The 64,243-nt window shown below is 36.3% G+C and overlaps 4 protein-coding genes, 4 long non-coding RNA genes, 1 other non-coding gene and 2 pseudogenes across 10 annotated transcripts; 7 read left to right on the top strand and 4 right to left on the bottom strand.

Moving 5' to 3' along the window:
* Positions 1-4,988: 4,988 nt before the first annotated feature.
* LOC138125141 (U1 spliceosomal RNA) lies at positions 4,989-5,162 on the top strand (annotated as a pseudogene).
* Positions 5,163-14,251: 9,089 nt separating this feature from the next.
* On the top strand, positions 14,252-16,222 carry LOC138122632 (uncharacterized). The gene is made up of 4 exons (XR_011156563.1): positions 14,252-15,402; positions 15,458-15,568; positions 15,642-15,794; positions 15,846-16,222. It is a non-coding gene; the product is annotated as an uncharacterized lncRNA (long non-coding RNA).
* Positions 16,223-18,741: 2,519 nt separating this feature from the next.
* LOC138122631 (uncharacterized) lies at positions 18,742-20,460 on the top strand. The gene is made up of 3 exons (XR_011156562.1): positions 18,742-19,320; positions 19,380-19,532; positions 20,230-20,460. It is a non-coding gene; the product is annotated as an uncharacterized lncRNA (long non-coding RNA).
* Positions 20,461-22,843: 2,383 nt separating this feature from the next.
* On the top strand, positions 22,844-22,995 carry LOC138125137 (U1 spliceosomal RNA; annotated as a pseudogene).
* A 787-nt stretch (positions 22,996-23,782) lies between these two features.
* Positions 23,783-28,643, bottom strand: LOC138122628 (uncharacterized). Of its 2 annotated transcripts, XM_069036885.1 has the most exons (3): positions 24,486-28,643; positions 24,354-24,419; positions 23,783-24,248 (listed from the first exon to the last, which is right to left on the bottom strand). In XM_069036885.1, the coding sequence occupies exon 1, from the start codon at positions 28,641-28,643 to the stop codon at positions 27,060-27,062; it is 1,584 nt and encodes a 527-aa protein (XP_068892986.1). In that variant the 3' UTR covers positions 23,783-24,248; positions 24,354-24,419; positions 24,486-27,059. The 2 variants fall into 2 exon arrangements, with proteins under 2 accessions (XP_068892986.1, XP_068892985.1); XM_069036884.1 differs by having other exon boundaries at positions 24,354-28,643.
* A 1,323-nt stretch (positions 28,644-29,966) lies between these two features.
* On the bottom strand, positions 29,967-31,073 carry LOC138122688 (uncharacterized). The gene has a single exon (XM_069036942.1). It carries the CDS (start codon positions 31,071-31,073, stop codon positions 29,967-29,969), a length of 1,107 nt encoding a protein of 368 aa, XP_068893043.1.
* Positions 31,074-33,633: 2,560 nt separating this feature from the next.
* On the top strand, positions 33,634-53,927 carry LOC138122627 (uncharacterized). The gene is made up of 3 exons (XM_069036883.1): positions 33,634-33,824; positions 44,474-44,581; positions 44,636-53,927. Exon 3 carries the CDS (start codon positions 50,930-50,932, stop codon positions 52,511-52,513), a length of 1,584 nt encoding a protein of 527 aa, XP_068892984.1. The 5' UTR covers positions 33,634-33,824; positions 44,474-44,581; positions 44,636-50,929; the 3' UTR covers positions 52,514-53,927.
* LOC138122630 (uncharacterized) lies at positions 35,695-37,512 on the bottom strand. Its single transcript, XR_011156561.1, has 2 exons — positions 36,725-37,512; positions 35,695-36,670 (listed from the first exon to the last, which is right to left on the bottom strand). It is a non-coding gene; the product is annotated as an uncharacterized lncRNA (long non-coding RNA).
* LOC138122687 (uncharacterized) lies at positions 48,500-49,606 on the top strand. The gene has a single exon (XM_069036941.1). The coding sequence runs from the start codon at positions 48,500-48,502 to the stop codon at positions 49,604-49,606; it is 1,107 nt and encodes a 368-aa protein (XP_068893042.1).
* A 47-nt stretch (positions 53,928-53,974) lies between the features above and the next one.
* On the top strand, positions 53,975-55,789 carry LOC138124883 (uncharacterized). Its single transcript, XR_011157303.1, has 2 exons — positions 53,975-55,218; positions 55,324-55,789. It is a non-coding gene; the product is annotated as an uncharacterized lncRNA (long non-coding RNA).
* Positions 55,790-56,575: 786 nt separating this feature from the next.
* Positions 56,576-56,738, bottom strand: LOC138125133 (U1 spliceosomal RNA). The gene has a single exon (XR_011157354.1). It is a non-coding gene; the product is annotated as a U1 spliceosomal RNA (small nuclear RNA).
* Between the last annotated feature and the right edge of the window lie 7,505 nt (positions 56,739-64,243).

Genomic DNA, 64,243 nt, shown 5'->3' with positions numbered 1-64,243 from the left:
CGAGGGGATGAGGAAGGGGAAGTGACATACGTAGGCAGCAGGGGGGAAACAGTCATAGACTACGCAATAGTAAATGAGGCAGCATGGGAGAGAGTGAAAGAGTTCAAAGTGGGAGAAAGAGTGGACTCTGACCATCTCCCTCTAGAAATTACCATAGAGGGATCGAACCAAGAAGAAAAGGAAAAGGGAGAAATGAGAGAGGAGGAGAAGAAGGTGATAGTAAAAGTGTGGAGTGAACATGGAGTGAAAGAGTACAGGAGGAGACTGGAGGAAGCAACATTCAAGGAGCAAGAAATAGAGAAGATGGTGACAGAGCTAAAGGAAGTGATCGAGAAAGCGACGAAGAAAAAGGAGGTGATAGTAAGGGGAGCAAAAGGGGCAGGAAAGAAAAATGGATGGTGGGACAGAGAATGTGAGCAAGCAAAGAGGGAAGTGGTAAAGGCGTTGAGAGGATGGAAGAGGAACAAAATTGACAGAAGCAGATTCCTAGAAGCGAAAAGAAGATACAGAGAGAGATGTAGAGAGAAGAAGAAGCAGAAGAGGGAAAGGGAGGAGAAAGAGATAAAAGAAATAAGAACAGAGAAGGAGGTGTGGAAATACATAAACAGAGAGAGGAAGAAAAAGGAACCAGTGAGCGAGAAAATAACAATACAAGAATGGGAAGAGTACTTCATGAAACTGCTGGAAGGGAGGAAAGAAGAAGGAAAGGTGGGAACACAAAGGAAAGAGAAGCAGACGGTGATGGAGGAAACAGAAATCACAGCGGAGGAGGTGGGAAAACACATAAGATACTTGAAAAAGAGAAAGGCACCGGGATGGGACGGGGTGCAAAATGAAGCGTGGATGTATGGGACTGAAAGAATGGTAGAGAGAATGGTGGAACTGATGAATGGGGTATGGAGAGGAGAGGGATTCCCGGAGGACTGGAGAGAAGGCATAATCTGCCCAATTTTTAAAAAAGGCGAGAAAAATAGAGCGGAAAACTACCGAGGAATAACTCTCCTGAATACGGGGTATAAGTTGTATGCGTCTGTTTTGAGCGAAAGGATGAAGAGGGAAATCGAGGAAAAGGGAGTGTTGCCGGATAGTCAGGCAGGGTTCAGAAAGGGAAGGGGTACTGTGGACAATGTGTACATCCTGGACCATTTAGCAAGGAACGAATTGAGGAAGAAAGGGGGGAGGATGTACGCATTGTTCATAGACTTCAAGGCGGCGTTCGACAAGGTTGACAGAGTGAAAATGTTTGAATGTATGAGAGAAAGAGGAATAAGTGAATGGCTGGTGCGGAAGGTCGAGGAGATATATGCGAGAACGAGGAACAAGGTGAAGGTGGGAGAGAAAGAGGGCGAATGGTTTGAGACAACAAAGGGAGTGAGACAGGGCTGCCCGCTCAGTCCCCTGCTGTTCACGATATACGTAGCGGATGTGGACGAAATGTTGAAGAAAGCGCAGGCGGGGGGGGTTGTAGTGGGTAGGGAGAAAGTATGGAGCCTGGCGTTTGCGGACGATATGGTGATTGTGGCAAAGAGTGAGAGAGAGATGAAAGAAATGATGAGGAACCTGGAAAAGTATGTGAGAAAGAAAAAGCTGGAAGTGAATGTAGAGAAGACGAAAATGATGGTGTTCAACAAGAGGAAGAGGAAGAATGAGGAGAGCGAGTGGAAGTGGGAAGAAAGCAAGATAGAAAGAGTGAGCGAGTTTAAGTACCTGGGCTACACCTTCAACGAGAGAGCCACAGTCAGGGCGCAAGTGAGAGAGGTAGTGAGGAAGGCGAACAAGGTAGTTGGATGTGTGTGGGGAATAGGAGAGAGAATGTGGGGAGGCGAGTTCGGGAGGAGAATGATGATGTTCGAGAGCATGGTGGAGAGCGTGCTGATGTACGGAGCAGAGATATGGGGATGGAAGGAACGGGAGGAGGTGGAGAGGGTGCAAGAGAAATATTTGAGATGGGTGCTAGGAGTGGACAGAGAAACACCAGGGTACATAGTGAGGGAAGAGTGCAAGAGGAGCAAGCTGAGAGTAAAAGCGGGAAAGAGAGCGGCAAAGTTCGAGGACAGAATGGGCGGAAGGGAAGAATGCAGGATACTGACTGAGTGCTATAGAGAAAAGAAAAAGAACGCGGATGAGAAGGAGAGAGAGAAGTACTGTAGGAGGAACGGGTATGCCAGCGAGGAAGTGGAAAGAATGAGAGCGGAAGGAAGATGGATGTGTGCGGAGCTGAGCGAGAGGGACAGAGATACGGACAAGCAAGAGAGAAGGGAGAGAATCAGAGAAGCGAGGTACAACAGGGAGTATGAAAGGTGCGTGACAGAGGACGTTCCGGTGTATCTGGGGAGAGAGAGCACGAAAGAAAGGAAAATGATGGCGAGATTTAGATGTGGGAACGAAGAGAGAGAAAACAAGTACTGGATGGAGGAGGAGGAAAGAATGTGCAGGATGTGCCGTGAGGAGAGAGAGACGATCGAGCACATGTGGAGAGGATGCGGTGAAATGAGAGAAAGGGAGGAAAAGGAACGGGGAGAAATACTGAACGAAGACGGAAGAGAGATAGGATGGATGAAAGAGGTATGGAAGAGGAGGGAAAGGATAGAGAAGGAGAGGGGTGGGGAATAAAAGAAAATGTAGGTTAATTTAAAAAAAAAAAAGAAAAAAACAGAAAAAAGAATGATTTTGGAATTGTAAGTTTATTTAGAACTGTGAAAAGTATAGGAATCCTTTAAAGCCCGTAGGGTAAAATAAAGTAAAGTAGTACTAGTGTAACGACAACTTCACACTCGTTACCACTAGAAGGCCAGGACATCTACTGACGTTTGGCCACACTAAATTCTGTGACAAACTAAGCTAGAATAATCAATAATCAACAATTAGGTTCCCTTTTTCAGAAACATATTTTATGTAAATACAGGATATCTATAAATGATTGTCGGATCAAGCCAGCTTTGGAAAAAATATTATTGTGCCGCCTTTTTGAAACAGATACCATATTTTAATTAACTATTAACTGCCACTTCTGACATTAATGGCGTTTTATTCGCGCTTTTCATTCCTTATATCGGGTGTGATGTGTATGATGTGTGATGGGATTTGTCATGGTCACATGTTTCAATTAAAATACAATATTCATCTCTTGTCTCTTTAATAAATCGATTCAGTAATGGTTTTTCTACGAAGGCTTAATAATGGTTTCTTGTGGCAAATCATGAAATAAAGTCATAATCAATGATGTCCTCTATAAGCGCGACCTTGAATTAAAATTAGAAGCGTATTGGGAAGAAAGAAATTAAATTTAAGATTCTTTTGACGAAAGTAGATAAAGAGCACACACACTTCAGACGCAGTTCAACAATTCAGATCTGTGTGCAAATTTGACTCTCAAAGACAGTCTTCTTCCTGGAGAAACTAAATCATTACCTATCTAATGTATTTTTGTAAGATAAAATCAATGTTTTATTTCTGTTTTTGTTAATAATAATAAATAACAACAAGCAACAGCACTATCGATGGATACATAAATTTATATTTTTTTCTTCAAACGTCCGTAAATTATGACATTATACTGCCGCATTGATAATGCTAAAGTGTCACTTCATTGTCATGGCATCTAACGAGCTGACCAGCGTCCGTGAAGTTATTGTCTCCGCTGAGGAGCGTCCGTGAAGTTATTATCTCCGTTGAGGGCGTCCGTGAAGTTATTATCTCCGCTGCTGAGCGGCTGTAAAGTAAACTAGCTAAATCATTTGAAATTCATACCTGGTTTCTTAACATGTTTTAAATAATTTGTTATGAAGGTTTGAAGAAAAAATAGTAGGTATATGTTATTCGGAGCAAAAATAGTTTTATGTGCTTTGGCTGGTTTGTCAATCTACCAGCCGCAGCACATAAAACTTTATTTTTGCTCCTCATAACATAATATACAACTAATTTATCACCCTACATTATCGATCTTCCCTTCAACAACTACTCTCGTGTCAAAAATGGATTACTCCCTAGGATTTAGGGATATTCATTACCAGGTTGCCATAAATTTGGTTAGGTTGGAGGCTATGTGGTTTCTGGTGACAAACAAAAGATATCCCAAAAATGTAAGACAGCAAATTAATTGTAACAGTTGCAAATGACTAATTTCTCGCTAAGTGATAGATGATTTTTCGTTTCACAATCAATTTTGGTTACTGGCGGCATATTTATTTGAATTTAATCTCTCAATTCAAAGTAACCAACCTTAGGCATTCAAAATAACTTTTGAAAATTCTAGTTACACACAACATGAAAAAGGTTATTTCCCTAAAAGTTCGAATTCTAGGGAGTAATCCATTTTTGACACGAGAGTAGGTACTAAATTAACATGTACTTTCCATGATTTCTATTTTCTGATTAGGTATTTAAGCATTTTAAAAATCAAATTCATGTCCTTCTACACGAACATTTCTTTCATTAGCCGTTTATTAAAAAGTGGATAAGTGATTAGTCAAAGGTCTTTCAGATAAATTGACTTCTTCTAGTCAGTATTGTTGGTTGCCTATACGTACAATTTGTAATTTGCGAAATAATGATTAATTATTGGTAAATCTCTGTATGGAATTTACATCATTATTAGTAGCGACCTATTTATTACAGCTTATTTTTTTCAGTGCTGCACATTTAAAGTTTGAAACAAAAATGTTTCTTAAATGTGACAACGTCGCTCCTCTCAAGTGTCTGCAACGTCGCATTTTGTGACAGCGTTGTCCAAAGAAAGAAGAACGACTTTCTTTTGGTTAAAGTTAAATTGCCATGTGTTCTTTTAGAAATAGTAGCGTGTGTAGCACCATATGGAAGTGTTCAACTCACTCTGAGTGTTTAAAACATAGTGCTTTACGAATACGAACATTATTATTATTATTTTAATTTCATTTTATTTCACTACTTCAATTACTCATAAATACGATGGCATCCAGAAGAACACGCATAAAAGGAATTGCAAACATCCCCCAACGCAGAAAAACATCAAATTCAACAGTCGACACGGAGGAAAAGGCACAACTCTCCCCGGAATTGGGACAGAAGGAAGGTGAGGCCCTTCCATTGCACCGAGGTCGGGCTGACCCCTGCGATTATCCCTAATGCGGATAACTCGGGCGCACAATTTTTGGTAGTCGGGACTGCGTGCGCGCTGTCCCGGTCTAATTTAATCTAAACTAAAATATTTATAGTTTCAGTACTTTTACTTTTAGTTTATACAGTTTCGGTTATACATTTATTACATTTATTTCATACTGTCCGGTAGATGCTCAATTGCATCATCAATTTGAGTCCGGTAGATGAGTTATAAGTTATAACAGTATCAGAGCCGGAAAGTGTCCTTAGCAACCAACACCTACCGGACTGTTTTCATTTTATACATCAAATCTGACATGGAAAAGTGAAAAAGTCAAGAAATATTCGATCTAAAAAAACAATAGCAACGGCCGTTGCCACAGGAAAAAAGGTGATGCTATTTTCACAATATAATGTGATTTTTTAATTTTTGAAATAAAATAATGATGCACAAGAGACCTCCAGTATGAAATAAAATACGTTACGATATACATCCGGTAGTACCGAGCGATCATTTAAAAAATAAATCGAGTTTGCTTTGGAGCCTATGCTATAGCATGGGTTGCCATAGGTAACACGCCGACTCGATTTATTTTTTAATTGATCGCACCGTACTTGTAACAGGTACTCGTTTAGACATTCTTGACTCGGCTCCTAACGTCGCCTCGTCCATAATGTCTAACTCGTTCGTACTGTAGCAGACACAATATTCGGACACCCAATAAACCCAAACCAAGCGCCCATAATTAGACCCACAATAGAAAGGGTCGGTTGGTGGTAAATCAATGGGAGATTGCAAACACGCTTAAGAATTTCTTACGATTTTGTATTTAATAGTTTATTCACGCCAAGAAAGCAATTACAAGAAAACACACATGGAGCATTAGCAAGAACAAAAAGTGGGAACAAGATGCATCACTTGCATAGAAGTCTCCTACAGTCACTCTTGAACTTATTTGTCGAGACTCCACAGAAGTCTAACTCGTTACAGTAAAGGTTGGCCAGGCGAAGGGCACTATTCAAGGGTGAATTGTAGGAGTAATTGTGTTTATGGCAGTAAACATGAAACAAATTCGGGTGTCTGAGGTTACATAAAGGAACATTAAAGCCGATACGAAGCAGAGCATCAGAAGAATCAACATTATAGTTAATTATTTTATGTAGAAAACACAGCTTGTGACAATCCCTTCTGGTTTTAAGTGAGGGCAAAGACATGTAAGCGGCTACAGAGTGCAAATCATCAAAATTGATATTTTGAGTTCTCAGCTTATATTTCAAATACTTCAAGAAATTGTTCTGTACCGACTCGATACGTGAAATATGAGTACCGTAAAAAGGTGACCAGATAACACAATTGTATTCTAATATTGAGCGGACCAAGGAATTATATAATATTATAATCGCTCTGGTGTTCTTAAAATCCACTGTCCATCTTTTTAAACATCCCAGCATTTTTCTTCCCCTAGAAATCAAGAAGTCGTAATGTTCATGAAACGATAAATTGGAATCGAAAAAAAGACCCAGGTCTTTGATGGCATTGATAATTTCCAGCTGCTCCCCTTCCAATGAATAATAAGGAACGGAGGGCACAGTTTTCCTGCTGAAACACATTGCCTTGCATTTGCAAACATTGAGTTTCATACCATTGCGTGCGCACCAGTTTTCAATTCTTCTGACATCCTGCTGAAGATCAAATACATCCAGCTGCGTTTTGATGATTTTATAGATTTTTAGATCGTCCGCGTACAGCAGCGATGCCGAGGTCAGACTATCAGTGATGTCATTGATGAAGATTATGAATAATAATGGCCCGATAATAGAGCCCTGCGGTACTCCAGACGTGCTACAGTATGCAGACGACCTCACACCCTTAAGGACAACATGCTGAGTTCGATTGGAAATGTAGGTAGATGTCCAAGATAGGAACGGATCGCGTACTCCGTACGTATATAATTTATTCAAAAGGATCTTGTGATTAACAGTGTCAAATGCTTTGCAAAAATCAGTATAAATGCAATGCACATCAAAACCGCCCTCAAATGCTTCAAAGACATTATTAACAAAGGCAAAATGATTGATTACCGTAGATCTATTAGCGAAAAACCCATGCTGTGATGGACTGATAACAGTTTTGAAGGAAGCGGACAAGTGTTTGGCAACTAGCTTTTCAAAGATCTTGGCGGGAACTGATAGAATACTGATGGGTCGGTAATTCTCGAAGTTTTGTTTAGAGCCAGATTTAAACACTGGAGTGACAAGAGCTGATTTCCAGCAGTTCGGAAAAACACCTGAGTTGAGTGAATACTTAAAAATACGCCACAAAGGATCAGTAAGCGATGTACAGCAATTTCTGTAAAAAATTGGAGGCAGCCCATCTGGCCCAGCACCTTTATTACAGTCGAGATGAGTTAGTTCATAAAAGACACTATCTGAAGTAAAGTCAAAGTTTTTGAAATCAACGCTCAAACCGACAGGATTGTCACAAGCAGAAGCAGGTTGTGTGGTGACGATATCATCATAAACAGAAGAAAAATGTTCCGCAAAGGTATTAACAATATTCTCATTACCACATACAGGGTTATTGTGATAGATCATGAGATTCGGTATTTCGTTACATTTGGTATGTTCGTTTATATATTTCCAAAATTTTTTCGGATCAGATGTAATAAAATTTTCAGTGCGATGGACCGTATTATGAAATTCCAGGGGCAGTACAGTGTCTTTAAAAAAACGTTTTCCTACTACGTATCTAGAAAGTTTCATCTACTGCCCTAGCAACACACTTGTAATCGAAAGTGAATCCTATCTTGCGTGTGGTTGCTAGCTAAGTAGCAACGAAAGTAAAATACTTACGCGACTAGGAGATTCCTTACGGGACGAGGAGAATTTATTTTATTTTGTGACAATTTCGATTGAGGTACCCAAATCATTAAATGGAAAACAGCAACACATTTTATAATAATATGTAGTTTAATTAGTCCAATTGAATACAACAAAGGAAAATTAATCTACTTATTCACATTTATTGTGATTTATGAATTGTTGGAAAGTTAGGTTATATCGCTAATCCGACTTGACAGGCGACAATGAGCCTAACGTAATTCCAGCGGCTCTTTCAATTCCGTCACATTCCATATTTTGCGGGAAGACTTGTTGCATAAATATCAATAACCGCAAAACTATCAAACTAACATTATTACGGATTACACGCACTTACACAATTCACGCCGTTTGAAGACGAAAAATAAAATGTTTGTAAAAGCTGTTGCTATGGTTTTTACTTCCAAGATTCAAGGATGGTCGCGATACGGCACGATTTTTGCTATTTTTTTTTTAACATTATAAAATGTTGGTGCTTCGTAGTAGGAAAAATTTAATACAATACACGATGCGTAAGTTTCTTCTTTCACCGCGGAGGTTTCACGGCCCTCGGCTGTCGCCTCGGGTCTTGAACTACCTCCTTGGCAAAAAAAGTTCACTTACGCATCTGGTAATGTAAATAACTATATACCATTCACGATGTTTTGGCATAAGGGGAGGCTATGATTTCATTTTTTAACGTTGGATACATGTTTGATTTCTGTCATCTCTGCTGTCATCGAAGTGCCTGACATGCGGACCTATCAAAATGAACGTAACATGTTGCCGAATTTACCGTAATCATAATTAAGCGACTTTAAAACGTATTGATGGTGTTTATATTAGACTGCAGAACATATTTTCAGTAAGTTACAATGAAGTCAAGTTTTCTTTTTGTGTATAAATTGAATCGTAGGTCAGTACAAAATAAATATGTAGCACGGATAGTGAAAGAAGAAACAACGACCCAATTCAAATGGCACAGGGGTTTTGTAAGACCTATTATAACTTTGCGATAGAGTTGTGAATTTATGGCTTGAGTCTATTTTGAAATGTACTCAACAACATTTTTGTAGATATTGTGAAGAACTTATTTCGGAAGATTAATGTGAAATCTTTTATTTGAAACTTTCTTCCTTTAATAATTTCATTGGGAGAATGTGACTCGGAATTTCATTGGGATTTTGATGCAGGTAATGATGATTCAGAATTTTCTAACGAAATTATGGAAGTTGAATAGTTTTGTTCTTTTTTGTCATAGACGATGGTTGTGTAAATATTTTGCAGAAAGATTCGAATAAAGTAAGGCTTAATAAGTAGGTAGGTACAAGATTTTATACAATCTAGTTCTAGGAATGTTTTGGTTAAAATGAAAAATTCATTGAGAACTGGGTGGTTAAGACACTGTATAGGTGGGTTATCTAAGTGGTGCATAAATTAACAGGAGCCACTTCGTCTTCCGGTCCCGGTCCCTACTATTCTGTAGTCTGTTCAAGTCAGTTTCCTGTTTTGTTAAATTGGATTAAAAATATGTGAGCATTGTTCTATTGCAAACTAGTAAAACTGACAACAATGCACTAGACAATGACGCAGTTTATAACCTCAAACTTAGAAAAACATAACCTAATTCAACAGACAGCTTTACTGCCAACTTAAATGCACTTTTTCCATGGCCTCCCCTTATGCCAAAACATCGTGAATGGCATATATTTACGACTGATGAAATTGCAAAAAAATATGGTCACACAATTTTACGCCTTCCTCCGTATCATTGCATCTTCAATGATATTTAATTTTCCAAAATTTGGGTATGAAACATTACAATTTTTAAGAAAAGGTATCGACCAAATAACCCCACAAAATTGAAAAAATTACTGTGGGCCATCTGCGTTGTGTTGAATAGAAACTACATCCGCTGGGTTTTCCCTAATTAGGATTTTTTCAAGTACGGTCCGTGCCGCAAACTTTCAATCGAACCCTCACAGTTTGGTGATTTATGGCTGTGGTTACTGCTTACTGTTAACATAATTGTGGGTACTTTGCTTAGGTTTATTGGGTATTCGAATATTGTGTCTGCTACAGTACTGTTACAAGTAACCTACCGGACTTATAACGTAAATTACTATTTCTGTATCTCTGTGTAATGTTGACTCAAGTTGCAAAAAACCACTTGTCATTTGCAACAGCATTTTTTTATTTTTTCATATTTTTGAACTAGATAAGGACAGAAAGGGACCAGAAAATCATAGTTTGGGTTGAATATTTTCCATATAAGTACAGTTTTAAAGTAATTTTAAACGACAAATGCCATAAAATTGCTGTTGCAAATCCAGATTGGTTTTTTGCAACTTCAGTCAACTTTATGTAATTTTATTTCCACCTTCTACGTAAATGAAATGACAGCTTGTAAGCTGTCATTTACTGTCATTAGACTGTAGTCTAATATAATTCAAACAAATTTTGTTATTTATATCATAGTTTTCTGCGATTATGTATGGATTATGGAACCGGCTCCAATGCTCCATCCTGCAACCTGCTAGCTAAAATGAAAATGGTTTACGCTAGAACCTTGAAATTTTAATACATAGTTATTATTTTGTACAACCAGTTATGAAAGTCATGTCATACATTTTTTCATGAATTTGCAGATTGATTAACGAGGGCGTAGCCCCTAGCCCGAGTTAATCAAGCAAATAAGTGAAAAAAAGATACTTTCAAGGCGGCCTTACACCAAGGCAACAATTGGCAACATGTTGCCTGTAACATTTTTTAGTAATGTTGCCGGTCATTACTAAAAAATGTTGCCGGCAACATGTTGCCAATTGTTGCCTTGGTGTAAGACCGCCTTCAGAACGTGCTGTACACGCTATTTTTTTTGCATATCAATGTAAGTTGAGAAATTTGGTCTAAAAGGATTTATAAAAAATTACAAAAAAAAAAATAGGTATGCTTTGACAATCATCTCCAAGGAGATGGAATAAAATGATGCAAAAAAGTACTTCTTTTACTACGTTTTTCGTGTAAAAAAGTGCTACTTTCACTACGATTTTGCGTATAAAAAAATGCCACCTTCATTACGACATGCAAAAAATGCACTTAAGACTCATTAAAAGTTACGTATCAAATTAAAAACAAAACAAAAATATCCATAAGTTTTCAAAATACTAAAAGACAACTTGATTTTTTTTTAATGGGAACACGGGTTAAATGGGGCATCATTAAAAAGCTTATTTTTTTTAGAATTAAATGATATACATAATAGGTTTAGTGATCTGTTCGACTGTAATTAGTAATTACACAAGAGGTTTCATTTAGTCGGATAAATATTTTTTGCAACGAAAACGTATTGCTTAGCAATTAGACGAGAAAAATTGGCAAGATAAAAGCACGACGGCCGTAGGCCGGAGTTGATTTTATCGTGCCAATTTTTCGAGTCTAATTGTCAAGCAATTAGTTTGAGTTGCAAATAAATATTTTTCCTGACTAAATGAAACCTCGAGTGTAATTCGGCGAGACAATTTAATGAATGAACAATAGAAATTTAATTTTTTTATTTGGTATTAAAGGTATTAGATGCCCAGCAACTAAATGTATAAGTTATCTGAGTGTTTTTGCCGGATAAAAGTTAGGGCAAACTTTTATCCGCTGTCAAAGTGACAAAATCACAGCGCGTTATGAGATTTTTTATACATGAATTAAATTGTCGACAGAAATTAAAACTTAATTAAAATAAAATGAAAACACGTAAATAAAGCATCATTTAAAATCCTGTAACGGGTTAAAGCGCCCCATTTTTATCAAAAAATTCCAAAGTCGTGATTTTTGTGTTGAGGGTTCCTTTGCGCTACATGCTGAAAAACAGTTTTGACTCTGCCTCAGAAACAATTGTTTAAAATAGTCCTCTCCGGTAATTCGATGGATACTTGATATAATTACATCATCAACCTCTTTCATTTCCGCATTTTTCTCTTAAAGTTCCTCATCTTCATCGCCCTGTGGTGAAGGGCTGAAGAATATCGCCACCCTTTGTGATTAAGGGGAAGTAGGAGTCTTCCAAAAGTCAGAATAAATTTTCACAGTCACCTACGGAAACAGCTTTACTAGCAGGGTAGTTTAGCCACCTTGTTCCTTTCAACTTTACCCTGGTGGCCCACACTCGGGCACCGTGAGCCTCAATTTGAGTGCTTTCGTTCCTTCGTGCCGCGAACTAGTCCGTGGGCGAAACTAGTTCAATTTCAATGCCCATTGTCCTCTCCGTGTGACTCAGCGAGCAAAGGTTTGCTGATTTCTCAATTTTCCATCAATTTCATTTAACTAAACCTTACTTCTTTGTTTATTTTGGTCTGTCAACTGTCTTCTCTCATTAAAATCCAACACCCCACTTTTCCTGCGACTGCAGCATACGGCAGTACACCATTGGCCCACTCAATTTCACGTGGAGTTAACAAAAACACCGAGTTAATAAAAGGGAGAGATACGAGATTTTAGCTCTCTCCCCGTTTTGCGTGTGCACCAAGTTTGTTTACGTGGTGAACGTTACCGTCAGATTACCGTTAAGTGCCGCAAAAGGGAAAAGCAGCTACAATCCTGTAGTCGCAGTCGAGAACACCCACGACTAGACATCTCGCTGAACAATTTCCCGAGAAAGGCCAGAGTAAAAACTCAGGCTTTTTTTTCTTATCTCGTCACTCTCGCTTTTTATCTTCGTTCTATCGCCAAATAACGTCTTCGTACCCCGGACTCTCCAAAGGCAAATCCGTGATCCTACAGGAGCTACCGTCGGATCCTTGAGGCGAGCTACTTACAACGCTCCGCGCAGGCGCAATCATCACCGCCAAAGCCCACCCTCACCGGAGTCCCGGAGTCCCGCTTCCGGCAGCGGCCAGCACCGCAGCAACTACGGTCAGAGCTTTTTATTCTTAGCGGAAATTTGCCACCAGAAACGGACGATTTGTTCCGTTAATCTGCGCAATCCAAGCTACCTAGTTGACGCGCAAGTTCGCTAAATTTTTATAAAACAAACTTGTAATAAACTTTGTGAAGGGCCTAGCTACTTGACGCTTGATTGTTCGCTCGTATCACTCAAAAATTTTTGAAGTAAATTAACGCCCTGTACGACACGTGGCCACGCGCTCTAATATAGGACAAATTCCCGGGTCAGAAACCGAATCGAAATTTATTTTTACTTTTAAATGGTAGCGGCTTACTAGAATTAATCATATTTTATTTTTACAATTTCATTTATCAAACCAAATACTCTTTTTATGTTCATTTTTTAATTTTTCATCAATATACGTTTATTCCAACAATCTTGTATCGTTGAATTGCCGGAATTTTTCTTCTGAGGTTTTCGGATTTGGACACAGAGTTAAATTTTTAAACTTTTTTTTCAACCAAATCCCTGGCGCCCTATTTTTTTCGATAAGGAACCACCAATACACAAATTGCTCTACGACTGATGCCGAGGCAGTGGACCATCCCCTCAGGTAGATTACAATCCGTCAAAAATTAGAGAACACCAAACTTACGGCAGTAGAGAATGTTGCAATTTGATTATTTCATTTCTCATTGAAACATTTGATTGAGAATATTAAAATTTTATAAATAATAGGAGTATCTAGTTGGGTACGTAAGTTTGATATTTGAAACTTTATCATTCAATAAGGTATACAGTGATTGTTTTCTAAATTTTTCCGCTTGACGTTTCGTTTTGACAAGTTGTGACATTTATTTTCAAAATCCGTTCACACAGGAGAAAATTCTCAAATTCTAACAGTGTCGAACAAAAAAGGAGCTTTTTACACGTATGTCTTACAACATCTTATCTACGATACCGTTTTACTTTTAGTAATTGTTTTAGATATTTGCGATTTTTAAAATTGTGATATTTCCAACAAATTGTTTATTTTATTCTGACAGTTCTGCGCAATAATAGTATATTAAAGAACAAGTTTTATAAGGGTTGATTTGGCGCACGAGTCCCAAGTGTAGAAAACGACCCGTAGGGGAGTTTTGTATAGGACGAGTGCGCCAATGCCCTTATAAAATCATTTTGAATCACCCAATATCATTCATACTGCATTCATCAAGGTCGCACTGATGATATTGACACAGGACCATTAGTGAAACAATCCATTAATAAAATTAATTAATAAAAATTTATTGCTAATAGCCTGTATCAACAAAAATTTTATTTTGAAAATCTGAGGACCTTACTTTACTGCCCGCTTGATGCCTGTTACTTTGGTACCTATAAAAAAGTTTAATATTTTTTTCTTGATAACATTTATTTTTCATGAATCTTACATTTAAGAAAGCACTAATTAGGTTCCTACTCTCTTATTTCATTTTCTTAATGGATAAGAAATGTAAAAACTTTCATTAACTAGAAGATCATTAGAGAAATTATATATTAAGCCAGAGACAAAGAATTTGTCTTGCAGTTTCAACGAACGAGATGAACAATTCAAACCGCAAACACGAAACTTTTCTTAACGGTAATTTTATGTAGAGATTAGGTTCTGTTCTTCTAACGAAAGTTATTAATTTCAGAATCCGACGACCCGTTTCTGGGTTTAAGAAAATTATTCGTGGTTTGGGCCTTTCACAAAATTGCCAAATGCTACAACATTTTTTGTTTCATTTTGTACTCGTTTCTTTATTTGGTGATCGTTGTCTACATTATCAAAAATTTCACAGTAGATTTGATAATGCGATACACTACTGGTGTGGTTCTATTTACATACGTAAGTAATCGAATACTTATCAAAAATGAAATTAGTTATGAAATTAGTCCATCACAGCCATGCTCGTCGTCGTTATTTTCGAAGATGCCATGTTGGAACTATCAAAAGAAATGTATACTTCATTTTTGCCGATAAATAGTGCGGGATTAGAAACAGAGCGTTTTATCGTGAAGAAAGCTACCCGGATCAATATTTACATGTATTTTGTTTTCGCAATTACGATGATGTGTGGCATAGTATTGTTACCAATTTTTGGTAGTAATATTGAATGGTTTATTAATGATTTAATTGTTGAGGAGTATTTCGATAGACGCTCAAAAATTGTTATTAACTTCTTACTTTACTCTGGCATTCCATTTATCGCATATACATGTATTCGATTTCCTGGTCTTATGAGCTACGGAATAGTCCAAGTATATGTGCAAGTCTCATTGATTAATCAGCACATTTTAAAAATGAATGACGATGATCTGCGTTTCGAGAAAATGACCAACGGCGAAAAGATTGTTTATCACAATAAGATCTTTAGAAACTTGTGCTTTTGTATCAAACATCATGTTATTTTGGGAAGGTAAAATTCGATAGTTTATTGAAAAAAAATATTTTTTTTTATTTTTTCAGAACAATAAAAAAATTTCTGCAAACTGCAACATCTCTGGTACCGATATTTGTACTGTTGGGAGTATTGATTTCAATCGGGGTCTTATTCTTGTTAGAACTTGTAAGTTCTAATTCAAAAATTAAATAAGCTTCCTTTAAACGGGCCATGTTTCTAGGTTCTAGAAGATTCAAGTACCATTATGAAAATTCGTTTAGGTGCAGTTGCAACCATCAATATCTTAATTGTTGTTATTTGCTGTGAAGCTGGTCAAATGCTTGTTGATGAAGTACGTAGCTTTAGTTGCCCCATTTAGATACATTATTTATTTTGAATATGACGTGATAATTTTTAAATTTTAGACAAGTTGCGTTTTCGATACTTTAATGAAGTGCTCTTGGTACAATTGGGATTTCAGAAACAAACAAATTTTACTAATTTTCCTGGAAAATTGTTTGAAACCGTTTAAGATGCAGTTCGTCTCAGTCACTATGGATTGTAAGTTAGCAGGTTCTGTAAGTAATCAAGTACGAAATTTACAATTAATAACTTTAATAATCCTGCAGCTTCTGAAAACAGCCACTAGTTACGCCTTAGTGTTGCACAATTTAAGACAGAGTAACTAGCCTCACGAATTAGCAACATTACTTAATAACACAACTGAACAAATAAATCTATTTGTAAGAACATTTTAAATCTTTGGTACCTACACGTTGCTCAGTCATTGTCTTATTCAACATGAATAATATTTTTTAATCTGGTGTTCGTAAGATTTTATTACACTAAAGCCCCGGTTGTATAAAGCTTAGTTAACATGGTGTCAGCTAACAACGCGTCAAGTCGGAAATCCGCCCATTTAATTGGCTGATTCAAACAAAATGTTAAATATCCTCCAATCAGATCGCTTGACATTATGTTAACTTTAACAACGACTTGACATCGCTTTATACAACCGGGCCTTATTAATAACTTGACAGATCTGATCGAACCACATAATAGTCTTTGCCAAAGCCAAATAACCACCAACACTGCATTCTACCCAGAAAATCAACCGGCAACGTTGTGTACTTAGATTTGATTGGTCTAGCATTTTAGTAATGTCAAAATTGCCATTATACACTTAGTGTAATTTTGTTTTCACCAACTTAATTCAACAGGTGGTGGTTATTTGGGTTTGGCGCGGCCTATACTTACAATTTTACAACCTTTGCAAACTTTGCACATTACCTATATCTATTTCTTGTACTAGTTTTTATTCATATTACTGGAATAATACGATAGCTGAACTCAAATTGCACATCACATTCAACAATTTATTTATTGTGACCATTTTATAAAGCAATTACACAAAATATACTATTATAATATTAAGTGTTTGTTCTATTTATGAAGCTAAGTCTTTAGTTTAACTAAGATCCTCTCAGCGCTGAAAAGGCCCTAAGCTTCAGCAGCGCCCTAGTATGTATTATCAAATAATTTCAAACTGAGATTTACTTATTAAATATTACTCTAATATTCTGCCAAATTTTACTTAAAAATTCCTGCTAAAAAGCTTATTAACAGACCGTAAACTTTTTATCATGTAAATAGCCAGCATTAAAAAAAAAGCACCGTATACTCACTAGTAATATCCCGAGTGAATGTCAAATTATCGACAAATTGACATGCACGAGAGGATATTTTGGCAGACTATTTCCTGAGAAAAATTTACATGATAAGTAAGTACAAATAAACGTAATTCTTTTTAAAATATAAAATTAATACCAAATGATTTTTTAATTAGGACTACGCGAAAATTTGGCGCTAGTGCAAATTATCGATAATTGCACTAGTGCAGTATTATCGCTGTAATTCGATCGCTATTGGCTAAAATTCAAATATTCGAGCTTTTTGATTGGCTTAAATTTTTGGAAGGAAATAGTCGCGGATATTGAACTAGAGCAGAATACTCGCTGATATTCGTCCGTTGCTACGTTATTTCTTTAATATGCATTAATATGATTGGTTTAAATAAAAAGGGTAAAAGGGCTCTCCTTCCGCTTTCCAGTCATATCCTTCTGTCGCCAGTAAAACCCGTTACGTTACGTATTGTTGAATATTTTATTTGTTCGACATTTGTAAATAACTGTAATATCTATTCACGTTGGGAAGAACAGTAGTGGTGCAAATGACCTGACCTGTTACTATGACAACACATATGAAAGTTAATGCCAAATGTGTGCGATTTGCACCACTGATGTTCAATCCAACGTGAACAGGATATACAGGGTTATTCTAAATGATTGTAGTCGAAGTAGGCCATGCCCATGTTATTACGTTTTTGCCGCTTTCATGTGAACTGTCAGTTGTGTCGCTGTCACTGTCCTTTTTTAGGTGAAAAGTGCGGTGATGAGGATTTTATTTATTTTTGTTAAATTAACGATTGAATCCAGAAATATTGAGTTATTCTACAATCAATTTTAAAAATAGTGAGTTGTTTTGCACCCAATTTAACACATCATTTTGATGATTTTTTTATGTGGAGCGGCAACCATAAATTTTACATTCAGTTTTCACGCCTACTTCGACTACAATCATTTAGAATAACCCTGTACTTCACTTGCCGTCTAAAATATCATATTATCATTAAAAAAAAAAAAAAAATTGTTACACAGTGTGGGACTGGTTTACAAATCTATGAGGGGCATGATGACCAACTCAATAGACCGGGACCAATGGCTTAAGGTGACTTCCGAATCACGAGACAGAATATAGCTTTTTTTTTTTTTTAATTTCGCCCTGGGTCGGAATCGAACCCGCGACGCTAATAGTAGGGTTAAATTGATTCTATGTGACATAATCTATGCCATCACAAATTTCAAAGTAACTGTTGTAAAATGTCTAACTTTACTACTTTGAAAAGTGTTTAATAGGGCAATTTTTTTCTGGGTATGAATGATGAATGATGATGAATGAATGATCTTGTGAACTGAAATTTGATTATTAGTGTAAAAACATATTTACACCGAGCAAAATAGTTATTTATGTATTAAGGGCGTAAGAAGCCCTCTTATGGTCTGAGGTGTGATTTTGCTAAAAACACGCTGAAGGCCATAAAAGCCAGTTCACGCCCGCAGTACATACACTATTTTATGCACGATTAGGGCCTAAGACCTTAACATTTAAAAAAATTAATAAAGAACTGTCTGCTCATATCACGGATGTTCGCATCGCGTAGTGCTCCAGTCAATTTTTTAGTTTTGCGCGTAACCTTGGGAACAGTGAAAACAACCGTAGCCATTTTGCCAGTTGCAATTTTCCATTATAAATTCATTAACGAAATGATGAACGAGGCTGAGAAAGCGGCATTGCGGCAGAAACGAGTGTCCAGTATCGAGTAATCCCCATTCGGGATTAGGTAGTTTAAGGTACGGAAGGTTCGGAATTTCACCAAAAATATTTGCGACTTTTATTTGACATATCTTTATGGCCCACGGGCATAAAGTGGTCCGTGGGCCATAAAGAGACGTTTATGTCAAGAAAATGTGTGCATAATTGTCAAATTATAATATAATCGTGCATAAATGGTAAAAATGTTATTAGCCCTTTTAGTTTTAGGCCACAGAATGTAATGTGGCCAAACGTTAGTAGATGTCTCTGCCTTCTAGTGGTAACGAGTGTGAAGTTGTCGTTACACTATAACTACCCCTGTCAGACGTCGGCAAAGCATACTTACCTGGCGTAGGGGTTAGAGGTAATTTGAATAGAGAAGAACCTCTCACGTGATATGCGCAGGAGACGAAATTGGGTGGGCTAGTCCATTTCTGGTCTCAAAGGGGAGGTGGCGAGTCATGTGCGCAACAGCGAAACGAAAGTCGAAACTCGAAACTGTGCGGCCATTTAATTTCAGTTAACAGGTTCTGTTTTCTTGGTGTTGGTTTATTTTGTTTGTGTTTCGCGTTTGATTTTGTCGCTTGTATAGTAATAAAACAGCTCTTTTTGAAAATGAACAAAAAACTCATTGGGAAAAAAGGACAAGTGATCCACAGTCAAACTAGAGAAGTGAGTATTTTAAACTTAACCTAAAATAATTTCTAATCATTTCAAATTTTTACTTCTAGGTTATATCCAGATTAATCGAGTTCATGAAAAATGAAGCAACGATTGGATGTCCTACAATACCATTGAAGAATTATAAAGAAAGGATCATTGCAGCGACGGGAATCTCAGAGTCTTCATATAAAAGGATTGTGAAGCAATCAAATGAAGTAAAGGTACGTTTCTAATCACTATTCGTGCCAAGTGCACACTCATCACGTGTCAACTACCGTGTTTTACCAATTCTTAATAAAACAGTTGACACAAAAGCACACGTCAAATAAAAATGTCATTAAAATGGTAGAAATAGTAGTTTATTTAACGAGTTCGTGTGTAATTTGGGCTTTTTTTGGCATGAGTGGGCCAGTTTAAAACTCGAGTGAAACGCGAGTGCCAAAAAAAGGCTCAATTTACACAAGAACGAGTTGAATACAACGTTTTTTTGTTCGACGAGCCCTTTAAAGGCTCGAAATCGCTTAAAATCTTTAAAATTAGCTTGACGTTTCGTTTTGACAGATTGTGACATTTATCAAAATCCACTCACACAGGAGAAATTTCTCAAATTCTGACAGTGTCGAACAAAAAAAAACAATTTATACAGCATTTCATCATTTATGATTGTTTCCAATTCGGACTATCTATGAAAATCTGAAATTTTAGTTGGCAATATTGTGATTTGTCGTAGTAAATCCAAAGAGTAAATCTATTCTAGGTTATAAATGAACTGAACACTACTGTCAGTTTGTTACATTTTTTTAAATAAGTGTACGTATTAGGAATAATAATCTAAAACTTTAATTGAAATGAAACATACATATGTTTGTAGCGCAGTTCTCTTTGAGTTATCTTGAGCTTAATATTTGTTATTTACAGGTCGGGACGAGCACGTCATTTTCGACTCCTCACAAAAAACGGCCAAGATGTAGTCGAAAAAGTACGTTGCCACCACAAGAAGAAGAAGAGGTCCGCAGAATAGTTAATAATTATTATTTAGTGGAAAAGAAACGTCCAACTATTAAAGGCATTTTTCAAAAATTAGAAGAATGTAATGTACCATTTGAGGGAGGTTATTCTTCCTTGCATGTTCTTCTGAAAAAAATAGGCTTCACGTGAGTATTAAATGTAATTTTTGAATAGACCTTATAATTATTTAAATACGTTTGTGTACAGGTGGAGAAAAACTTCCACTAAACGGAAAGTGTTAATGGAAAGCAATGAAATTAGGGCTGCTCGCAGCCGATACTTGCGAAAAATAAGACAATTTCGTTTAGAAAATCGGCCTATAATATACACAGATGAGACATACATCCATTCCTCGCACACAACTCCAAAAGAATGGTCTGATGGATCCAATGCAGGTCTGAAGGCTCCTGTTTCTAAAGGACGGCGTTTGATTATCGTTCATGCAGGAGGCAGCCAGGGATCTATACCCAACGCCCTGTTAATATTTAAATCTGGGGCTAAAACAGGCGATTATCATCAAGATATGAATTTTACTAACTATGAGAAGTGGTTAAAAACTCAATTAATCCCTAATTTGCCGAATAACTCTGTGTTAGTGGTCGATAACGCATCCTACCATAATGTTAGAGTTGCAGAAGACAAAGAGCCAACATCTGCAACATTAAAGAAGGAAATGATTGAATGGCTACGAAAAAAGAATATACATTTTGAAGGAGACATGACCAAACCAGAGCTTTATGAAATTATAAAACGCTATAAAACTAAAGAGCCATCTTATCGATTGGATAGACTTTTATCAGACCATGGGCACACTTTGCTGCGATTACCCCCATATCATCCTGAGTTAAATGCAATAGAAAAAATTTGGGCACTTGTCAAAAACTGGGTAGCTGCTAATAATGTATCTTTTAAATTGGATGATGTGGAGCAATTAGCTAGAACACGGTTTGATTCTGTCACATCAGCAGAATGGAGCAGAATTTGCAATCATGTTCAAAGAATTGAAAAAGAGTATATTGAGAGGGAACACCTGATGGACGAAACAATGGAAATGATGTTTCAAGTGAATACTGGTGATTCAGATTTCAGTGACAGTGAAGATTCTGAAGCATCTGATTGTGAAAGTGATGACACTGACTCTGGTTGATATTATTTATGTTTCTTGTTCGTATCCCACCTCCACCCGGCGGCACGGCAATTTTGCCGGAGTACATACACTATTACGGATATTACTATCAAGTAATAGTGCAGTGCTTATCAACATAATTACCGGCGTGTCGCCTCCTGTTGTGTATTATGTTCTGTGTCAATGTTAAGGAACTTCCTCACGATGTGACATGAGTATAATAATATACCTTTTTGAATTTCAACTACCAATGTGTTATCTAAATCCAGAATTTTTAAAAAGAGATTGCGGTGCTATTCCCGCTACTGAAATTACAAGTGGTAAAATCGAAATTTTTTCTAAACACCAAAGATTTCTCATAGCAACGGAGAGCTCTAAATATTTATTAATTTTTGTGTTATATGTCTGTGTTATATTGTGTGAATTTGGAACAGCTATATCTAAAAGATATGCTTGCTTTTGTTGTTTATTTAAAATTATAATGTCTGGTCTGTTATGCTTTATGAATGTCAGTTAAAATTGTTCTATCAAAATATAACTTGTAACTGTCATTTTCCAAACAACTTTCTGGTGTATAACTATAATGTGGTTGTGTATTCTTTAATAAATTGAATTTAACAGCCAAATTCATGTGTATAATTTTAGCGAATATATCGTGACGTTTTTTATATTCGCTTTGAGCCAAAACGGTGCAAGAAGAAATGATGTGTAAACCGCATATGTGTTTTTTATAATTTCTTGTATTTATAACACGATCTTGTATTGCAAATATAAAACCCATGCATGAGAGGCCTGAATATTAACTTCTGGTTGTTCCAGTTCTTTAAAGTATCTCCCATGTAAAGACTTCTGTTTTGTATTCTTCTGGAATTATTCTCTGTTAAACAATAAACTATTATTATCACTATTATAATTTGTTGCACTTACTGCATTCATATTTTTATAAATAATTTCTCCATATTTAAACGTTGATTAGAGCAAACACTGTTACTTTTACTTTTCCTCAAAAATAATGACACAATTCAAAAATAGAAACATTTAGCGTTTATTTAGTGCGAAGTCGGCATAAAGACACTTGTTGCATAACAGGTACACTAACAATAGTTCGAAAAGAACCTACTTGTTTTGATTTCGAAAGATATGACAACACAAAATCAAACTTTGCACCTTAGCGTGTCTAATAATGTCAAAGTGACGTAGGCAAATTTTTAAAATTTATTCAATAATTTTTAGTACCTATCTATTGATATAAATTATAAAAATAATAAATCCTATCACATAAATCAAACTTTGTCGAACGTCAAATAGCTGGGAAAAAACATTTTGCTACGCCACTGCGCTCGGTACCCCTTCCACTTCAACGCGCAGCAAAGGTCACGTGGCAGGTTCTTCTCTATTCAAATTACCTCTACCGTGATCAACAAGGCGGTTCCCCCAGGATGAGGCCCTTCCATTGCACCGAGGTCGGGCTGACCCCTGCGATTATCCCTAATGCGGATAACTCGGGCGCACAATTTTTGGTAGTCGGGACTGCGTGCGCGCTGTCCCGGTCTAATTTAATCTAAACTAAAATGTTTATAGTTTTAGCACTTTTAGTACTTATAGTTTACACAGTTTCATCAGTCAGTCATACATTTATTCCAATTTCTTATCTCTGTGTAGGTAAGGTATGTAATTTTATTTCCATCTTCTACGTAAATGACAGCTTACAGACATTTGTGGTATAACTGGTAGAGGGCGATTCAAACCAGAACAAGACAAGGGCGGGGCTTAAGATGCGCGCCGTTAAAGTGACCAGTGGCGTATGAAACTATTACTACTTGATTAAAATAATAAACATTACGAAATGAATGGGCAAAATTGATTTGAATTATCATCAGGGCTTTTTTTTATTTTACACAACACGAGTAGTACACAAGCACAACTGACAGACAACAATAAGCGTAAAAACGGGAAAAATTTTACTTTCTAACGCCGCCACTGTAATACACGTGCTTCCCTTCTGAAACAATGGACTGAGCCGACGTCTTTCTACGCAGACTACGTGATGTCCTGTTCTAAGGTACTAGATCAACACACTACGTATAGAGGTACCGCCATTCCATTCCTCGCGAGAGTGGATTGTAAGATAAAGAAATCAAATGCAAATTTCACAAGTGAAATAAGGAAGACAATAGTTTTGGGGATTTTTTTAATGAAATAATGGCATTACTACAATGTCAAAAATTTGTTAGGTTATGTCGCCCATTATTAATCAAAATTTTTTAACTGAAATGTTTTACTGGTTGCAGATATTTTTTTAATTAAAATTTACAAAAACCACTAATAAAACCCAAACAAGTTACCAAATTTTTAATCGTTTAAAAATACAATATTAAAAAATATTTTGAACTGCTCTTCTCATTCCCATAATTTTACTGTCACATTTTGACCACAATTAATAATTCTCAGAAGATTCGTAAAAGGGTAGTTTTGGTTAAAGAGAGTTTCGGGATTAGGCTTTAGTGTTTAGTTGGGAAACAAATGAAGTTGCAAGATGATCTACAGTAACTAAAATCTAGGAAAAAAGTTTAGATATTGAAACAGTACATAATTATTGTTAATAAAATAAATTACTAATGTGGCGGAGGGATAGTATAAAAAAAAGTTATAGGTATAGGTAGCTGTTTAAACTATCAGACACAAAAATACCTATAATAAATATACCTATATTCATAGGTTCCAGTAACAGATGAGGGAAAACTTCAGGTTTCAATCGCTGCAAATCTTCAGCCCAAAAGAAATCATCTTTACTAAAATGTTTCTGCAAATGAAAATAATATTAAGTATACTGTAGCCACTTACTTATATCACCTAACATAAGAAAAACTAAATCTTTACTTTATTACTTTATTATGTAGATACTTACACAGCAGATTTGTAGACAGTCTCAATTTTTTTAGCCACTGTTCCCTCCGTACTCTGTTTTTGACTCCTAATATTAAATTGCTTGTTACTGTATATAAGTATATGCTACGAGTATATGTAACGGGTGTCTTACCGTTTGGAACATAAAACAATTTAAATCCATTTTTTCTAGAACTTGAACAGCCGCTAACACAACACTTGTTACTGACCATGTTAAAGTATTAAAATAAACGCAAGTAACTGAACCAAGTTAAAAGATGTAACGAGAACAAAGAAATAAATGACAATACTTAAACACAAACGAAAACTGTAACGAAATAATAAGTTAGATGAATCGTCAACGAGGATTATTAAATATGCAGCAGAATAATGACACTACTTTTTGTCAAATTACGTCAAATCATTTTTGGATTGTGTTTTTTTTATCCCCAGTTTGAGTAGATTGTGCGACAAGGACAGACATAAAAAATCACTAATGGCGGTACCTCTATACGTAGTGTGTTGATCTAGTTACCTTATCCTGTTCTGGTTTGAATCGCCCTCTAACTAAGTAAATGAGTAGTTACGGGTAGAGCCCTGTAATATTTTACAGGCTCGTAGAAGAGACCTGTAATATTTTACGATGCTCATCAAAATAAAAAGGGTAAAAGGGCTCTCCTTCGGCTTTCCAGTCATATCCTTCTGTCGCCAGTAAAACCCGTTACGTTACGTATTGTTGAATATTTTATTTGTTCCACATTTGTAAATAACTATTCACGTTGGGAAGAACAGTTGTGGTGCAAATGACCTGACCTGTTACTATGACAACTCATATGAAAGTTAATGCCAAATGTGTGCGATTTGCACCACTGATGTTCAATCCAACATGAATAGGATATACAAACTATTATCCCATCAATTGTTGCAATTACATACTGTCACGAGCAAAAAAAAACTGGTCGTCAAAATCATGTTTTAACGTAATGGAAAATGCTCCATTGTAAAACGATCGTAAAATCATAACCTATCATCATGTTGTATGACATTAATTGACACTAATTATTTAATCTTTTAACACTTTGTTGACGTGGGCATAATCAGGCAGGGAAAAATGTTTAATTTGTGACAATCTAACCAAATTTTGAAATGACATTGACGACCAGAATTTTTTGCTCGCGACAGTACGTTGATAATGCATTTTGATCCGTTTTAGAAAGTCATTTTCATCGCTCTTGGGATCGAATCAGTAGAGAACCGGACTTGCAGCGTTGGTAATTCCGTGGGTATTTTCTTGGATTTCAGGAAAATCGCTTCAAAATCTTCTTCGGGCATTAAAGCCATTCTTTCTTTTCTTTCTTTTTGCAACAATCTTCACAATACTTCTGAGAGTATTTTTGTTGTTTATCTCAACACCATGACGACGTAGTTATAATCGCCCCACCGCCTTTCATTACAAAATTTTTATAAACATAAATAATAATTAAAAAACGAAATTTAAAGGCTGAAGATGTAAATAAAAGTTTGTATGCAACTCGCTTAGCAATTAATCTTTACTGGGCTTACTGGCTTATGGAGACTCGTTCCTTACGTCACTCGTCCCACAAAAGCCAGCGCGCCCGAAAGGCTCGGATACACGATGCCAGTAACTCGTACCAGTTACTAAAACCGAGTACTGGAAACAAGTATTTCGTAAGAGTTTGGGGCGTATTCTGTAATTTTTAAAGGGGCGTTAAAATTTTAGCGTCGTTTAAAATTTAAAATTTCACGTCCTGATTGGTCATTGCTATGACAACTTAATTAAACGCCCTTTAAAAATTAGGGGAGCAGTTACAGAATACGCCCCAGTAGCGTCTATATAGTTTTTTAGTAAATTTCATGCTAGTACAAGAAAGTAGAAAATATTAAGATAATTTATTTTTGAATAAGTTATCTATATGTTTTAATCACCTTAAATGGGATTTCGCGAAACAAATTTTGTAAAATAAATTAAGTTTGTTCATGGGAGAAAGTTGAATTAAATTTTAAATTCTTTAACACATTAACCTTTAACTCTTTATCTCTTTAGACAAGATGGTCAACAATTAGATGTATTGGTGTTTCTGGTTCTACATTTGCTTATCAACTAACTTAAAACTAACGAAAATATACAAAAAGTAAATTCGCACCCCCTCTCCGTCATGGGTAGTACGCTGGTGGTCTTTTGCAAGATGTGACTGAGCCAGATGGCGGGACTTTCCCACTATTGTGAAAGAGACCACCAACGTACCGGCACCGGGGATGATTGTCGACAGGAATATTGGAAGCGGCGTCATAAACTAAATTGGACCGGCCGCTCCAACATCCCGCCCCTCATTGAAGGCTTCCTTCAATATTAAATTTAAACGGTATATACAAATCAATTATGTATGACACATCGGTGTGCACATGTACAATTGAAACTTATGACTAAAGAACAAACGACAAAACAAAAAACAAAAGAAAACGAAATGAATACAAACAAACAAACCAAAATGGGTAAATAGGCACTATCACTAAAAGTTCAAAAAAGTTCGAACGCTCTCACTGGTTAAATGTACATAGAGGCCATGGGTAAAACACACACTTTGTTTATTGAGCGGGTCACTTCACCTTTTGAAGTTTCTAAAGTCACCACACGCACACAACCATCCTTTCCTGGGTGTAGGCGAACGACACGTGCCAAGCGCCATTGAAGGGGTGGTGAATTGTCTTACTTGATGACCGCTAACTCGCCCACTTCGATGTTTGGAAGACGCTGGTTCCACTTACGGCGGGGTTGTAGTTGCGTCAGGTAGTCCACGGACCACCTTTTCCAAAAATGCTGCCGAAGTTGTTCCACATATTGCCATCGAGACAGCCGGTTGATGGGCAAAGGCGTTACGTCATGCTCCACGGGGGCAGTGAGCAGATCACCTATTAAGAAGTGGCTTGGGGAAAGGGCGATTAGGTCATTGGGGTCGTTGGAGATGGGTGTCAAAGGACGTGAATTCAGGCAGGCTTCGATCTGTGTTAATACCGTGTGCATCTCCTCATATGTTAGTGATGTCAGACCAATCACTCTTTTAAGGTGTGACTTTACGGACCGGATACCTGCCTCCCATATCCCACCGTGATGGGGACTATGGGGAGGAATGAAATGCCACCGGACCGTACGATCGGCTAGCCGGTCAATTACATCGCGTTCGAATTTTTGCGACTTTAACATTTCGCCAAGTTCGGATAATTCATTACGAGCACCCACAAAATTTGTTCCGTTGTCCGAATATAAATTTGCAACGTGCCCGCGACGGGATATGAAGCGTTTGAGAGCGCCCAAAAACGATTGAGAACTCAAATCTCCGACGAGCTCTAAATGTAACGCTTTGGTCGCAAAGCAGACAAACAGGGCGATATAACCCTTTACCGTCCTTTTGCCTCTACCTCGACCCTCTTTCAGGTACACTGGACCGCCAAAGTCAACGCCGCTGTTGAGAAAAGGTCGGGCCGGTTGAACGCGATCTTTGGGCAACTCACCCATTAATTGATACGATGTCGTCGGGTTTGCTCGGAAACATTTGAGGCAATTGTGAATGATTCGTCGCACCACGGAGCGCCCCGACATGGGCCAGTACCTTTGTCGCAGAGAGGCCAATGTAGCCTGAGGGCCGGCATGCAATAATGAGATGTGCTCCGATTGAACGATTAATTCGGTGATTTCGCACTTAGGTAACACTATTGGGTGCTTAACGTCCGAATGAGCGCCGGAATTTCTTAAACGACCTCCGACACGTATGAGTCCGCTATCGTCGAGGAAAGGGTTGAGTGATATCAGACGACTTTTCTTGCTGACTTGACGACCGCCCTCGAGTTCTTTGATTTCGGTACTAAACGCTTGATGCTGTACGTTTTTTAGGATGATAAGCATTGATCTTTGTAATTCAGATACTTTCAAGGGACCGGTGTGCTTTGTGATGGGCTTTCGACAGTTTTCCGCGAATCGTAAACAGTACGACAACACGCGTTGTAGTTTGCGCAACGATGAAAATCGAGTAAAAAAATCTGGTGGTAACATTTTCTCGGAAGTTATCGCGACAGCAACCACACGTCGTTGTTCCGGCAACTCCTGATCGTTGGCGAAGTTTGGATTCGTCTGACAGTACTTCGGCCAATGCTGTGCCTCGTCTGACAACCAGGATGGCCCGTGCCACCATAATGGAGAATCAATCAATTCGCGGGGTGAACAGCCTCGCGAAATTATGTCAGCGGGATTGTCTTTGGTGTTGACGTAACTCCAGACGCAATTTTTTGTTAACATCTGAATCTCGGAAACACGGTTTGCGACGAACGTTTTCCAAGTCGCTGGCTCGGCCGCTAACCACGACAAAACGATTTGAGAAGCGAGGGAGAGTTATTGTCTTGAGGGGTGCCACTCGAGATTTAGCGCAAAGTAACCGGGTTTGATGGGGTGTCGCGGTGTTTAAGGATCTGATATAGATGCATGCTCCGTAAGCGCGTTCGGATGCATCGCAAAAACCGTGGAGTTCGAATCCAATGGGATTCTGATTCGAAGTTACCTGCCGAGGAATCTCCAACTGATTCAATTCAGGTAAGCTGGCAATGAATGAATCCCAGGTAGTCAGGATCCTTATTGGGACGGACTCATCCCACCCAACATTTAACGACCATAGCGATTGGATCATTAATTTTGCAATTAGGATGACCGGACCCACAAGACCGAGAGGGTCAAAAATCTGCGCGGTGATTGATAAGATTCGTCGCTTGGTTACCCGATTTCCTGACTGGATCTGACATATGGAATATTTTAACGCGTCATGTGTGCAATTCCATAATAGACCTAATGTTTTGGAGTCGCCATGTTTATCGAAATTCACCATGACTTCATTTTCACTTAACGTGGGCAATAGCTCGGGGCAATTTGATGCCCATTTGTTTAACGGGAAACAGCCTTTGTCAAGGATTGCCACTATATTGTCGCGTAACGCGCGCGCTTCGCGAACCGTTTTTGCTCCAGTTAGCAGGTCGTCCACATACGTGTCCTGCATGATTGACCGCTGAGCTTCGGGATTATTTGAGCCTTCTTCCAGTGCTACCTGTTGTATGCATCGCGTAGCCAGGTAGGACGATGACGCCATGCCGTAGGTAACCGTGTTAAGCTCGTAAACTTGAACCGGATGGGACGGGTCGCGACGCCATAAAATTCGTTGGTACTTTCTGTCCTCTTTGTCCAATTGTATTTGCCGATACATTTTTGTTATATCCGCGGATATCACGATGTTATGCAACCTAAAACGCGTAATGATAGCAAAGAGATCCTGTTGTACCACCGGACCTACCATTAATTTGTCGTTTAGACTGACACCGTTAGAGGTTTTGGCCGATGCGTCAAAGACTACGCGCAATTTAGTGGAAACACTGGACTCTTTTACTACCGAGTGGTGAGGTAAAAAATACCCGTCGTTGGAGAACATTTCGCGATCTTCAATTGTTACCGGTGACATGTGATGCAAAGATTGATATTCGTCCAAGAACAATTGATAGGAAACGCGCAAATCCGGAGATCTTTTTAATCGTCTTTCAAGACCGTGTAACCTTTTCAAAGCGATGTCATAAGACGACCCTAACTCTTTTGAATTGTCTTTGAATGGTAGTCTGACTGTGAATCGGCCGTCATTGTCGCGTTTGACGGTGGAGATGAAATGTGTCTCACACGCTCGTTCAGCGGATTCACTGCGCTGGTTACGACGTGTAAATTCGTCACGGAATTTTGCGGAAGTTTGGCAGGTAGACGCATTGCGCCCCCGGCTATCCATCCCAGGTGGGTCTTTTGGAAAACCGGGTGCACTTTGGTGGCCTTGATTTGACCGACACAGAGGAGGTCCCAAAAGATTTCAGCACCGATTAGAATATCTATGGGACCGGAACGATGAAATTGCGGATCCGCTAGCTTGATGTTATTTGGGATTTGGAGGAGACTTGCATTTATCGATTCCGCCGGCACTGAATGAGTTATGATCGGTACTACAAGACAATTCAAGTTAGCACCGAACGCATTGTGAAATGATTTGACTTGCAGACTGGCGATTTTATTGACAATGCTGCCGTTAGCATTACCAATTCCGGTGACGCGGATGTTGGTTTCTTTCGAATTGACCCTTAAACGTTTGCAAGTTTCGATCGTTACGAAGTTGGATTGAGACCCAACATCAATCAATGCGCGACACGATTGATATTGGCCGGTGTTGTCTCGTACGAGAATGACTGCTGTTGATAAAAGTACCTGCGATTCGTAACTATGACAGTGATGGTTAGCTACGATCGGGGTGTCTTCAGCCGCGTTCGTTGTCACAGGTGCTGCGGGTTCCGTCAAATGGAGCAATGAGTTGTGCATTTTATTACAAATTTTACAAACTCCTGACTTGCATTGGGACGCGGAATGTGAGGTGCTCCTCAAGCAATTGAAACATAATTTTAACCTTTTGACTTCGGCGATCCGAGCCGAAACGGACAAATTTAAAAATTGTTTGCATTGATACATAAAATGGTTTTGATTGCACAACTTGCACGAGGGCTGTTGCGTAGCCAAGTTGGAGGAAGATCTCGTGAACGGCGCTTTTGATTTCTGTTGCGGATTTGACTTGGATTGAACGTCACGGTTCTTTTCGGGGTTTTTGTGAAATTGGATCGCTTCCCACACGCGACAGCGATCCTTGAGGTACGCGTACATGTCCTTTAGCGTTGGCATCGTTTTTTTGTTGGTTGTTTCCCATTCCCGCATGGTAAATGCATCTAATTTTAATTCGATTAAATGGATTATTAGAAGATCCCATGTTTCCGTCGGCGCATCTAACGTTTTTAACACTTTCAAGTGCAAATCTACCTTGTCGATAAGTTGCCTCAGAGACGCGGGAGAATCTTTTGTGACGTTGGGTAAATCGAATAACGCGCGAATATGATTTTTTATGATCAAACGTTGATCGTCATACCTTTCTTTCAGCAAAGCAATCGCGATTAGTAGTATGTAAAATGTTACTTCTGGGCCAGGACATTTGGCGTCTTAAAAATCAAGGCAAAATCTTACAAATTTAGCTGTTTGCCCAAAAGCAAACAACCGAATAGGGCCTAAAACCTCTCAAAAATCATTAATTTTTATCCACCCCAAAAGTTCCCAAATATGTGTAGGCCACCAAAAGTTGGGCACACGAAAAACAGGGTAGAATCCTACAAATTTACTGTTTTCCCGAAAGTAACCATCCGAAAAAGATCTAAAAAACTTACAAAATGCCTTGATTTTAGACACCCCAAAAATAGCTTTTCCTTTCTGGACCAAGCCAATTGGCGCATGCAAAAATCAATTAAAATTACCTCAAAACTGCTCTAAAACCATTGTCAAATCTCTAGATTTCAGACACCTCAAAACAGCTTTTTATTTCTGGACCAAGCCTATTGGCGCATGGAAAAATCAATGAAAATCAACTTAAAGCGTCTTAAAAATCAAGGCAAAATCTTACAAATTTAGCTGTTTGCCCAAATGCACACAACCGAAAAGGGCCCAAAACCTCTCAAAAATCATTAATTTTTATCCACCCCAAAAGTTCCTAAATATGTGTAGACCACCAAAGATTGGGCACACGAAAAAACCGTTAAAATCTCCCAAAATCATGTAAAATTATCTCACGAGCACTCTAAAAAACTCACAACATACCGTGTTTTTAGACACTCCAAAATGGCTTTTTATTTCTGGACCAGACCAATTGGCGCATGCAAAAAAAAGAGAAAGACAACACCAAATCAAAGAGGTATATTTGGCGCCTTACAAACTAATGTGGTGAAATTCCTTTAAAAATCATAATTTTTTATGCTCCCAAAAAATACTCGAGACTCAATAGACCACCAGAAAATGGGCACATGGGAAAATCATCCAAAATCAAACAAAATTACATTAAAAGCACCCAAAAAACCTTACAACATTCCTTGTTTTGAGACACCCCAAAATGGATTTTTACTTCTGGAGAAAGCATTGGCACATGCAAAAAATTCACCAGTCGGAGTGGCGACCGGTAATAATATTAAACAAATAAAAGCTCTTGTTTTTAAATTTCCAAAATGGCTTTTTTATTTCTGGACCAGGATAATAATTGGTAAATCTTGGATTCAGAATATTTACAGAATTGATAAAAATAAGTGCAAAACATTCCCCGTTTTCATTCCGACTACAATCCGATCAATTCTTACAGCATCTCCTCTTTCACGACAGCTTATACCGTTTATAGGTATGTGTCTATCGAAGAGAATCATCGGCACGACCATCAATCCTGAATTCGTCTTCGACTCGTGAGCCTTTGGCGAATCACCAGAACAGGTCATTGTTGTTCGATATTACTGTAAGTCATGAATAGATGGAAGAGTCCCAATACCGAGAAATGTTTTGAGAATATTTGGCAGCACTCAGTTGTCCGTCAATCTTCGTGGGTCCTCAATCTCTATGGCCACTCGAGATCTCACCAGTTCAGATTTAAGAACAACTGCATTCTCAATAAAAAAAGGCGGCGATAGGAATCGAACTCAAAACCTTGTAATTATCTGTCTAACTCTCTACTAGCTGAGCTATTTAGGTCTTGTCCATTATAATTTCTAATCAGCTACAATAATACATTAAATTGCGCAATATTACGAAATCAAAAAAAAGTTGGATTCGCAACAATTCGAACTCGAGACCCCTTGGATTGAACGCGAATATCTTACCAACACGCCTATAGAGGATCTTCAGTATTTTTCGGATTGAATATATTATATTGTCTATGCTAATTTTCTTATTAATTAAAAAAATGAAATTCGCTACGCACTAGTGTACATAACAATTATTGTGTCCAAATTAAGTTTATTTTTTAAGGGTAAGCACGCACGTAATACGCTGAATACGCTCAATCGTGCAGCGCTTAAATTTAATAACGAATAACGCATTTTGACTTTTGAGCGTTTTTACTAAACAGAAGACGGTCGATGGTCGAGCATTGGTATCCTTCAAAAATACGCTGACACATCGGCCTACTCGTTTAAAAAAACGGATTTACTGTAAAACCAATTTTTTTCCGTCATAGAAATTGCTTATTCATATTGTAGATAGTATTCAACGATAGGCAACCAACAATGTCATTATTGTTACGTAGTTATAATTTTTTTTGTAACACAACTTACTAACATTGAGTTTTTTTTTAATTTTGTATTTGTGATATTAAAAAGCTTACATATTTTTATAATAAAGTTTAATGCAAAACGATAATATGGATGGCGCCATCTAGACCAGGATCGCGCGCGGCGCTGTTTCGGTCGGTAATTCAGTTTGGCTTTTTACTTGTCGATTGCGTAGACAGTTGACAGTTGACAGTTGACGTGTTCTGGTGAAGGTGAAGTGTTCTGTGGTTGACACTGTTGACAGTTGATACAGCAGTGGCGTTTGCATCACAGTTTTTAATAGGTGAGTCAATGTCTTGATATTTACTAAATGTAATTCGTCTGACATTATGTTCATTTTCAACGGTTGTGCCTAAAGAATCCTGACCCACGAACGTGATTTTTGTTGTAATCGTTTTTCAATAGACAATTAGCGAAAACAAGAACGCACGTATGTACGTACCGTAGGTTTTCTACGTTTTTGCTTTTTTATTAGGTGAACAAGCTTTATGAATGGCATTTAATAAAACGCGTTTAAGCCTGAGATTGTTAGTTCCAATTAAAAAAACTTCAAGAAGAAAATGTTTTATAGTTAAAATTCATAATAAAACACTAAAAAATTACGTTACGTACGTGCGTTCGTGCTTTCTTTAATTCTCTAATGTCATAAAGAAAAACATTGTTTTTGCGTCCAAAACATGGTAGTAGTTAATAACTAGAATAAAACTATTATAAAGTCGGTACAGGTTGCAAGTGTTTGGCTATATATTACATTACAGTATCACCAACACTTAGAAGAAAAATAATCCTTATTTATGGAGAAAATTAAGTTACAACATGCTTGTTGCTTCATTGCAACCTGTACCCACTTTACTATTATATTATATGGTCTTTGGTTAACTTTACAATATTTTTAACCATCTCTCTTAATTTCAGATTATCGTTTCAATTTGCTTTATCTGACTATCTTTTCTAGTGATTTTTCTATATTCAAATGAAAGTTAAACATTATAAAAGTAAAAACATTTATAATATCTTTTATCATCAGTTTTTTATAATATGATAATTCATTTTTAATCTTATCATAATTTATTATTTGGTATTCTATTTTATAGTTTTCTAAAATTTTCTTTAAATCTTTCTTAATATCGCGTAAATTCAGTGGGGGATAGCCATCCCCTACTGAAATTCCATATTGTACAAAGCATAAAAGATCATTTGTTATTATTATATTTTTCTTTTAAATAACGTAAACCATAGATCGGTAAACCACGTACTCAAATTAATTTTATAGGAGTAGATATTTTTATTTATGAAATCAAACAGGTTTAATGGATTAGGATTAATTTTATAATTATGTATTGCTTTATAGCTATTAAGACAACAAGTGTTTTATAGACGATTTAAAAATCGAGATCGTAGTTTAAATCAGAGCGACCGCAGGGAGCGAGGATTTAATAGATCGAGATTTTTAAACTATAAAACACGCGTTGTCTTCAAGATTTTTTCTAACACTAACATCTTATCAGAAATTTTAATAAATTCAGAAATTATTCGAGGCGCGTCACAATACACAAAATGCGGAGATTGCCGTGGGTACTATGGTAATAATATCAACAAACTTGGAAAAAAACAATTTTCATCGATGAAATGTGCCAAAACGTTCCAGAAGAAATAAGAAAAAAGGGGCAATTTGTTACCAATGAAGTCTAAAAGTGCATATGAAAAGGTGTATGTTTCGTTTCAAGGCCGGAACAATGAAAAAAGCATCACGGAGGTAACGGAAGATGTCATTTTGGCTTTTCTTGATATGAGGTAGGTGTGTAGAACTTCATTAAAAGTTAATTTACATTACGGCAAGAATCATTTGAAGAAAATGTAAAGATTGCCAGTTTTCGATGGCCGGCCACTTGCATTGGATGAAACAGCAGAAGTTAAAGAAGATGTTAGGAACAAGAGCACGAAGCTAATGTGGCAGTTCCAATTCAATAATTGTACTTTTCACTTTTGTGATAATTACTGTAAAAATGATGAATAAAATGTTACTTGAATAATATGTGGGAGCGTATTTTGTTCGATACCTCCCTAGAAAGTGGGTCTGTATCCATGGTTACCAGTGAGTGAAGGTTCCACTTTCGCTCACGCACTTTCGCTCACGCATAATTGAAATTCGATTTTATGAAAAAGAATTTGTATATTGAAAATAATTACATACCAATAATAACTAAACGTTATTCACGTGGAGTTGAACATTTCAAGGACAAATAATTTTATTTTTTGGATCTGTAATTATGTTTTGTAAATAGTGACATGCAGCTAACCAACATAATGCGAATTTAGCAATGCTCAATCCATCGTGAACGGTATTTACCTGCATGTCACTGTTTGCTAAATTATTTGACCTTGAAATGTTCAATTCAACGTGAATAACGTATACAGTGCGTTTTTTTAAGACTGGCCAGAGGGTTTTACATGCTAATTTTTCAACCTCCTGTTAACTTTGTATTTGTAATACCTAAATGGTTATAATAGACAATTTACAAATAAAATGTTATTTGCAAAAAATAGTGTGAACATTGATATTTTACATTTTATAACGATAGATTCATTATTTATGTTATAACAAGTTTCTTTACTTTAATAAAAATTAAATGAAATGTTCAAAATGGCCTCCAGAGGCAGTTAGCAATCACATAATCAATTACATGTCAGGTGAAATTTTAGCCTACTGAAAATTTAAAATTAGAGCAAACGGAATTCAAAAAATGTCTTTTTGCTATAATTTATTCCTTGATTCTGGTTATTAAATTGAAATTGTTTCAATACATTATCATATCCCACAACTTTACTACAAAACTGGGTTGAATATTTTCATGAGGACAAAAGTTAACGGGGGGTTGAAAAATGTAGCTTGTAAAACCCTATGGCCAGTCTTAAAAAAAACTCACTGTATAACAATTCATCACTTTACATAATTAATCACGACGGCCACCGAATATGCCCATCATCAGTACAACTTTCTGAAGGATCCACTCTTGGTCCGCCGCTTCCAGTAAAAACTTGCAAACATCGTTTCTTGAAGAAGTTGTAGCTTTTTTCGGCTGATAGTTTCTACATTTTGTTTTCAAAAAGGAGGTGAGACTGTTGAACCTGTACAATTTATTATATTAAAAGAACTAATAGCTTATTAAAAAAACCTCTTACCTGGATACCTGGAGATATAAACGTTTTGAAATACAAACAGTGTACTCTTCAACATTGAATAACCGCGCTGATGCTGCTTTCGTCTTTTCCCTTGATCTCGGTCTGCCATTGTGTAAATATTTCCAATTCTTTCTGGTATCGTAATTTTGATTTCGTATGCAGCATTTGGTACTTCGCGACACTTGCCTCTTCCAGGACGTCATCAGGAACACAGAATTCTTCGTCATCCATTTCCACAACGTGGTGTGCACAATCACTTTATTGACTTTGCAAAACTTTGTTTATTTTGTATTTTATTTTTTTCCATAGCAACAGATCTCTCCGAAAATGTGATTTATTTATTTTATTTTAATTTTATTTAAAATTTTGAATATAAAGTTACAGACTCATTTTCTAAGGAGTTATGTCTGGTATCGAACAAAATCAAATACAGCACTCGAGAGTAAGGCCGCTTTTGTTCACTTGAATTGCATCGACCACTCCGCTGCGCGTCGTGGCCGAACATGCAATTCGCGTGAACAAAAGCTTTACCTTCCTCTCTCGTAGTGTAAATAACTATTATGACTCTATAAGATACGTTGCTATTGACGACGTGTCTTATAGAGAAAGCGTATTTTATGGGAAACATAAGGTGTGAGCTCAAATGCACCATGGAAACAGTATAAGATATTAGTGTTAGAAAAAAAGATTATATTCGTTAACGTAATTTTTCTATTTATCTAGCAATTCTTCTTCTAATTTAAAATATAATATTTCCTAACTTTTTTGCCTTATTGTTATTCAACATGATTATTAATTCTTTAAAATTTTTTAATAATTTTGTATATATTCATACAAATTTGTTTCACCATGTTTATAATCTATTTCTTCATATGAAATTTCGTTGTATTTTAAAAATTCTAAAAATCTTCGCTTTTTATTCTTCAATCACCCGTGGCAAATTTTGCCACTTTTTATTTCATCTATAAATCCCATAAATTCGCGGACATAGTCCACTCATGAGCCGAAGGCGAATTCTAACAAGTTATTTGTGATTAATATTTTTCTTTTTCTGCAAAAACATATTTCCAAAAAATACGACTAGCAATTTCTCTTAAAATCAACATTTGTTGATTTTTCATAACCCAATATTTCTGCTAAATCTTTACCTTTAAACAAAGGTTGATTATCATTATCTAATATGAAAAATACGTCTTGATCATAAACTTACAAGTAACAGTATTATCTATGTCAATAATTTAATTTATTTTTTATTATTGGGTGACCGATCCCATTTATACTAGCTACATACGTTATTTGTCTTCATCATATAATTATTTCAAATAGCTTTCTCTTTCTCTATATACATACGTAGGTTTCATATTGCCTCATATATTGTACTGGATCCCTTTTATTACAAGTATTATTTATTATTTTTTTCGACAATTGATTAAATGATCATTAAAATGATCACCTCCATATATAACACGCATTCTTGAATTCTGAGGCTTCTCACAGTTTTACCTAAACAAGGACAGTGTGCTTTAACACGCATTGTTTATGAATAATTTCTTATGAAAAAAAATGTGATAAATTAAATGAATCGCTCACATAACGATGACCAAGAAACATGGCAAATGTTTCAGAAAAGGTTAAACGATATGAGAAGTAAAGCCAATAATGACTTTGAACGATTAGTATATCGGAATATGTTTAATCAGTTTAAAATGTATGAAAATAACGTATTAACCTTGGCAAACTTAGATTTTCTTAAAATACACTTTCGTAATCTTGAAGTCTTTGATGAATAAATTTTCTAATAAATGACAAGTCTTTGCTCCATTTGTTTGGAATTAAAATGTCCAGATGATTTTTATAACTATAGAAATAAATATGAAAAAACATGTAAACAATGTAAAAAAGCAGTTAATTCTACTCGTTTATTATGTGATTGTGGTAGATATTACACTAGAACTAATTTTAAAAGGCATATAAAAACAGATTTGCATAAAAATGGATTGAATTTATTTATTTACTAAAAATTGTTTGTTAGATTTTTTCCTATAATAAATGGAACGAAGGAACTTAAGTAATCTTCGTTTATCTGAACTGTTTAATATTGCAAAATCATTAGACATCAAATATATTAGAAAATATAATAAAGCAGACTTAATAAAAGCTATTATTAAAGCTGAAGAGCAATTACATAAGGAAATAAAAAACGGAAAAAAGTCAGTTATGCCTCCTTTGCGGAATTCGGACAGAGTCCTCATGAGCGAAGCGAATTCAGAAATATTTTCATTTGATGATGATTTATTTGCTGAACCAAGGAAAAAGAGAGTTAGTAAAATCAAATGTGACATATGTGGAAAATATATCAAAAGCACCCGAATGCACCTCCATAAAGAGAAAGAAAACAAAAAGAACCTAAAAACATTTCAGTTTGATGACGATATATTTGCTAAACCAAAAAAAAATAGAGTAAAGAAGATAAAATGTGATATGTGTGGAACATATATCGAGGAAACTCGAATACATTTGCATAAATTAAAACATGATTTGGAATAGTCGTCGTTTGCTCGAATTACGTAATATGGCAAAATCCTTAGGTATAAGATACATTAAAAGATACAATAAGGCAGAATTGATAGACGAGATTATTAATGCTGAAAAGCAATTAAAAATAAAAAGAGAAAACAAGAAGAGCTTGGAAATATTTCCGTTTGATGATGCCATATTTTCTAAACCAAAAAAAGAAAGAGTAAAAAAGATCAAGTGTGATGAATGTGGAAAATATATTAAGGAAAGTCGAATGCAGTTGCATAAAGCAAGACATAATCCAGAGCCAGATTTTATTTTAGTTCAGGTTGCTTTTAAGGGAAGATTATTAACGTATCAACATAATAATCTAGAAGAAGGTATAGATATGGAAACATACATGGATATGATAAAAGAAAAGGCTATTAAAATAATTATAAATGCTTTAAATCTCCACAAAAATATTAAAATTAATTTAGAGATGGAATGCGAGTTTATGAAACTGGAAAATGAAGACTTTACAATGATACATAAATTTCAGTTACTAAATGTTATACTAAGAGAAAAAGATGATCTGGAGGAATACTGGGATGAACAAAAGAATTTATTTATATCAAAATGTGATGAATTACAAGAAAAGGGATCTGGATGGACTTTGAAAAATATAAATTATTTGCGCATTAATATAAACAAATATACACCTTTAAGCGGAAATTCATATGTAGAATTACCCAAGTGGATTAAAGATAAAAAAGCTTGCGTTAATGTTAAAAACAACGATAACAAATGCTTTATGTACAGCGTAATATCCTGTTTACATCAAGCAAAAGAACATGTAGATAGACTGAATCATTATAATAAGCCGGAATATATAAACGAATTAAATTTTGAAGGAATAAATTTTCCTGTCAAAATCCAGGACATACCTAAATTTGAATCACATAATAAAATTAATGTTACCGTGTTTAGTTACGAAGAACAAATATTTTATCCTTTGTATCATAATAAGAAGCGATTCTATGAAATAAATATCGACTTACTATACTTTGGAAATAAAGACAACAATCATTATTGTTGGATTAAGAATTTGAGTCGATTGTTAAATGATCAGTTGGAAGTAAATAGAAACAAAAAACATTTCTGTAGAAGATGTTTAAACTACTCCGCTAGAACTGAAGATGCTTTAAAGAAACATCAAAATGTGTGCTTTAGTAATGAACCATGTTTTCCGAACATGCCTGAAGATAGTGTATTAAAATTTAAAAATATTCAAAGAATGTTAAGACATCCGTATGTAATTTATTCTGATTTTGAATCTATTCTGAAACCTATTCATACATGCGAACCAAATCCTGAATCATCATATACTCATAAAACACAATCTCATATTCCCTGTGGTTATGGATTATACGTTAAGAGTGCTTATAATAATATTGATAACCCATTGGAAATTTACAGAGGAGAGGAAAGTGATAAATGTTTTATATATTCCAATTTTGTTTCATAATTTAAGTTCTTACGATTGTCATTTGTTTATAAAAAATCTAGGAGAAGATAGAAGTCAATTGAAATTAATACCTAATAACGAAGAGAAATATATTTCTTTCAGTAAAATTTTAAGAATGGATGATAATGGATATATCGAATTGAGATTTATCGATTCATTTAGATTTTTAGCAAGTAGCCTAGACAATTTGTCATCTAATCTGGAATCAAGTCAGTTGAGAGAAATAATTAAATACTTTTCAAATGGTGAATTAGATGTGTTATTTAGGAAAGAAAAAAGCAAGATAATTAGAAAAGGAATATATCCTTATGAATACATGGATTCTTTTGAGAAATTTTCTGAAACAAAACTTCCATCAATAGATAAATTTTATTCTTCGCTCACAAAAGAAGGTATTTCTCAAGAAGAATTCAAACATGCAGTGAAAGTATGGAAACATTTTAAAATTAAAAACTTGGGTGAATGGCATGATTTATACTTAAAACTAGATGTTTTGCTGTTAACTGATGTATTTGAAAATTTTAGAGACTTATGTTTGGAAAAGAGTTATGGACTCGATCCTGTTTGGTATTATACAACTCCGGGGTTAGCTTGGGACTGTATGCTCAAATATACTTCAGTGGAGTTGGAATTATTAACTGATTATGAAATGTATTTGTTTTTTGAAAAGGGAATTAGAGGAGGTATTTCACAGTGTAGTAACAGGTATTCGCAAGCAGATGAAAATACTCAGATTATCTATATAGATGCTAATAATCTATATGGATGGGCTTTATCTCAGAAATTACCAGAAAAAGACTTTAAATGGTTGACTTGTGATGAAATTAAAAATGTCGACGGTATATTGGTATCAGATAGTAATACGGGTTATGTTTTGGAAGTCGATTTAGCATTTCCAGTAGACTTAGCTATTCATAACAAATTCAATGATCTCCCTTTAGCTCCGGAAAATAGAATTCCTCCGGGCGGAAAAGTAGAAAAACTACTTTGTCATTTCTATGATAAGAAAAATTATATAATTCATTACGAAACATTAAAACTTTACAAAAATTTAGGTATTAGAATAACAAAGGTTCACAGAGGTATAAAATTTACTCAGTCAAATTTTATAGCATCATATGTTAAATTCAATACTGAACAAAGACAAAAGGCGAAAAATGATTTTGAAAAAGATTTCTGGAAATTAATGGTTAATGCCCCATATGGTAAGTCTATGCAATCTGTTAGAAACCAACAAAATATTAAATTATATTGTGATGAAGAAAAATTACAAAAAGCAATAAACAAACCTAATTTTAAACACAGAACTATATTTAGCAAACACCTGGCAGCAGTTCACAATTTTAAAACAAAAGTATTGTTTAATAAACCAATTTATATTGGGCAAGCTGTGTTAGATTTATCGAAATTATTAATGTATAACTTCCATTACAATGTAATTAAAAAAGAATTCAATGAAAACGTAAAACTTCTTTATGGAGACACTGATAGCTTTATATATGAGATTAAAAATGCCGATTTCTATGAATTTATGAAAAACAATCTCGACTATTTTGATACATCTGATTATCCAAAGGATCATTCATTATATTCTGATAAAAATAAGAAAGTAATAGGGAAGTTCAAAGATGAATTGAATGGTATTAAGATATTAGAATGCATAGGTTTAAGGTCAAAAATGTACAGTTACAGAACTGAACCGTCTGTTTCGAAAAAATTAAAAGGTATCAAAAAAGCAGTATTGAAGAAAGAAATAAGTTTTGAAGATTACAAAAATTGCTTGTTTAATCAAAAAGAATACTTCCATAGACAGAAAGTGATCAGGAGTCATAAACATGATATATTTACTGAAGAAGTAAAGAAAAAGTCTCTAAGTTGGAAAGATGATAAAAGATACCTTTTACCTAATTCTACAGATACATTAGCTTATGGACACGTATTAGTATCATCATAGGTACGTTCATGGACATTGTTGAATAAATCGCTATTTTTTATTAGTGTTGAAGTAATAAATTAAGAAAACAATAATTACAATTACGATAATAAACATAAGAACAAAAATAATAATTTTTAATTTGTTAACTTGTTGAATGAGACTTGAAAACTTTTTTCGGAATTTTGGATATTCTTCATTGAATATATTTAAATTCTTGAATACAGTACTTTCCATTTAATTTACAATTTTTGAGTTTTTTCATTTATTGCTCTCATATTTTTAGTATGTCTTTCAAATATTTTCAGAGTTCTTTTCTTTACATCATCGATGTTTGATGGTATTACTACTGTTTTGTTTCTTAATTCTGCTAGTTTCTTAGGATCATAATTATTGTAGTTGTCTAATTTATATTCCAATTCATCTATTTTATTATTAGCGGATTCTAGTTCACAGTCTGTCATAATTAATTGTTCAAGGAATAAATTAGCTGCTTTTCTTGCAATATATTTATCTACAACTTCTTGTTTGAAACCAACTATTTTTGCTCCATCTTCTAATCTGTCTATTTCAGTAATAATAGGTTTTAAATCTTTTTTCCATTTTTCTTTCTCATCGTTGGGAATGTATGAAACTAGTTTGTCCATTTATGACTGAAAAGTTTCTAAAGATTTACTAATTAATTCATCTGCTTCTTCATCTAAACTTATATGTTTACGACTACCTGCTTTGTGTTCTACATTATCGAATATTTTTTTATTTTTTGTTTTGCTTTTTCTCTCTTTTGTTCCCAATTGTTCCGATTTGTTCTCTTTTGTTCCGGATTGCTCTGGTTTGTTCCCGTTTGTTCTCGTTTTACATGCAATCTTAATTCCAACTGAATTTAGTCCCATATTAAGGGAATTTCTGGAAATACTTTTAGATTTGCAAAAATCTGTCTTTGTTAGTTTTTTATTTACGGTAGAATTGAGATATTCAATGGCAAAATTACGATTTCTCATTTGCGTTACTTCATTGATATTTCTTGGTATATTTAGTTTTTTATCTTGAGTAAAAGATTTGTAACTATTTTTAAATTGTTGGAGTTCAGATGGTTGTCTTGTTTTTAATGGTGTATAATATTCTGCTACAATTTTGTTCTCTTCAGTATTGGGCATTTTTTTTTTAATTTATTATAAAAATTTTATATTACCCATCAGGTTCAGTAAAAGAGATTAGTGTCCGATTGGGTAGTAGCTAAGGAAATTAACAATTTAAATAAATGTGCACAAGCAAAGGAATATGACGTGATCACTCGATAAATATTTAAACTTTACAAATCCAGAAATTATTGTTAAATCACTGAAAAAAATACTAAAAAAACTGACAGTATAAGGAAATACTCCAGGATCACAGGATAATAAGCATGTTGATTATGACAGTGCAATTAATAAATTAAATAATAACACCATTAGAATAAATAAATTAGAAAAACATATTTTCTGATTCTTGGAATCTCTCCTCTAATAGGTAGGAACTATTCTGTAATTGGAGAGCAAGAATTGCTTTCATTTTCTTATCTTTTATTTTGAAGATTTATTTTTATTCAAAGCTAAAAAAAAAGTTTATTCGTATTTTAAGGGCTTGTGATATTTTATGTGTATTCATTGATCTTTTAAGATTTTTATTATATTCAAATGTTTTTGTTATCGAGATACTCGTATGTGATACTCAGTAAAAATGTTGCTTTCTTTTAGTAGTCTTTTTCGTTTCCATAATTTTTTTCTTTTCACTAATGGAAACTTTTTTTTAGATGAATAACAGAAAATTAACCTCAACACCTCAACCAATAGATGAACTACCATCCAAAAAAATAAGACTTGGCGATAATACATTGAATAATATGGTAAGTCCAGAAAAGGTAAGTTACAATTAATAAAAACTTAACCATGTTATTCTCCTTATTTTTTAACAGCGACTGGTCAGCTTGAGCACTTCAGATTATGATGCGTTAAACGGATGCATAGACTTCATAGATAAGAGTTTGTTCGCTTGGCACTTTTATCATGATCCTGATAACATACTGTTAGTTACTGCTCCATCACGGTTTGGTAAAACATCAATCATAAAGATGCTTGAGAAATTTTTTGGAATTCCCATTACCAGCTCTGGGGTTAGGGTCACAAATGTAATACAAAAAGATGGAATTTTTGTTGAGGATTTAAGCAACATGTCAAAATATTTCAAAATATTTAAGACAAAGAAGATTTTTGAAATGTGCCATTGTTCACCTCCTGTAAACAGTTGCAATAAATGCAAACAATGGTTTTACGAACACTGTGGACAGCACCCTGTCATTTCAATAGATTTTGGAGATCTAGGGACAAAATCACTGAAACACTTGTGGCGAAGCCTGAATGCAGTAATAAGAGATGCATTTCAACAACATGGATATTTGGTAACAAAAGTCAATGGAAAAACGGTGTGGTCAAGCACACAGGACGAATTAATGGGTGATCTTCATGTCAGTGACTTTTTGATGTACTATGATAGTGTTGAGCATCGTAAGTTTTGGTTTAACCCAAACACAACTGAAGAAGACAAGGAAGTCTTTCTGATAAATGGCCTGCCATTTTTGGCGGAATGTTTAAGTTTGCATTTCAAAACTGAAGAAACTGGAAAAGGCGTTATTTTACTTATTGACGAGTTCGATGCCTTTGTTTGTAAAATGATCTTTGAAGAAGGAGAGAAGGAGGAAATACAAAAAAACATCAGGCAGATTAACGGGGTTATTCGCGATTGGACTCGCAACATTCTGAAATCCTGTCGTTTTGTGCAAAAAGCATTGCTCATGGCCTGTTGTGCAATGGGAGGTATATTATCACTTGGAGCAAATAATGTTCAAATTCGAAGTTTTTTGGACTCCCATTCTTTTTCTGAATCATTTGGATTTACAGAAGACGAAGTGAAATTTTTAGTGGATGTCTATGGAGAAGGAAACAGTAATGAAACAAAGGAACAAATGCTAAAGGATATTGATGAGTGGTACAATGGATATTCAGTTATAAAAACCGGGAAGAAGATTTTTAGCTCTTTTTCTATTCTCAATTACTTACGATCTTTGAGTCTACGCTCTTACTGGAAGGATAAGATGGGTTCGAATCGTCTAGATGGTTTACTTGCAGAGACCCCATTTCATCACAAGGTTTTCCGTCTATTAAATTGTACTGAAAGAACCACGTCAATCAAAATTGTTGAGAATATACAGCCTGAACATATTTTAAAATTGAATGAACTAATTATAAAACGTGGAAATGTGAGTGAAGAATTAGTTGATTTGTACTTCCAATTTTTAACAGATTGTGGTTTCTTTAATGTAATCAAAAGAGAAAATCATTCTATTAACATAAAAGTCCCTAACTTCGAAATTGATTGTCGGCTTAGACAAAAGGTGCTTTCTGGCCTTCTCAAAAAGGAGACCGGGAAGTTTGATAGTTCCAAAATCTCTGCATTCATTGCAAGCTTAAAATCTCTGGCAGACATCAGTGTGTCACTAAGAGATAACAGCGTTGAAGTTGCTATGTGCATCGCAAAATTGTATACCAATACAAAGATCCCCAGGAACCATTTTGAAATACAAGCTGATTTATATTTTCTTATAAAGGATTGGATTGATGAGTGCTGCTATGCTGAGCTCAAAGTTGACAGCGGTAATTCACCCAGAATTGATATATTTTTCAAGATAAACGATAACACATCGGTAGTACTGGAAATTAAACACTTCATCAGTGCAAAAAGTGTGGATGAGGCTCTTGAACAGATATTGGATAAAAAATATTACAAAGTCTGTTCAAATTGTAATATCACTACTGAAAATAAAATTCTTCTGGGTGTATTTTTAGCTAGTGATGGAAAGATCTCTGTTGGTTGCTTGGTAAACATTAATGAAGAAAACAGTTCGGAAGTTATCATGAAGGGAAGAGTATGCGTGGATAGCGAAGGAAACACCCTGTTCCCACCAAATGAAGAGACAGGTTGATACAAACAGTAATTTATGATTTTTGTTTTTGTAGTACTAAATATATACTTAATTCAATGTTTTCTTATGGTCTCAGTTACGTATCTATACTTTTTTTATATGACAACCGAATTTACGTGTTTTTTATTAAATTTTGTAAATTACAGATTATATTTTATATATTTTTTTATTGTCCCAACCAAGATCTTTCTAGGTATCTTGGTCCCAACTAAGACCCAGCAATGAAAACGCAGTTGGAGATATCTAAGAAAGGATATTTTTTCAAGTTTTTGACGCTGTTTTTTTGTCGGTGGCTTTTTAACTCTTCAATGTAGTCGGAATGAAAACGGGGAATGTTTTGCACTTATTTTTATCAATTCTGTAAATATTCTGAATCCAAGATTTACCAATTATTATCCTGGTCCAGAAATAAAAAAGCCATTTTGGAAATTTAAAAACAAGAGCTTTTATTTGTTTAATATTATTACCGGTCGCCACTCCGACTGGTGAATTTTTTGCATGTGCCAATGCTTTCTCCAGAAGTAAAAATCCATTTTGGGGTGTCTCAAAACAAGGAATGTTGTAAGGTTTTTTGGGTGCTTTTAATGTAATTTTGTTTGATTTTGGATGATTTTCCCATGTGCCCATTTTCTGGTGGTCTATTGAGTCTCGAGTATTTTTTGGGAGCATAAAAAATTATGATTTTTAAAGGAATTTCACCACATTAGTTTGTAAGGCGCCAAATATACCTCTTTGATTTGGTGTTGTCTTTCTCTTTTTTTTGCATGCGCCAATTGGTCTGGTCCAGAAATAAAAAGCCATTTTGGAGTGTCTAAAAACACGGTATGTTGTGAGTTTTTTAGAGTGCTCGTGAGATAATTTTACATGATTTTGGGAGATTTTAACGGTTTTTTCGTGTGCCCAATCTTTGGTGGTCTACACATATTTAGGAACTTTTGGGGTGGATAAAAATTAATGATTTTTGAGAGGTTTTGGGCCCTTTTCGGTTGTGTGCATTTGGGCAAACAGCTAAATTTGTAAGATTTTGCCTTGATTTTTAAGACGCTTTAAGTTGATTTTCATTGATTTTTCCATGCGCCAATAGGCTTGGTCCAGAAATAAAAAGCTGTTTTGAGGTGTCTGAAATCTAGAGATTTGACAATGGTTTTAGAGCAGTTTTGAGGTAATTTTAATTGATTTTTGCATGCGCCAATTGGCTTGGTCCAGAAAGGAAAAGCTATTTTTGGGGTGTCTAAAATCAAGGCATTTTGTAAGTTTTTTAGATCTTTTTCGGATGGTTACTTTCGGGAAAACAGTAAATTTGTAGGATTCTACCCTGTTTTTCGTGTGCCCAACTTTTGGTGGCCTACACATATTTGGGAACTTTTGGGGTGGATAAAAATTAATGATTTTTGAGAGGTTTTAGGCCCTATTCGGTTGTTTGCTTTTGGGCAAACAGCTAAATTTGTAAGATTTTGCCTTGATTTTTAAGACGCCAAATGTCCTGGCCCAGAAGTAACATTTTACATACTACTAATCGCGATTGCTTTGCTGAAAGAAAGGTATGACGATCAACGTTTGATCATAAAAAATCATATTCGCGCGTTATTCGATTTACCCAACGTCACAAAAGATTCTCCCGCGTCTCTGAGGCAACTTATCGACAAGGTAGATTTGCACTTGAAAGTGTTAAAAACGTTAGATGCGCCGACGGAAACATGGGATCTTCTAATAATCCATTTAATCGAATTAAAATTAGATGCATTTACCATGCGGGAATGGGAAACAACCAACAAAAAAACGATGCCAACGCTAAAGGACATGTACGCGTACCTCAAGGATCGCTGTCGCGTGTGGGAAGCGATCCAATTTCACAAAAACCCCGAAAAGAACCGTGACGTTCAATCCAAGTCAAATCCGCAACAGAAATCAAAAGCGCCGTTCACGAGATCTTCCTCCAACTTGGCTACGCAACAGCCCTCGTGCAAGTTGTGCAATCAAAACCATTTTATGTATCAATGCAAACAATTTTTAAATTTGTCCGTTTCGGCTCGGATCGCCGAAGTCAAAAGGTTAAAATTATGTTTCAATTGCTTGAGGAGCACCTCACATTCCGTGTCCCAATGCAAGTCAGGAGTTTGTAAAATTTGTAATAAAATGCACAACTCATTGCTCCATTTGACGGAACCCGCAGCACCTGTGACAACGAACGCGGCTGAAGACACCCCGATCGTAGCTAACCATCACTGTCATAGTTACGAATCGCAGGTACTTTTATCAACAGCAGTCATTCTCGTACGAGACAACACCGGCCAATATCAATCGTGTCGCGCATTGATTGATGTTGGGTCTCAATCCAACTTCGTAACGATCGAAACTTGCAAACGTTTAAGGGTCAATTCGAAAGAAACCAACATCCGCGTCACCGGAATTGGTAATGCTAACGGCAGCATTGTCAATAAAATCGCCAGTCTGCAAGTCAAATCATTTCACAATGCGTTCGGTGCTAACTTGAATTGTCTTGTAGTACCGATCATAACTCATTCAGTGCCGGCGGAATCGATAAATGCAAGTCTCCTCCAAATCCCAAATAACATCAAGCTAGCGGATCCGCAATTTCATCGTTCCGGTCCCATAGATATTCTAATCGGTGCTGAAATCTTTTGGGACCTCCTCTGTGTCGGTCAAATCAAGGCCACCAAAGTGCACCCGGTTTTCCAAAAGACCCACCTGGGATGGATAGCCGGGGGCGCAATGCGTCTACCTGCCAAACTTCCGCAAAATTCCGTGACGAATTTACACGTCGTAACCAGCGCAGTGAATCCGCTGAACGAGCGTGTGAGACACATTTCATCTCCACCGTCAAACGCGACAATGACGGCCGATTCACAGTCAGACTACCATTCAAAGACAATTCAAAAGAGTTAGGGTCGTCTTATGACATCGCTTTGAAAAGGTTACACGGTCTTGAAAGACGATTAAAAAGATCTCCGGATTTGCGCGTTTCCTATCAATTGTTCTTGGACGAATATCAATCTTTGCATCACATGTCACCGGTAACAATTGAAGATCGCGAAATGTTCTCCAACGACGGGTATTTTTTACCTCACCACTCGGTAGTAAAAGAGTCCAGTGTTTCCACTAAATTGCGCGTAGTCTTTGACGCATCGGCCAAAACCTCTAACGGTGTCAGTCTAAACGACAAATTAATGGTAGGTCCGGTGGTACAACAGGATCTCTTTGCTATCATTACGCGTTTTAGGTTGCATAACATCGTGATATCCGCGGATATAACAAAAATGTATCGGCAAATACAATTGGACAAAGAGGACAGAAAGTACCAACGAATTTTATGGCGTCGCGACCCGTCCCATCCGGTTCAAGTTTACGAGCTTAACACGGTTACCTACGGCATGGCGTCATCGTCCTACCTGGCTACGCGATGCATACAACAGGTAGCACTGGAAGAAGGCTCAAATAATCCCGAAGCTCAGCGGTCAATCATGCAGGACACGTATGTGGACGACCTGCTAACTGGAGCAAAAACGGTTCGCGAAGCGCGCGCGTTACGCGACAATATAGTGGCAATCCTTGACAAAGGCTGTTTCCCGTTAAACAAATGGGCATCAAATTGCCCCGAGCTATTGCCCACGTTAAGTGAAAATGAAGTCATGGTGAATTTCGATAAACATGGCGACTCCAAAACATTAGGTCTATTATGGAATTGCACACATGACGCGTTAAAATATTCCATATGTCAGATCCAGTCAGGAAATCGGGTAACCAAGCGACGAATCTTATCAATCACCGCGCAGATTTTTGACCCTCTCGGTCTTGTGGGTCCGGTCATCCTAATTGCAAAATTAATGATCCAATCGCTATGGTCGTTAAATGTTGGGTGGGATGAGTCCGTCCCAATAAGGATCCTGACTACCTGGGATTCATTCATTGCCAGCTTACCTGAATTGAATCAGTTGGAGATTCCTCGGCAGGTAACTTCGAATCAGAATCCCATTGGATTCGAACTCCACGGTTTTTGCGATGCATCCGAACGCGCTTACGGAGCATGCATCTATATCAGATCCTTAAACACCGCGACACCCCATCAAACCCGGTTACTTTGCGCTAAATCTCGAGTGGCACCCCTCAAGACAATAACTCTCCCTCGATTCTCAAATCGTTTTGTCGTGGTTAGCGGCCGAGCCAGCGACTTGGAAAACGTTCGTCGCAAACCGTGTTTCCGAGATTCAGATGTTAACAAAAAATTGCGTCTGGAGTTACGTCAACACCAAAGACAATCCCGCTGACATAATTTCGCGAGGCTGTTCACCCCGCGAATTGATTGATTCTCCATTATGGTGGCACGGGCCATCCTGGTTGTCAGACGAGGCACAGCATTGGCCGAAGTACTGTCAGACGAATCCAAACTTCGCCAACGATCAGGAGTTGCCGGAACAACGACGTGTGGTTGCTGTCGCGATAACTTCCGAGAAAATGTTACCACCAGATTTTTTTACTCGATTTTCATCGTTGCGCAAACTACAACGCGTGTTGTCGTACTGTTTACGATTCGCGGAAAACTGTCGAAAGCCCATCACAAAGCACACCGGTCCCTTGAAAGTATCTGAATTACAAAGATCAATGCTTATCATCCTAAAAAACGTACAGCATCAAGCGTTTAGTACCGAAATCAAAGAACTCGAGGGCGGTCGTCAAGTCAGCAAGAAAAGTCGTCTGATATCACTCAACCCTTTCCTCGACGATAGCGGACTCATACGTGTCGGAGGTCGTTTAAGAAATTCCGGCGCTCATTCGGACGTTAAGCACCCAATAGTGTTACCTAAGTGCGAAATCACCGAATTAATCGTTCAATCGGAGCACATCTCATTATTGCATGCCGGCCCTCAGGCTACATTGGCCTCTCTGCGACAAAGGTACTGGCCCATGTCGGGGCGCTCCGTGGTGCGACGAATCATTCACAATTGCCTCAAATGTTTCCGAGCAAACCCGACGACATCGTATCAATTAATGGGTGAGTTGCCCAAAGATCGCGTTCAACCGGCCCGACCTTTTCTCAACAGCGGCGTTGACTTTGGCGGTCCAGTGTACCTGAAAGAGGGTCGAGGTAGAGGCAAAAGGACGGTAAAGGGTTATATCGCCCTGTTTGTCTGCTTTGCGACCAAAGCGTTACATTTAGAGCTCGTCGGAGATTTGAGTTCTCAATCGTTTTTGGGCGCTCTCAAACGCTTCATATCCCGTCGCGGGCACGTTGCAAATTTATATTCGGACAACGGAACAAATTTTGTGGGTGCTCGTAATGAATTATCCGAACTTGGCGAAATGTTAAAGTCGCAAAAATTCGAACGCGATGTAATTGACCGGCTAGCCGATCGTACGGTCCGGTGGCATTTCATTCCTCCCCATAGTCCCCATCACGGTGGGATATGGGAGGCAGGTATCCGGTCCGTAAAGTCACACCTTAAAAGAGTGATTGGTCTGACATCACTAACATATGAGGAGATGCACACGGTATTAACACAGATCGAAGCCTGCCTGAATTCACGTCCTTTGACACCCATCTCCAACGACCCCAATGACCTAATCGCCCTTTCCCCAAGCCACTTCTTAATAGGTGATCTGCTCACTGCCCCCGTGGAGCATGACGTAACGCCTTTGCCCATCAACCGGCTGTCTCGATGGCAATATGTGGAACAACTTCGGCAGCATTTTTGGAAAAGGTGGTCCGTGGACTACCTGACGCAACTACAACCCCGCCGTAAGTGGAACCAGCGTCTTCCAAACATCGAAGTGGGCGAGTTAGCGGTCATCAAGTAAGACAATTCACCACCCCTTCAATGGCGCTTGGCACGTGTCGTTCGCCTACACCCAGGAAAGGATGGTTGTGTGCGTGTGGTGACTTTAGAAACTTCAAAAGGTGAAGTGACCCGCTCAATAAACAAAGTGTGTGTTTTACCCATGGCCTCTATGTACATTTAACCAGTGAGAGCGTTCGAACTTTTTTGAACTTTTAGTGATAGTGCCTATTTACCCATTTTGGTTTGTTTGTTTGTATTCATTTCGTTTTCTTTTGTTTTTTGTTTTGTCGTTTGTTCTTTAGTCATAAGTTTCAATTGTACATGTGCACACCGATGTGTCATACATAATTGATTTGTATATACCGTTTAAATTTAATATTGAAGGAAGCCTTCAATGAGGGGCGGGATGTTGGAGCGGCCGGTCCAATTTAGTTTATGACGCCGCTTCCAATATTCCTGTCGACAATCATCCCCGGTGCCGGTACGTTGGTGGTCTCTTTCACAATAGTGGGAAAGTCCCGCCATCTGGCTCAGTCACATCTTGCAAAAGACCACCAGCGTACTACCCATGACGGAGAGGGGGTGCGAATTTACTTTTTGTATATTTTCGTTAGTTTTAAGTTAGTTGATAAGCAAATGTAGAACCAGAAACACCAATACATCTAATTGTTGACCATCTTGTCTAAAGAGATAAAGAGTTAAAGGTTAATGTGTTAAAGAATTTAAAATTTAATTCAACTTTCTCCCATGAACAAACTTAATTTATTTTACAAAATTTGTTTCGCGAAATCCCATTTAAGGTGATTAAAACATATAGATAACTTATTCAAAAATAAATTATCTTAATATTTTCTACTTTCTTGTACTAGCATGAAATTTACTAAAAAACTATATAGACGCTACTGGGGCGTATTCTGTAACTGCTCCCCTAATTTTTAAAGGGCGTTTAATTAAGTTGTCATAGCAATGACCAATCAGGACGTGAAATTTTAAATTTTAAACGACGCTAAAATTTTAACGCCCCTTTAAAAATTACAGAATACGCCCCAAACTCTTACGAAATACTTGTTTCCAGTACTCGGTTTTAGTAACTGGTACGAGTTACTGGCATCGTGTATCCGAGCCTTTCGGGCGCGCTGGCTTTTGTGGGACGAGTGACGTAAGGAACGAGTCTCCATAAGCCAGTAAGCCCAGTAAAGATTAATTGCTAAGCGAGTTGCATACAAACTTTTATTTACATCTTCAGCCTTTAAATTTCGTTTTTTAATTATTATTTATGTTTATAAAAATTTTGTAATGAAAGGCGGTGGGGCGATTATAACTACGTCGTCATGGTGTTGAGATAAACAACAAAAATACTCTCAGAAGTATTGTGAAGATTGTTGCAAAAAGAAAGAAAAGAAAGAATGGCTTTAATGCCCGAAGAAGATTTTGAAGCGATTTTCCTGAAATCCAGAAAATACCCACGGAATTACCAACGCTGCAAGTCCGGTTCTCTACTGATTCGATCCCAAGAGCGATGAAAATGACTTTCTAAAACGGATCAAAATGCATTATCAACGTACTGTCGCGAGCAAAAAATTCTGGTCGTCAATGTCATTTCAAAATTTGGTTAGATTGTCACAAATTAAACATTTTTCCCTGCCTGATTATGCCCACGTCAACAAAGTGTTAAAAGATTAAATAATTAGTGTCAATTAATGTCATACAACATGATGATAGGTTATGATTTTACGATCGTTTTACAATGGAGCATTTTCCATTACGTTAAAACATGATTTTGACGACCAGTTTTTTTTTGCTCGTGACAGTATGTAATTGCAACAATTGATGGGATAATAGTTTGTATATCCTATTCATGTTGGATTGAACATCAGTGGTGCAAATCGCACACATTTGGCATTAACTTTCATATGAGTTGTCATAGTAACAGGTCAGGTCATTTGCACCACAACTGTTCTTCCCAACGTGAATAGTTATTTACAAATGTGGAACAAATAAAATATTCAACAATACGTAACGTAACGGGTTTTACTGGCGACAGAAGGATATGACTGGAAAGCCGAAGGAGAGCCCTTTTACCCTTTTTATTTTGATGAGCATCGTAAAATATTACAGGTCTCTTCTACGAGCCTGTAAAATATTACAGGGCTCTACCCGTAACTACTCATTTACTTAGTTAGAGGGCGATTCAAACCAGAACAGGATAAGGTAACTAGATCAACACACTACGTATAGAGGTACCGCCATTAGTGATTTTTTATGTCTGTCCTTGTCGCACAATCTACTCAAACTGGGGATAAAAAAAACACAATCCAAAAATGATTTGACGTAATTTGACAAAAAGTAGTGTCATTATTCTGCTGCATATTTAATAATCCTCGTTGACGATTCATCTAACTTATTATTTCGTTACAGTTTTCGTTTGTGTTTAAGTATTGTCATTTATTTCTTTGTTCTCGTTACATCTTTTAACTTGGTTCAGTTACTTGCGTTTATTTTAATACTTTAACATGGTCAGTAACAAGTGTTGTGTTAGCGGCTGTTCAAGTTCTAGAAAAAATGGATTTAAATTGTTTTATGTTCCAAACGGTAAGACACCCGTTACATATACTCGTAGCATATACTTATATACAGTAACAAGCAATTTAATATTAGGAGTCAAAAACAGAGTACGGAGGGAACAGTGGCTAAAAAAATTGAGACTGTCTACAAATCTGCTGTGTAAGTATCTACATAATAAAGTAATAAAGTAAAGATTTAGTTTTTCTTATGTTAGGTGATATAAGTAAGTGGCTACAGTATACTTAATATTATTTTCATTTGCAGAAACATTTTAGTAAAGATGATTTCTTTTGGGCTGAAGATTTGCAGCGATTGAAACCTGAAGTTTTCCCTCATCTGTTACTGGAACCTATGAATATAGGTATATTTATTATAGGTATTTTTGTGTCTGATAGTTTAAACAGCTACCTATACCTATAACTTTTTTTTATACTATCCCTCCGCCACATTAGTAATTTATTTTATTAACAATAATTATGTACTGTTTCAATATCTAAACTTTTTTCCTAGATTTTAGTTACTGTAGATCATCTTGCAACTTCATTTGTTTCCCAACTAAACACTAAAGCCTAATCCCGAAACTCTCTTTAACCAAAACTACCCTTTTACGAATCTTCTGAGAATTATTAATTGTGGTCAAAATGTGACAGTAAAATTATGGGAATGAGAAGAGCAGTTCAAAATATTTTTTAATATTGTATTTTTAAACGATTAAAAATTTGGTAACTTGTTTGGGTTTTATTAGTGGTTTTTGTAAATTTTAATTAAAAAAATATCTGCAACCAGTAAAACATTTCAGTTAAAAAATTTTGATTAATAATGGGCGACATAACCTAACAAATTTTTGACATTGTAGTAATGCCATTATTTCATTAAAAAAATCCCCAAAACTATTGTCTTCCTTATTTCACTTGTGAAATTTGCATTTGATTTCTTTATCTTACAATCCACTCTCGCGAGGAATGGAATGGCGGTACCTCTATACGTAGTGTGTTGATCTAGTACCTTAGAACAGGACATCACGTAGTCTGCGTAGAAAGACGTCGGCTCAGTCCATTGTTTCAGAAGGGAAGCACGTGTATTACAGTGGCGGCGTTAGAAAGTAAAATTTTTCCCGTTTTTACGCTTATTGTTGTCTGTCAGTTGTGCTTGTGTACTACTCGTGTTGTGTAAAATAAAAAAAAGCCCTGATGATAATTCAAATCAATTTTGCCCATTCATTTCGTAATGTTTATTATTTTAATCAAGTAGTAATAGTTTCATACGCCACTGGTCACTTTAACGGCGCGCATCTTAAGCCCCGCCCTTGTCTTGTTCTGGTTTGAATCGCCCTCTACCAGTTATACCACAAATGTCTGTAAGCTGTCATTTACGTAGAAGATGGAAATAAAATTACATACCTTACCTACACAGAGATAAGAAATTGGAATAAATGTATGACTGACTGATGAAACTGTGTAAACTATAAGTACTAAAAGTGCTAAAACTATAAACATTTTAGTTTAGATTAAATTAGACCGGGACAGCGCGCACGCAGTCCCGACTACCAAAAATTGTGCGCCCGAGTTATCCGCATTAGGGATAATCGCAGGGGTCAGCCCGACCTCGGTGCAATGGAAGGGCCTCATCCTGGGGGAACCGCCTTGTTGATCACGGTAACCCCTACGCCAGGTAAGTATTCTTTGCCGACGTCTGACAGGGTTAGTTATAGTGTAACGACAACTTCACACTCGTTACCACTAGAAGGCAGAGACATCTACTAACGTTTGGCCACATGACATTCTGTGGCCTAAAACTAAAAGGGCTAATATAGTTATTTATGTATTAAGGGCGTAATGAAGGCGTTTGTGGCCCGCGGCGTGACATTGGGGCCCGAGACGTCAGTCGAGGGCCATAACACGGTAAGGGCCACAAACGCCAATTATGCCCGTGGTACATACAAAATTTTATGTCCGGTCGAAGTTTTGAATTTTATAATAATTTAGGTAGATTCAATTTTAAAATAACGACACAAAAATCAGGAAGGTGGAATAAGCCAGTTATTGTTATTACTGTAGTAACGGCATAAACAAGGGCCATAAAGAACTTTACAGCCCGGGGCCATAATATACTGAATTACGCCCTAAAAACTAGTCCATAAGTAGGCAAAATTCGCCCGATCGGACATAAACATTTTTACCATTTATGCACGATTATATTATAATTTGACAATTATGCACACATTTTCTTGACATAAACGTCTCTTTATGGCCCACGGACCACTTTATGCCCGTGGGCCATAAAGATATGTCAAATAAAAGTCGAAAATATTTTTGGTGAAATTCCGAACCTTCCGTACCTTAAACTACCTAATCCCGAATGGGGATTACTCGATACTGGACACTCGTTTCTGCCGCAATGCCGCTTTCTCAGCCTCGTTCATCATTTCGTTAATGAATTTATAATGGAAAATTGCAACTGGCAAAATGGCTACGGTTGTTTTCACTGTTCCCAAGGTTACGCGCAAAACTAAAAAATTGACTGGAGCACTACGCGATGCGAACATCCGTGATATGAGCAGACAGTTCTTTATTAATTTTTTTAAATGTTAAGGTCTTAGGCCCTAATCGTGCATAAAATAGTGTATGTACTGCGGGCGTGAACTGGCTTTTATGGCCTTCAGCGTGTTTTTAGCAAAATCACACCTCAGACCATAAGAGGGCTTCTTACGCCCTTAATACATAAATAACTATTTTGCTCGGTGTAAATATGTTTTTACACTAATAATCAAATTTCAGTTCACAAGATCATTCATTCATCATCATTCATCATTCATACCCAGAAAAAAATTGCCCTATTAAACACTTTTCGGCGGCAGCGGAGTTCCTCCCGGCGGTCAGAAATTCTCAGGTCTTGTAGCAGGTAGTGAACGGTAAGGGATTAGCGCTGGTGATAAGAATGATTGGGTTGAGTGATGAAAGTATCATTTTCATAATCCATGTTGGAAAAAATTTTTAGTTTAATTATTTCTTTAAAAGCGTCAGCATGGAAACTGAGTGAAATTTTGTCAAGCCAGAAAGTTATGTAATAAGTGATAACCGTATACGTTGGAGATGTGTTCAAAAGTTTTTTTTATTGCAAAAATAGATATATAATTTTTTTTTAATGACTAGATAATATTATTGTTGAATATAAAAACAGCGCTAGGCTTTATAATTTTCACAAAAATAAAGTTAACAGGGGGTTGAAAAATTAACATGTAAAACCCTATGGCCAGCCTTAAAAAAAAACTCACTGTATACTCATGTCATGTACATAAATAGAGTATAATTTGTAAATGCCGTATGTCATTTCAAATTAACCCTTGTAAATAAAATTGTTTCTCCCTCTTATCAGTGTATTTATTGCCAATTTCAAGCAAAATACTGGCTATAATAATCTAGTCCGGCTACCACTCGTCGACTACCTATCGCAGTAATCCCCGATAATCTCGGGAGGAATTCGTCCGTTAAAAAGGGTTATGCAGGTAAAGAAGTGACCACCGGGAGGAACTCGGATACGCCCCACTTTTCAAAGTAGTAAAGTTAGACATTTTACAACAGTTACTTTGAAATTTGTGATGGCATAGATTATGTCACATAGAATCAATTTAACCCTACTATTAGCGTCGCGGGTTCGATTCCGACCCAGGGCGAAATTAAAAAAAAAAAAGCTATATTCTGTCTCGTGATTCGGAAGTCACCTTAAGCCATTGGTCCCGGTCTATTGAGTTGGTCATCATGCCCCTCATAGATTTGTAAACCAGTCCCACACTGTGTAACAATTTTTTTTTTTTTAATGATAATATGATATTTTAGACGGCAAGTGAAGTACAGGGTTATTCTAAATGATTGTAGTCGAAGTAGGCGTAAAAACTGAATGTAAAATTTATGGTTGCCGCTCCACATAAAAAAATCATCAAAATGATGTGTTAAATTGGGTGCAAAACAACTCACTATTTTTAAAATTGATTGTAGAATAACTCAATATTTCTGGATTCAATCGTTAATTTAACAAAAATAAATAAAATCCTCATCACCGCACTTTTCACCTAAAAAAGGACAGTGACAGCGACACAACTGACAGTTCACATGAAAGCGGCAAAAACGTAATAACATGGGCATGGCCTACTTCGACTACAATCATTTAGAATAACCCTGTATATCCTGTTCACGTTGGATTGAACATCAGTGGTGCAAATCGCACACATTTGGCATTAACTTTCATATGTGTTGTCATAGTAACAGGTCAGGTCATTTGCACCACTACTGTTCTTCCCAACGTGAATAGATATTACAGTTATTTACAAATGTCGAACAAATAAAATATTCAACAATACGTAACGTAACGGGTTTTACTGGCGACAGAAGGATATGACTGGAAAGCGGAAGGAGAGCCCTTTTACCCTTTTTATTTAAACCAATCATATTAATGCATATTAAAGAAATAACGTAGCAACGGACGAATATCAGCGAGTATTCTGCTCTAGTTCAATATCCGCGACTATTTCCTTCCAAAAATTTAAGCCAATCAAAAAGCTCGAATATTTGAATTTTAGCCAATAGCGATCGAATTACAGCGATAATACTGCACTAGTGCAATTATCGATAATTTGCACTAGCGCCAAATTTTCGCGTAGTCCTAATTAAAAAATCATTTGGTATTAATTTTATATTTTAAAAAGAATTACGTTTATTTGTACTTACTTATCATGTAAATTTTTCTCAGGAAATAGTCTGCCAAAATATCCTCTCGTGCATGTCAATTTGTCGATAATTTGACATTCACTCGGGATATTACTAGTGAGTATACGGTGTTTTTTTTTAATGCTGGCTATTTACATGATAAAAAGTTTACGGTCTGTTAATAAGCTTTTTAGCAGGAATTTTTAAGTAAAATTTGGCAGAATATTAGAGTAATATTTAATAAGTAAATCTCAGTTTGAAATTATTTGATAATACATACTAGGGCGCTGCTGAAGCTTAGGGCCTTTTCAGCGCTGAGAGGATCTTAGTTAAACTAAAGACTTAGCTTCATAAATAGAACAAACACTTAATATTATAATAGTATATTTTGTGTAATTGCTTTATAAAATGGTCACAATAAATAAATTGTTGAATGTGATGTGCAATTTGAGTTCAGCTATCGTATTATTCCAGTAATATGAATAAAAACTAGTACAAGAAATAGATATAGGTAATGTGCAAAGTTTGCAAAGGTTGTAAAATTGTAAGTATAGGCCGCGCCAAACCCAAATAACCACCACCTGTTGAATTAAGTTGGTGAAAACAAAATTACACTAAGTGTATAATGGCAATTTTGACATTACTAAAATGCTAGACCAATCAAATCTAAGTACACAACGTTGCCGGTTGATTTTCTGGGTAGAATGCAGTGTTGGTGGTTATTTGGCTTTGGCAAAGACTATTATGTGGTTCGATCAGATCTGTCAAGTTATTAATAAGGCCCGGTTGTATAAAGCGATGTCAAGTCGTTGTTAAAGTTAACATAATGTCAAGCGATCTGATTGGAGGATATTTAACATTTTGTTTGAATCAGCCAATTAAATGGGCGGATTTCCGACTTGACGCGTTGTTAGCTGACACCATGTTAACTAAGCTTTATACAACCGGGGCTTTAGTGTAATAAAATCTTACGAACACCAGATTAAAAAATATTATTCATGTTGAATAAGACAATGACTGAGCAACGTGTAGGTACCAAAGATTTAAAATGTTCTTACAAATAGATTTATTTGTTCAGTTGTGTTATTAAGTAATGTTGCTAATTCGTGAGGCTAGTTACTCTGTCTTAAATTGTGCAACACTAAGGCGTAACTAGTGGCTGTTTTCAGAAGCTGCAGGATTATTAAAGTTATTAATTGTAAATTTCGTACTTGATTACTTACAGAACCTGCTAACTTACAATCCATAGTGACTGAGACGAACTGCATCTTAAACGGTTTCAAACAATTTTCCTGGAAAATTAGTAAAATTTGTTTGTTTCTGAAATCCCAATTGTACCAAGAGCACTTCATTAAAGTATCGAAAACGCAACTTGTCTAAAATTTAAAAATTATCACGTCATATTCAAAATAAATAATGTATCTAAATGGGGCAACTAAAGCTACGTACTTCATCAACAAGCATTTGACCAGCTTCACAGCAAATAACAACAATTAAGATATTGATGGTTGCAACTACACCTAAACGAATTTTCATAATGGTACTTGAATCTTCTAGAACCTAGAAACATGGCCCGTTTAAAGGAAGCTTATTTAATTTTTGAATTAGAACTTACAAGTTCTAACAAGAATAAGACCCCGATTGAAATCAATACTCCCAACAGTACAAATATCGGTACCAGAGATGTTGCAGTTTGCAGAAATTTTTTTATTGTTCTGAAAAAATAAAAAAAAATATTTTTTTTCAATAAACTATCGAATTTTACCTTCCCAAAATAACATGATGTTTGATACAAAAGCACAAGTTTCTAAAGATCTTATTGTGATAAACAATCTTTTCGCCGTTGGTCATTTTCTCGAAACGCAGATCATCGTCATTCATTTTTAAAATGTGCTGATTAATCAATGAGACTTGCACATATACTTGGACTATTCCGTAGCTCATAAGACCAGGAAATCGAATACATGTATATGCGATAAATGGAATGCCAGAGTAAAGTAAGAAGTTAATAAAAATTTTTGAGCGTCTATCGAAATACTCCTCAACAATTAAATCATTAATAAACCATTCAATGTTACTACCAAAAATTGGTAACAATACTATGCCACACATCATCGTAATTGCGAAAACAAAATACATGTAAATATTGATCCGGGTAGCTTTCTTCACGATAAAACGCTCTGTTTCTAATCCCGCACTATTTATCGGCAAAAATGAAGTATACATTTCTTTTGATAGTTCCAACATGGCATCTTCGAAAATAACGACGACGAGCATGGCTGTGATGGACTAATTTCATAACTAATTTCATTTTTGATAAGTATTCGATTACTTACGTATGTAAATAGAACCACACCAGTAGTGTATCGCATTATCAAATCTACTGTGAAATTTTTGATAATGTAGACAACGATCACCAAATAAAGAAACGAGTACAAAATGAAACAAAAAATGTTGTAGCATTTGGCAATTTTGTGAAAGGCCCAAACCACGAATAATTTTCTTAAACCCAGAAACGGGTCGTCGGATTCTGAAATTAATAACTTTCGTTAGAAGAACAGAACCTAATCTCTACATAAAATTACCGTTAAGAAAAGTTTCGTGTTTGCGGTTTGAATTGTTCATCTCGTTCGTTGAAACTGCAAGACAAATTCTTTGTCTCTGGCTTAATATATAATTTCTCTAATGATCTTCTAGTTAATGAAAGTTTTTACATTTCTTATCCATTAAGAAAATGAAATAAGAGAGTAGGAACCTAATTAGTGCTTTCTTAAATGTAAGATTCATGAAAAATAAATGTTATCAAGAAAAAAATATTAAACTTTTTTATAGGTACCAAAGTAACAGGCATCAAGCGGGCAGTAAAGTAAGGTCCTCAGATTTTCAAAATAAAATTTTTGTTGATACAGGCTATTAGCAATAAATTTTTATTAATTAATTTTATTAATGGATTGTTTCACTAATGGTCCTGTGTCAATATCATCAGTGCGACCTTGATGAATGCAGTATGAATGATATTGGGTGATTCAAAATGATTTTATAAGGGCATTGGCGCACTCGTCCTATACAAAACTCCCCTACGGGTCGTTTTCTACACTTGGGACTCGTGCGCCAAATCAACCCTTATAAAACTTGTTCTTTAATATACTATTATTGCGCAGAACTGTCAAAATAAAATAAACAATTTGTTGGAAATATCACAATTTTAAAAATCGCAAATATCTAAAACAATTACTAAAAGTAAAACGGTATCGTAGATAAGATGTTGTAAGACATACGTGTAAAAAGCTCCTTTTTTGTTCGACACTGTTAGAATTTGAGAATTTTCTCCTGTGTGAACGGATTTTGAAAATAAATGTCACAACTTGTCAAAACGAAACGTCAAGCGGAAAAATTTAGAAAACAATCACTGTATACCTTATTGAATGATAAAGTTTCAAATATCAAACTTACGTACCCAACTAGATACTCCTATTATTTATAAAATTTTAATATTCTCAATCAAATGTTTCAATGAGAAATGAAATAATCAAATTGCAACATTCTCTACTGCCGTAAGTTTGGTGTTCTCTAATTTTTGACGGATTGTAATCTACCTGAGGGGATGGTCCACTGCCTCGGCATCAGTCGTAGAGCAATTAGTGTATTGGTGGTTCCTTATCGAAAAAAATAGGGCGCCAGGGATTTGGTTGAAAAAAAAGTTTAAAAATTTAACTCTGTGTCCAAATCCGAAAACCTCAGAAGAAAAATTCCGGCAATTCAACGATACAAGATTGTTGGAATAAACGTATATTGATGAAAAATTAAAAAATGAACATAAAAAGAGTATTTGGTTTGATAAATGAAATTGTAAAAATAAAATATGATTAATTCTAGTAAGCCGCTACCATTTAAAAGTAAAAATAAATTTCGATTCGGTTTCTGACCCGGGAATTTGTCCTATATTAGAGCGCGTGGCCACGTGTCGTACAGGGCGTTAATTTACTTCAAAAATTTTTGAGTGATACGAGCGAACAATCAAGCGTCAAGTAGCTAGGCCCTTCACAAAGTTTATTACAAGTTTGTTTTATAAAAATTTAGCGAACTTGCGCGTCAACTAGGTAGCTTGGATTGCGCAGATTAACGGAACAAATCGTCCGTTTCTGGTGGCAAATTTCCGCTAAGAATAAAAAGCTCTGACCGTAGTTGCTGCGGTGCTGGCCGCTGCCGGAAGCGGGACTCCGGGACTCCGGTGAGGGTGGGCTTTGGCGGTGATGATTGCGCCTGCGCGGAGCGTTGTAAGTAGCTCGCCTCAAGGATCCGACGGTAGCTCCTGTAGGATCACGGATTTGCCTTTGGAGAGTCCGGGGTACGAAGACGTTATTTGGCGATAGAACGAAGATAAAAAGCGAGAGTGACGAGATAAGAAAAAAAAGCCTGAGTTTTTACTCTGGCCTTTCTCGGGAAATTGTTCAGCGAGATGTCTAGTCGTGGGTGTTCTC

The sequence above is a fragment of the Tenebrio molitor genome, chromosome 2 (assembly GCF_963966145.1).
Source record: "Tenebrio molitor chromosome 2, icTenMoli1.1, whole genome shotgun sequence".
NCBI classification, from domain to species: Eukaryota; Metazoa; Arthropoda; class Insecta; order Coleoptera; family Tenebrionidae; genus Tenebrio; species Tenebrio molitor.
This window is presented reverse-complemented; position numbering and strand designations above follow the sequence as displayed.

What these genes read in the sequence shown, in the direction of transcription:
- LOC138122628 (XM_069036884.1), bottom strand. Translation starts at nt 28,643, where the DNA reads ATGTTAACAAAAAATTGCGTCTGGAGTTACGTCAACACCAAAGACAAT.
- LOC138122688 (XM_069036942.1), bottom strand. Translation starts at nt 31,073, where the DNA reads ATGTACGCGTACCTCAAGGATCGCTGTCGCGTGTGGGAAGCGATCCAA.
- LOC138122687 (XM_069036941.1), top strand. Translation starts at nt 48,500, where the DNA reads ATGTACGCGTACCTCAAGGATCGCTGTCGCGTGTGGGAAGCGATCCAA.
- LOC138122627 (XM_069036883.1), top strand. Translation starts at nt 50,930, where the DNA reads ATGTTAACAAAAAATTGCGTCTGGAGTTACGTCAACACCAAAGACAAT.